Below are 72,089 nucleotides of genomic sequence, written 5' to 3'. Positions count from 1 at the left end.
TACTGTAATTTATTGTCTTAAGATAACTGTCAATCTCTCGCTTATGAAGCCTTTTATTACTTTCATTAATTTATGACTTACATGTTGAGTGACGGCAAAACGTCTCAATGGAGCGAGTTACTGACATTTACTCACAGCTAAAGAGAAAAACAAATATCGATTAGAGGGCAGATACGCATGTGCCTTTTTGGCGACAAAAATCCAAAAAACGGCTCTGATTTTACAGTACGTGGTTCCATCATTAATGTGTGGAAGACAGTTAGGGCTATATTGTTCTATTTTTGTCTGTTATGCAAGAGATTTCCACTCTACATCTACGTCTTACATCTAACTTTGCTTTATAATTAAAATGGTGCATCCTGGCAGTTGGTGTTATACTTTCACTCCTTTATTACATCCAATTACTGTTGAATATGTTTCTTTGTATGTGTTCATACTTCAGACTCATAGGGCTATTCAACATTGGACGACTTGGAAACATACAATCGTCTTAAAAGATCGCATAGGTAATTTATTCGGTATCAATTGTATGATATAGCAGTTGGTAGCTGTTGTACTTCTTCGTGTCTTCCAGTTTAGTATCTAAGAACATTAAACGACCTTGTTGCTAAGAGCTATTTGGAGGAAGTCCCCGTGTTTATTGCAGAGTCATGCCGTGTATTTGAAATCTTGTCATAGCCCTAGGCAATTGTCAGTTATGGTCAACAGTTTTGTGGGGAAAAGTGTGTTGCAATCTGTTGAAATACTGCAGACTTCACTCTTAGTAGTCTTTAAATATTTAATTTTTTTCAATTCGTGTCATTTTTTTACTTCGTGTCTGTTTACTAGCTTCTCAAAGTCATTTTTTCTTGCGTAAAAACAGGTGAAAAATACAAGCGGCACTGTTAAGTTAACGGCAACGGGCACTTAGGCTATATGAACTCTTCAAAGATATCTAATTTTTTCTTAGAAAAATGAATTGGAAAAAATATCTGTTACCGGTAGTAGTAGTAGTAAACTAACTTCCCCTAAAATAGGGGTTGCCCTGAAGGACAAAGTATACCAAATATACAAGTATTAGTGAATGCGTACAATTTTATGAAAATGTTTTCGTGAGAACTATAATTATTATTATCTTTATTTACTTTATTAAGTGATTTATCAGAAGATAGATTGAATATTTTAGAGCTATCAAAGAAACAGTCTTGGCCAAAGAAGATTCAAGATTGAACTCTTTACATAAATTAATAATTTTTTTTGTAATCGTGCCTCTAGCACCCACTAATAACCCAATAATTTCAATTCTTTGTGACTAATACAGGATGTATCACGAGGTTTTCCCCGGTTTATGGAGGTGATTCCTGGTATTATTTGGAACAAAAAATGTAAATACAGTAATGGGGTGACATTCATAATTAAGGAGTTACGGCAATTTGGAAAAAAAAAAAAAAACAGAAAAAAATTTATTTGATGATGTCACTGACAAAAATGGATGGACATCATGGTTAGAATACAAACAAGTGCTTAATTTTGTACCAGTCTTTTGCATGTAGAGTGGATTTAAAGCAAATGTTCAAAATTTCCTCCCTGCATCTGAAGGCAAAGATTCGCACTGGTGTGAACCGCGCGTGTATCATTTCGTAACTTCACATGTTCGTTCTTTATTGTCGCTGCGGCATCGAGAATGCGTTGAATCAACTCTTCTCGTGTTTGCACCCTAATCTGGTACACGATGTCTTTCATCCACTCCCAGCTGCAGTAATCTAGAGTGTTAAATCTGGGGATCTGGCAGGCAACCGGTTGGCATGATCATGTGGTTCTAAATGCTGCACTTTGTGCACATGAAAAGGATACAGTCCATCCTCATGAAGAATTCTCCATATTTTGGAATGTGAAACGTTAAATCTTCCCCCACATATCGTTAGTCCTGCGCAAACATGTCTGGCGATACATACACCATGGCGTGTTTAGAAAATCTGGTTTAACTCCTTAAATATGAATGTCACCACATTACTGTATTTACCTTTTTTGTTCCAAATAACACCAGAAATCACCTCCATAAACCGGAGGAAAACCTCGTGATACACTCTGTATATATGTAAATAATAAGGAAGAGTTGGACCACAAATTTGATTCTTCTCATTGTTGACATCTTCCGGTTGAGTTGTATTCAATTATTCGAAGCGGATAGTAGGATCTATTATGTAGCCTGTTGTGTTGTTAAAGGCTAATATATCAACCCGCCGACAGCTTCCTGTTTGACACTGAATCGCTCCATTCGCTGTTTGAATCGCTTAATAAATTTCTTGCCTCAGCAACTAAAACTTATCCTAGCAATGCCGCACTTCTATTATTGTGACGTTCTGTTAAGTGACCTAAGTTCTGAACTGTCAGACAAGTTACAGCGAATTCAGAATATGTGCTTCAGATACGTGTGCAACATCCGGCGATATGATTTCATATCACCGTCCTTCGCAAGTCTTTCGTGGTTCCGACTCGATGAAAGTAGAACTTTACAATCTTTGTCTTTACTCTTTCGAATTCTGCACACCTCAACTCCTTTCGTCTCGTTTCTCTTATCTATAATATAATCACGATGTAAATACAAGATCAATTACCTGTGGCACTCTAAGTATACCTCTTCATAGAACATGTTGTTACTCATCTTTTACAGTCTCCACCTCGCGACAATGAAATTCCTTGTCACAAAGCATTAGGGACTGCAAAACAAAAAACACTTTTAAAATAGCTTATAGGATAACCTTCTTAGCAATTCACTCTAATTACACTGACTTTAACGGCCATTGGCTTCATTGTGACTTCATTCTTAGACATGCCTCCTGATAGCGCTGTATTTTCACAATTGAAGGGTTCAGAGTCATAGTGGGCCAAGCGCCATTTATTAAAAACGGAGAAAGCAAGTGAATACCATAGTTTAATGAAGATTGACATATCATTTAGTTTTAATGTGTATACTTTATATTACTTGCTATATGTTTCCATTTAATTATGGTAATAAATTTATTTTAACCCTTGTTTTCTATGGTTTTAGTAAATGGCGCTTGGCCCAGTATGAACCCTTCAATTGTCTCATAATAATTTATTCCTATCCTCTAACATTATTTGAAATATATTAACATTCTATGAATATTAGTTTAATTTTGCTACAGTTTGTATCTCATTGTTTAATTAGTATTTCATAGTATTTTACTGTTTAATTCACAAGTATGTCTAACTCAATTTGTTGTGACCTTTGTAGCTTGTAAGTTCATTCATATGTACATATTTTGCTGGTTGAGTGAAAGAGAAAGCCTTACGGCCTTAATTCTGCAAACTAAAATAAATAATAATAATAATAATAATAATAATAATTATTATTATTATTATTATTATAATAATAATAATTATTATTATTATTATTATTAATATTGTTGTTATTTGGGGCATTGGACTAGGGGGAAAAAGGTCAGAACGGGGTTTTGTACTTTTTATCGCCAATACTTCGTCTACGTATTTTTCAGTCTCGATGCAGCTTACTAGTCAGTTCATGACTTCCACTGAAACCATCATATAAAATCTATACTAATAATAAATCTGTAGCCGAAATTTTTCTAGTAATTTTCGATTTTCCAAAAATAATTGGTCCTAACATATATAATTAACCACCCTGAAACCAAAAATCGCTTTTTTTTATTTTTGTTTGTATGTCTCTCTGTCTGTCTGTCTGTATGTATGTTTGTTACCTTTTCACGCGATAATGGCTGAACCGATTTCGATGAAAATTGGAATATAAATTAAGTTCGTTGTAACTTAGATTTTAGGCTATATGGCATTCAAAATACATGATTTAAAAGGGGGGTTATAAGGGGGTCTGAATTAAATAAATCGAAATATCTCGCTTATTATTGATATTTGTGAAAAATGTTACATTACAAAAATTTCTTTAAAAATCATTTCAGGTAAGTTTCATTCTTTAAAAAATTTTGATAGGACTGATATTTAATGAGATAAATGAGTTTAAAAATTAAAATAACTGCCATCTAAGGCGGTGTATTGAAATAAACAAATGAATTCGTCTATAAGGGGTCTTGGTAAACAACAATCGAAAGCTATGAATCATAGCCTACAGAGAATGTTTCTGTGTTTGTATGAAGTAATATCGGAAGCTAAATTAACCGATTTGTGTAATTAATTATTATTTCACCATTGGAAAGTGTAGTTTCTCTACATGGACATAATGCTTTAATGTTATAACAGTAACTTCGGAGTGAATTGAGGACAGGTAAGATTAAAATAGCTTCTTATGCACAAACAACTTGATAGGCTGTGTATTCGTTTCCTGTACTTCTTAAAATAATGTTTATCTCAGAGAATTAACGAACCGCAAGAGTGTATTGATTTAGTATGCAGTAATAATATGTTAGCTTAGCATTCCATTATTTTATAATCCAAATTTTAACTATGCTCAATTGAATCGTGTTAAAATACATATGCATTAAATGCAATGCAAAAAAATTGGGTAATGAGCCAAGCAGATTATGTTGCGCTGTTGTAAAATAAAATTTGTTCCTCATGAGATTCAAGAGCCCCCATAACAAATTAAAAACTTACTTATCGGTGTACATCCGTTATCAACACATTTTTTTATATAATATAATATAATATAATATAATATAATATAATATAATATAATATAATATAATATAATATAATATAATATAATATAATATAATATAAGTTATTTAAGTTATTTGAAGGGTTCAGAACCATAGTGGGCCTAGCGCCATTTACTGAATACGTAGAAAATAAGGGTTAAAATTAAGTTATTACCATAGTTCAATGGAAACCTATAACAAGTAAAATAAAATATACACATTAAATCTAAATGATGTCAATCTTCATTAAACTATGGTTGCATGTAATAAAAATTAAGAAACATGTTAAAGGAATTGTTATTGCATCAAATGAGTGTCTCTGGACCAAAATGATCGCATTTTAATTATTTGGATGCAATTTAAATTAAGTAACATATTAAACGATTTATCCTTCTATCAAACACGAATGTTCCCTGGATCAAATGTCCTATTTTAATTATGTAATTACTTTATATTTATTTCTAACGGGTGCAGCGGAGCGCACGGGTACGGCTAGTCAGTAATAAACGAATCTTCTGAGTAGTAGGCCTAGTACTTTTGAGATTGTTTTCGTCTCCTTAAAATTATCATTTTTCAATCGAGCCATGTTATACACAATTCCGGTTTCCTCCTTCATTATCATTAATCCATTATTTCTTTGTAATCGTATTCATTGACTCATAGTTTTCTGCCCAAGAGCAGGTCTTTCACTGCAAACCCAACATTCTCCAATCTTCTCTCTTTTCCGCCTTCCTCTTAGTCTCCGCATGTGATCCATGTATCTTAATATCCGTCATCTGATATCTTCTTCTGCCTCGAAATTTTCTACCATTCATCCTTTCTTTCACTGCATCCTTCAGTAGATAGTTTCTTGTTAGCTAGTGACACAACCAATTCCTTTTTCTCTTTCTGATCAGTTTCAACATTTTTAATCTTCTCCCACTCTTTCTAGGACAGCTTCATTTCTTATTCTGTCTGTCCATTTCTCTATATGAACATTTGAAATGCTTCTAATCGTTTCTCTCCACTTCGTCTTAATGTCTATGTTTCTGTCCTACACCTTTTTTATTTTTATTCCGATAACCATATTCTTCGTCTCGTTTACATTTATTTTCATCCCATACTGCTCCCAGCTGTCATTTATCTCCAGTATCATATCCCGTAGTATTATCTCCTTTTCTGCTAACAACGCCATATCATCAGCAGAATTTATGCAGTTCATCTTTTTTCCTACTATCACCTCTCTCAAGTTCTGAAAACAGTTCTTCACTAAATCCTCCAAGTAGATTCATGAATTCATTCATAATGTTCTGGCCAAGGGCAGGTCTTTCACTGCAAACCCAGCTTTCTCCAGTCTTTCCTATTTTCTGACTTCCTCTTTGTCTCCACATATGTCCATATATATTATCTCAATTTCGTCTGTCATCTGATATCTTATTCTGCCCCGAACTCCCGAGTAGATTGTTGTTTCCAAATAGCCAATGTATTTGCAAATTTCCAAATAAGCATGAAATAAAGAGGAGGTCTCCCAGAACGTTAACGATTTTATAGCTTTCAGAAGAACAGGCATGGGTGATATTTACGTAAAGGACTGTACTACTGGTAAAAGTCATATACTTTTATGCTTATGTCATACATGTGTGAAAATACATACATGTCTTTTCCTGCTTTCGATAGAGAACAGATTATCACACTGTTTAGATGCACTTAAGTGACGTCACTCTACAGATGTGAATATTTGCTTTCCTTATTAACACTTTCATTTAATGAATGGACTGTCTTTAACCTTGCTACTGGAATTCATGCATATAGAAGATGTAGAGATCAGGCTCAGACCTCTTTAAGGTGTGAAAACATGTAGTAAATAAAGTTATTCCTAGTAGCAGGATGTATTTAATCCTTATAATAATTAGACCGAGGATTTTAATGACGTAACAAACAGCCAAACGTGCATAATAGTGGAGAAATTATGATTTATAATAGGTCTACCCGTAAATTAGTCCAGAATTTATTTGAATCGGTTATTGTTGAAAGGAACTAAGTCCACTTTTTAAAGTTTTGAGATAATCGGAAAAAACTGATTTGTGAATAATCTATCGAAGATTAAACCAAAATATATTGTACACATGAAATATATGTGTACAATATATTTTGGTTTAATCTTCCATAGATTATCCACAAAACAGTTTTTTTCTATTATCTCAAAACTTTAAAAAGTGGACTTAGTTCCTTTCAACAATAACCGATTCATTTATATATTTAATCTGACAGCACTAAGACCATAGGGCCTTCTCTTCCATCCTACCAGATAACTAGACCTCGGATTTTAGGCTAAATGCTTATTTTTGTTTGTAGGGCTAAACTAAAATTAGTTAAATATCTTCACGTTTCACATAAAATATGAACGTTGGATAGAAGTTTTATTGTCCGTAAAATGCCTATTTTGTCCATTATGATCTATTTTAATATGTTATAGCCTAAAAGTACCTATTTCGGATATATATATATTGTATTTTAGGTGCCTGAATGTGTATTTTTAACGCCTAAAAGTGTATGGACTGCAAATGATTTTAACTTAATGTAACATGTGTATTATAGACCAAATTAGGTTAAGTTAGAGCAATTCACTTTAGCAAGATCCGAAAATCACAATAAGTTCCATACCATAAGGCAAGGTTTTCATCATAAATGTTCATTTAATACTCTACATCTGAAGATGATACAAATGTATCGAAAACGTTAATGTAAATTATTAACTTTTAAGATAAGCAAAGGTGGCACAGTAAATAAATAATTATAGCCTAAAAGTGTGTTTTAGTGCATAATTGGCAATTTTTAGAGCCTATTTTAGGTGTCTAAGAGTGAAACGGCCTAAAAATCCGAAGTGTACGAATAACACATATAAATACAACAAATAAAAACAGTGACAAAAATAATACAAATTACATTAAAGTCTATTAGAGGATCAACAGGGTCAAAGAACACTATAGAGCACTTATTAAGCTAATGCAACAAAAAAAAGAAGATAGTTGAAATATAACAGTAATAACAATAGTAATGATAGTGATAATAATAATATTAGTAGTAGTAGTAGTAGTAATAATAATAATAATAATAATAATAATAATAATAAAAGACAGCGACAACAGGCCTCGGCCCGCTAGTCGCACTATAAATACGCCCGCACAACCAGCCACAGGATCAGTTGCCTCAGGTACGCCGAGAAGAGTCTTGCGACCTCGGATACCACTCCACTGAAGATGTCTGCCGCAGTTGCAGACGAAACGTCTGGTATAAAACCAACCAATAGACCACGGCATCTCAGCCCGGAAAATGAATCTAGATCAATAATAATAGTTTTAATTACATTTTTTGCATCATAATACTACTCATTATACAAGGTGATTCACGAGGATTTACCGTCACTTACGGAGCTTATTTCCGAAGACATTCTAAGCAAAAAATATCATATAAACATATGCCCTAATCTCAATATTTTCAGAGTTACACTAATTTGAAGTTCATAGTAAAATATCTTTTTTCTTTTGTTTTAATGGTAAAAAAAAATATTACAAATAGGGAATGAACTATTCAGAAGTATCATTTTTTAAATTGGCTAGTATTCTGAGGCTAAAAATGTGTTGTTAATTAATAATTACTTTGTACAGATTTTGTTTTTCAATTTTTAACTAAAAATTACATCATTCTTACCACTTATCACAAAAATTGTTACAAATCATACGACTTGAGGAACTTGATTCTTTACAGTTTAATTATGCATTCTAATGTACAGTCTTTAAGAATTTACAAGAGTGGCGTGATTTAAAAAAATTGTCATAAATGCATAAGAAAATGTAATTTTTTAAATTAAAAATCGGAAAAAAAATCTGTACGAAGCAACTACGAAATTCACAACACATTTATAGCTTCAGAATACTAGCTAATTAAAAGAATGATACTTATGAATAGTTCATTCTTTATCTGTAATATTTTTTTAACCATAAAACTCAATAATAATGGTATTTTACAAACAACTTCAAATAGTGTAATTCTAAAACATTGAGATTAGGACAAATGTTTATATGACATTTTTTGCTCAGAATGTCTTCGGAAATAAGCTCCATAAGGGACGGTAAATCCTCGTGAATCACCCTATTATACTGACAATCACTGATTTAAATGTTAAAGTTCAAATAAAGTTACACTGTTATATCAAAAATAGTTTAATGCAATCAATAATGTAATGTTACTATTGTATTATGTGTTTTGAAATGATATATTCATACTTGCAAAAGTTGTATAAAGAGATGGATTATAAATGTAATCCGAGCCAGTACTAGTGTCACAAATTAAGGCGCGAGCACTGAAAGGTTAATAAAAGTATTACTTACTTACTTATTTACTTACTTACTTACTGGCTTTTAAGGAACCCGGAGGTTCATTGCTGCCCTCACATAAGCCCGCCATTGGTCCCTATCCTGAGATAGATTAATCCATTCTCTATCATCATATCCCACATCCCTCAAGTCCATTTTAATATTATCTTCCCATTTACGTCTCGGCCTCCCAACTAACACTCTATATGCATTTCTGGATTCGCCCATACGTGCTGCATGCCCTGCCCATCTCAAACATCTGGATTTAATGTTCCTAATTATGTCAGGTGAAGAATACAATGCGTGCAGTTCTGCGTTGTGTAGCTTTCTCCATTCTCCTGTAACTTCATCCCTCTTAGCCCCAAATATTTTCCTAAGCACCTTATTCTCAAACACCCTTAACCTATGTTCCTCTCTCAAAGCGAGAGTCCAAGTTTCACAACCATAAAGAACAACCGGTAATATAACTGTTTTATAAATTCTAATTTTCACATTTTTTGACAGCAGACTGGATGATAAAATTTGTTCAACCGAATAATAACAGGCATTTCCCATATTTATTCTGTGTTTAATTTCCTCCCGAGTATCATTTATATTTGTTACTGTTGCTCCAAGATATTTGAACTTCTCCACCTCTTCAAAAGATAAATTTCCAATTTTTATATTTCCATTTCGTACAATATTCTCGTCACGAGACATAATCATATACTTTGTATTTTCGGAATTTACTTCCAAACCTATCTCTTTACCTGCTTCCAGTAAAATTCCCGTGTTTTCCCTAATCGTTTGCGGATTTTCTCCTAACATATTCACGTCATCCGCATAGACAAGCAGCTGTGATCATAATATAGTATCTTTATCAAAATGGCTTAGAAATATTATGTATATTTTTTTATTTTACTAGGTTATTTTACGACGCTTTATCAACATCTTAGGTTATTTAGCGTCTGAATGAGATGGTGATATGCCGGTGTAATGAGTCGGGTGCAGCACCTAAAGTTACCCAGCATTTGCTCATATTGGGTTGAGGGAAAACCCCGGAAAAAATGCCAACCAGGTAACCTGTCCCGACCGGAAATCGAACCCGGGCCACCTGGTTTCGCGGCCAGACGCGCTAGCCGTTACTCCACAGGTGTGGACAAATGTGATATAGGCCTATATTGTGAATTGTTCGCTGGAAGAAAAATTCTTCTCATTACGCTTTTGAACGCAGGTCACGTGATCAACGAACTCCGAGAGACATATAGTAAATTTTTCCGAAGTACTTTAACACTAGGCTGGATTAGTGAAAGTATTAGCAAGTCTATAGGAAAGTTATTATATAGAATTTCATTTTTTAACTAAATTGGACGTAACAAATGGAATATGAAAGACATAATAACGCGTTAGAATAGTGTTTTTAAGTATTTTAACTGAGAAGCAGATGATGTAACAGTAAGTGAATCACTTTCCTGAGGCAGCTTTCTGACGTCACATTTTTCGTTATTGTCGATGCAAAGTGGCGAATCACGAGAGTCAAGTTCAAGGCAAATGGTGATTATTTCTCTTTACAAAAAGAGCAGCGCTTTTTCAGTGTATCACTATGATATTTCTCCTGATATACAAACCCATATCCTGTAGTATTTCCCCTAGCACCAGTGTGTTTATTTATTTTAATTTGTCCTTGCTTTATTTGAGCATAAAATTCATACTTCTATAATCTCCACCAGTGCGTAAACACAAAGTAAGATTTCATATAGTATCGTCATCAAAGCTATTACTATCATCATCATCATCATCATCATCATCATCATATTGTACAGTACTGGCAAAAAAAAAAAACCGGACCGACCCTTGTAGCTGATTTCAGAACCTTGTTCACTCCAGAGCACGATAGACTGGTAACTAAGACTTTCGTGGTTCGAATCCTGCCTGGGAAGGAAACTTTTTTTTGTTCCTTATTCAAATTTATTCCCAATACTTTTCGATTGCTGGTAAAATTCTTGTTCTAGGAATAATAAGTTAATTAAGTAGTAAAATATCGCTGCAATCGAAAAGTATTGGGAATAAATTTGAATAAGGAACAAAAAAAAGTTTCCTTCCCAGGCAGGATTCGAACCACGAAAGTCTTAGTTATCAGTCTATCGTGCTCTAAAGTGAACAAGGCTCTGAAATCAGCTACAAGGGTCGGTCCGATTTCTTTTCTTTTCTTTTTTTTTTTCTTTTCTTTTCTTTTCTTTTTTTTTTTTTTTGCCACTACTGTACAGTCGCAGAAACAAAGAATGGCTCGACTCTTGAAGCTCCTTAGGGCCCTTACACACGAGCGACTTTTAACTGCCAAGGTCGACTGCAAAAAGCAGTCGGTCTGCCGCCGACATAAGCGGTTCTTCGACGGCAGAAGCAGTCGACATGAGCGACTCTGCAGTCGATATGGGCGTTGTGTGTCGTCGGTTCCGGCGGCAGTCGAACTGAAAAAGGTGTGTCATTATTCACTCGCATTATAATGCACGTGGAGGAAGAACTTTTATTATTTCTCCTCCGTCCTAGAAAAAGACGTGTTAAACATAAAAAATATTGGATACATCGGATTCTCACTCAATGAGCGCATATGACCAATTTCACTGCCTTTTTTACGAGCTTCGAGCCCATGAAGATCATTTTCTTCACTATTTCAGAATGTCAGGGTTATCATTCGATCATCTGTTGGAAAAAGTGACAGACGGTGCAGACCTAGGAAACTTTTTTCTGAATCTTCTGAAAATTATGAGAGAAGGAAAGCTAGGAACATACTGCAGGCCACCGGAGTCAGTCGGTTGATGTGATCGCATGTCGATTCGGACTTGCACTCGGGCGTGGGTTCGATTCCCGCTTGAACTGATTGCTTGTTGGGTTTTTTCTTAGGTTTTCTTCAACCGTAAGCGAATTTCAGGTAATCTATGCCGAATACTCGATTTCATCTAGCAAAATAACATCTCGCTATCACCAATCTCATCGACGCTAAATTACCTAGTAGTTGATACAGGTCGTTAAATTACCAACTAAAAAATACACACTGCAGTCTCAAAACAAGGAGTAACTTCTCATCTTACACAGATAAGATTGAATGATCAGGGAAAGAAAGATGCTGCTAATTTTGTCAAGGAAATTACAATTACTACACCGAAACGTGTCGCAAAATAAAAAGAGCGTACATGTCAGCTGTCATAAAAACCTATTCCAGTAACTTCTGAGAAAACTATGCCTCGTGTTACAAAATAAATATATTACCTCTAACTACTGTACAAAGTTTGATCATAATCTGTTAGATAGAAGAATTCTTATTAAATTTGTCTAAATTCACTCCTATATAAGGGAGTAATTTTCTTTACACTAATATAATTAAAGGTTGTATACAAAACAAATATGTTACCCTCAACTACTGTACAATTTTAAAGAAAATCTGTTTTGTATGAGAAAAGCTACTAATTTTACCTACATTCACGCCTACAATGGGACAGTTTCTTTTACACAAATGTAATGAGAGTTAGTATACAAAACAAATATACTACCTATCACTACTGTGCAAAGTTTAATGAAAATCTGTTAGATAGGAGAAAAGTTATTATTTTCGTCTAAATGCACCCCTTATGAGAGGTAGTTTCCCTCAAACGTAACAAGAATTTCTATACAAAACGAATATACTACCTGTATCTACTGTACAAATATATCTGTTAAATAGAAGAAAAGTTATTAAGTTTTTCTAAACGCACCTCCTATAGCGGGTAATTTCGTTTATACAGGTACAAACGCAATCAGAGTTTGTATACAAAAAATGTACTACTTGTAACTACTGTACAAAGTTACATGATAATCTGTTAAATAGGAGAAAATATATTAATTATATCCAGCTAAATTTATGTTTTGAGTCACTGCGTGTCGCCGACCTTGGCGGCTAAAAATCGTCCGTGTGTAAGCAGAAAACGCTGCCGCCGGTCGCGGGGACCGACTGCAAGACAGCGGCTGCAGTCGGTCTGCCGTCGGGGTCAGCGCTCGTGTGTAAAGCAACCCCGATAGGTCTGTGCTAGCCTGTTTGCTCACAGACTACAAAGTTCAGGTTCGGATACAGATGAAGAAAGAGTTTTTTTTTAATTAATTACCCAGCCCTAATTGTAATAAATAAGGTATAATAAATACTTAAGGTATATAATTTGTTAATTTATTATTGAACTGTGATAAAGTATGTTATAACTTCGATAGAACGTGCATTACCGCCACTGACTGAATTATGTGTTTTCCCATAAGCAGCAGACGTACGTGATGACTGACCTTGCTGTAATTAGAACATAAATTTACTTGTAGCAGCACTGGAAATTCCTCTACTCGCATGTTATGCTCTCGTTATGGATGGAAACTCGCAACTAGACTTGCTAATCGTTCGTGTTGTCCACACCGATGAGCACACAATAGAGCAGTGGTCAAATAATTTAAGCATCTTATAACTCGAGACTTGTCTGGTTTTGAAATAAACAAACATTTGGCTATATGTATATATATATATATATATATATATATATATATATATATAAATTTTTAAATTGTGGTTTATTTAACGACGCTCGCTACTGCAGAGGTTATATCAGCGTCGCCGGTGTGCCGAAAATTTGTCCCGTAGGAGTTCTTTTACATGCCTGTCGCATTAAATCACACTTAAATGCCATCGACCTGGGCCGGGATCGAACCCGCAACCTCGAGCATAGAAGGCCAGCGCTATATATATAGGTTAGCATACATAAAATTTAAAGCAGATCTGAAATGTGTAGAAAAGTAATATACTGCTGTTTGAATTTTGTTTCAAAGGGAGAGGTACTGATGCAGCTTTCCATTTGTGTAATTTTAACCGTTCAATCTCATTATTAGAGACCGGAATCTTAGCCATTACTCTTTGAAGTTAAGTGAGTACGGAGTTTGTGCAATGATACAAATGACTTGACGAAGAGTAGTGGTGCGGACGATGTAAACAGACCACACGACGCCCGCTACAAGGAAAACACGCTCGTAAAAAAGAATGATTTCAAGAATAGGGCTGTGTTGTGTATTATAAAAGAATAAACATTGTCTTCACTGTAAATTTTTAACTTAAAATGTTACTGTTTTCATAGGCAGTACTCTTAATGAAATGTTTAAGCTTATATTACAACAATCTTTGATGTAAAACCTCTGATTGAGGTGCTCGTAGGCTACATCTACTACCAGCCACTACATCCCACATGACGGTATGTGTCGGAGGAAAAACAATTGAGAACCGTTTTTGCAAAACTTGCTAACTGCAAAATTTGCAAAATTGAGATTTTGATGGATTCGTTAACATAAGGTGGGCCTCTACATGATGTTAAAGGCGTCTTAGTAAAATTGGATTATTTCTCTTCATTGTAGTGTGTCAAAGTGTGATCGTTTTTTCAAAACTTGCTTTCTCCTAAGTGAGAGTTAGCAGCAAAATTTGCTTACTACAGTGTTTTGTCGCTCCTGTATTTTTTTTTTTTTTTTTCAGTTAGCAAGTTTTGTGAAACCGGTCCTCAATTTTTGTATGCATCTGAAATCTGATTAGTGTAATATGTATCTAGTCAGCGATGTATGCACTGGAGGGGGAAAGGAACTGGCCACCCTACTCCATTATCTCCCGACTTATTTACCTCATAAGTGATGCCTTGTTAGTGCCCCATGTTGAAAAGAATGTTGGCTTGCACCATCGTACAGTATTTGTATATCAGTATCACTTTAAAGTGGCGCCAAGACATGAAGCATGGCTGTTATAGCTGCATATACATATATTTCAGTGTCCTCCATTTATAGCAGGCTTCGTATTACACTAGTAGGATTATCAATAATGTAAAATACCATATGCCTTTTTCTAGGGCACTCCGAGAAATTGATTTAAATTATTGTACAACATTTTTTATTGTGACAGTGTAGCTTGATGTGGGATATTCGGACAAAAAATAAAAAAAAATGTTGTCTCTTTGCAGCTTCTTTAAATCTCTGCAGATGAACTCTAAATGTGAGTGTGTGTATATAAGTGAATGGTATAATATTTGCACATAATAAGCGGAGACCGTGAGGTGTGTTTAAGGAAAGATGTAAGTCCAAACTGACCAAAAATCACATTTTCTATAAACTACTCTAAAAAAAACATATGGTGTAGGGAATCTCTCCACAAAATTTTACAGCCCTAATGTTAGTTTAAATGAGTTTTAAAATTAAAAGAGCCTTGGCTTGTTAAGTTCCACGCCCTTTCTCTGTGTACCTACTAGTTGTTTAGCTTCTTTGATTTTTTTAACGATTCTTCTTCAGGATTTAGAATAATTGATTAATCAATTCTTTCGTGTACTATGAACAGTGCCTGTTGGTGTTGTTCTTGTGGGTCGCAAAAGGTAAAAAGAAAATAATCATGTGGCATGCATATTCAAACTTTACGACTTGTTATTCGCAGTACAATTTTCAATAAAGAAGGAACATTTTCTCAGAACCATTTGAGATAAAGTAATGATATTTTTCACACTCCTTTATTATTCTCTTCAGAAAATTTGTTTTTAGGTAAATATTTAAATAACTTTACTTTGGGAAAGCAATGATGTATTTTTTAAAAATATTACTACATTTTTTTGGATTTATTTAAAAAAAATTAAGTTCTAAAGTTCTGTCTACAGGAGTTTGTTACATATAATGTATAGCAAATGTATACAAAATTTCAGAACCAAATCTTTAATAAATAATGAGAAATGTTTCTTATATTTTGTGATATCAGGTTAGGTTAGGTTAGGTTGGTTCGTAATTAGGCTTTCTGACATGGTAAGGTATTGTACTTGTAATTAAGTATCATAGTAGAATCAGTCATTGTAAATACCTGTACCAAATTTCAGGTAGGTAGCTAAAAGAAATGTGGGATTAGTGATTAATTACTTACAACAGTTTATTTGAGACTACGTCTCCCCTTAAGATTTGTCAGTGAAAAGGAGCAGGTTAAACTATTAGGAATAATCTATACATTTTATTAACGTTAGAAAATTTCCTTGCAATTAAATTGTTCATAGTGAACAAGTACAGATATTCTGTTTATATTCTTATGACATTGTTTCATATTCGGCTTATGGATTAGTATTTTGTAGTCCCTAGTTATTTGAACAATACGTTAGGAGAACACTTCAACTCGTTTCTATTTCCATTTTGAGGAATGTGGTTGTTGATACATTTTGCTTTATGAAACCTGGTAATCGATTTCAAATCACAGGATTACATCACATGTTTGTAATATACAAATTGATTAAAATTGGTATAATATATTGAAATGTGTAGAAAATCTTGTTCACAGTCTCTTTTTTCACCACAAATCTCATAGCGTATGTCTGAGGCAACCCTGATGAATTCTGGAAAGTTCTATCAACTGGAAGTTTATGGAAGCATATCTCTCAGAAATAACCAACTATAGAATTTAGGCGTAGGTACCGAATTTCCATCATTATATTCACATTTAATATCTTTCAAAGAGAGTATAGATCTAAATTTACTGATATTCTGTTTGAATGGATCTTCAGTTAACACTCTTGGATGAAATGTTGTTGTGTCTTCTGCACGCTTAAGCCAAGAAAATAATTTTATTTTTGTACACTAAAATATACCTTAAGCACATCCTTCACCGTTTCCATTTGGTTGTCTGAAATGCTAATCTTTTAACTGCCAATAGATTACGTCAGAGCGCGAATCTTACATCACTAAAACTATTAAATTCAACATAAGTGAATCCTTCATAACTACCAAATGTTCAAAACTGTTGGAGGAGTTGATTCTCCAGAACTGTCAACGAATGATTAATGCAGAAAGAGATGAGCTTTCACCATTACATCATTACCACAACTAGAGAATTGAATTATTCTCCACTTCAAATTGCTGATGAGAGATATAGATTTGAATAATTTACCACTTCCAATTGCTGATTGCAGGTGGAAGATGAAATTCTGTATCAATACGAATTGATCATAAATGGAGAACTGAATTCTTGGCCATATCAAATATTATTGATGGTAGCTGGAAGATATAGTTTTTTTATCATTGCCCGTTTTTGATACCTAGAGGATTGCTTTCTTCGCCAATTATCATAATGACTTATTAACAGTGACAGATTGAATTCTTCACCACTATCAGTTTCTGACTGACGGAAGTTTAAATTCTTCATTACTACAAATTGTTTGCACCTGAAAGATTGAAGCCTTCACAACTATAAAAATTGTTTATGAGAGTTAAGAGGTGTAAATTATTTACCATGACCAAATGTTGATGGCATTTGAATCATTAAACTCTTCACCATTTTCAATTAATTGCTATAGATGGAAGACAGAATTTTTCACCACTGGAAGCTGTATGATTGAATAATTCAACACTGTCAATTGTTGATGACAGATGGACTGAATTTTTTTACTGATCTAAGTTTTTGATGGAAACTTGAAAATTAAGTACTTCACAACTTCCAATAAATTGATTACAGTTGGAGAATTGAATTATTCAATTCTATCTGTTGTTGACAGTTGAAGGTTTGAACTATTCACCACTACGAGTTTTTGTACTTATTCATTACTACTAATTATTTGCTCCTGAAGGTTTGAATTGTTCGCACTCACAATTTCTATGCGAGTTATAGGTGTGAATTATTTACCAACATCAATTGCTAATGACATCTGGAAGATTACACTCTTCATCACTCACAGTTGGAGGACTGCGTTATTTACCACTACGAATTATTGATGGAAGTTGGATGAATTATTATTGGTGATAGGGGACTGAATTTTTTGGTACTGTCAATTTTTAATGGAAGTAAGAGGTTTGAGTATTTCACTGCTGGTGAATTAAGTTCTTCAACGCTACCATTATTGATGGTTGGAGGATTTAATTTATAACTACCAGTTTTTGACAGCTGAAGGCTTGAATTGTTAATAATTACTACCAATTGTTTGCACCTGAAAGATTAAACTATTTGACACTACAGACTGGTGAAAATTGGAGCATTCAATTCTTCGTCATTACTTATTGTTAATAATAGCTAAAGAATCGAGTTCTTCACCATTTTGAAGTAGCATATCTGGAAAATTAAATTCTTTATCGCTACTAATTGATGAGAACTTGCGGAACGAATTCTTCATTACAACCAGTTTTCATGACTGTACGATAATTGAATTCTTCACTACTGTAAATTTATGACGGAGAAATAAATATTTGCTGCTATAGAAGATTGAATTCTGCACCATCACCACAAATTCTACTCCACTACCAAGAAATGAAAATTGTAAACTATCTACAGGGCGAATTCTTCTGCATTTTAATGAAGACTCTTGGCATCAAGTCACTTTTTATGATTATGATGAAATAATGTCATATTTCATTTCTTAACATAGATTAATATTACTTGCATTATGACAAGAGGAAATTGTTATTTCAGAGTAGTAGAATTTAATATCAGTCTTTGGGTACCAATTGATTTGATCAAAATATGTCCATATTTTTAGTTTCCAGGGAATTAATTTTCATGTACCAACAATAGCATAACATTTGTACCTAATTACAACAATAGATCTTGTTTAAAACAAAATTGTACGATATCACGACTTTGGATGCTAATTTTAATTTTGATTTGATAAACATTTGTGTATATTTTTAACTTGTGGAGTACTAATTTCCTTGAAGAAACATTTATACATCAGTTGTAATAAAAAACAATGGTCAATGGTTGTTTAAAACAATTACAATTATGTCTCTACCTTAGTCTGTGGTTAAACGCCGTTCAAATGCCATGATGTAACATAATTCATTGCTCTGTTTTATGAAAGGGTTTTAACTCCTCCTCCTTCATTGCTGAAACATCCAATTTATCTCGGAAAATTGCTATTTTCTTATTTTCAGTGTTCATAATATTATGAACTATTTTCTACCAGACTTAACAGTAATTTGGGTGTACAACCATTATTAATATTGGATTGTAGAAATTGACGTGGACTCTCAAAGATTAAACTGTATCTGAAAAGAATTTGTAAGAGATGAAAAATCGATCACGTGATTGGTATTGGAACGTGTGCTTTCATTTCTTCTAGAAGCCTTTCGTGTTCTGGCCGCTGAAATAGGCCTCGATCTCTTCCAGAGTCTTCCCTTCCATGCGCGGCATATATTTGTACACAAGCATGATGCAAACAATGTTGACAGCGGCAAAGAAGAAGAATACGCCGTGCATTTGCATGCTGGCCTCCATCTCCAGATACGTCTTGGAGGCCGTGAAAAGCATAACGTAGTACAAGGCTGCGCAGACACCTGTTGCTAGACCGCGAGTCCTGCAAGAGATGAAGATGCTGAGAGCAGATTGAAATAAAGAATGGAGATTATGAAGAAAGGTGCTGGGAACAGAAAAGAAGTAAGGGAGGGTAGAGATAAATACATGGAATGGTCAGAGAAAAAGAATAAAAAAAATGTTACAAAGGTAACATAATGCAAATTATTTTGTGCATTCGGAAACAATTTAGTTTCTAATAGTATCAGTTACAGTACTATTTATTTCACATAACTCTGTTATACTTTATATTCGATTTCATTTATCTCGATAGGCAGCGTTTTTGGCGTGTGTGCATGTTGCTAGTGTAGCTGAGAATGGTACCACTTCCTATACACGTCACATTAGCCATTTGCTAAACACAGTTGCCAAACTGACTGCGGACATGTAAAAAACTCATATTTAACGTTCCGATTACTTATTTCACACGCCAGAAACGGTGGCGCGGACTGTACACACACTGACACACATCACACATAAACGCACGTACAGACTCAAAATTTAATTTCCTCTGATAAAATAAATAAAGAAGGAAGAAAGGGATGCAGAAAGAGTGAATACAAGAAAGAGGGGAACATATTTAAAAAGTACAGAAAGATTTTAAGAATTTAGATTCATTTCTTTTCTTTTAATGAAACCATTTTTACCTTGTCAATAACTGCAGCCTGTAAATTCAGGAGGCTATTTTTTAATAAAAGTATATAACGGGTGTAACTGGATTCTTGTAGACCCCAAATATATTTCACAGTTAAACATTTCCCCAAGTGTCACACAAATGGTAGTATAAGTGATACTAAATACATAAACATTTGCAAGTGTTTTTAAATACCATTTCCAGTTTAAGCGAAAATTACCCTATCTTATTTATTTCAAATGGAACATTCTGTATATTAGTACATATTTTGCTCCTCTCTAAATTCTGAATTCAAAGATACGTAACATGTCCAGAGAGAGAGAAAGGAACAGAGGTTAAGTGTGTTTGAGAATAAGGTGCTTAGGAAAATATTTGAGGCTAAGAAGGATAAAGTTACAGGAGAATGAGGAGAGTTACACAACGCAGAACTGCACGCATTATATTCTTCACCTGACATAATTAAGAACATTACATTCACACGCTTGAGAGAAGGAGGGCATGTAGTACGTACGGGTTAATCCAGAAATGTATGTAGAATGTTAGTTGGGAGACCGGAGGGGAAAAAGACCATTGGGGAAACCGAGACGTAGATGGGAGGGCAGTATTAAAATAGATTTGAGAGAGGTGGGATATCATGGTAGAGACTGGATTAATCTTGCTCGGGATAGAGACCGATGGCGGGCTTATGTGAGGGACCTCCGGGTTCCTTGAAAGCCAAGTAAGTAATATTTTATTCGATTTGAACGACGCTGTATTACTATTAGGTTATTTAGCGTCGATAAAATTGGTGAAAATGACATGGTATTTCATGAAATGAGAAACAGGATTAGCCATGTGATTATCCCGCTTTCCCTTGTAGAGGATAAATAAAAACATTCTTTAAAATTGAGAGGAAGAAAAGGAGATAAATTAAAAATGGAAGCAAAAATGGTGAAAAATGTCAATAAAATAATAAATTGCGTTGAATTATAAAAATAAAAAATTAATAAAATGAGAAATGTTTAAATAAAATGGGATTAAACATGTAAAAAATAAATAAGTTTAAGAAAATAGAGCAGAAATAAAAGTAAGAAAATAAGAAAAGAAGAGAAATGAAATAAGCAAACGTATTAAATATTATACAGGGTGTTTCAAAAGTGGTGGTAAAAATTTAGAGAAGAAAAGTAAAAACTTAAAAGAGGAAAAAGGCTCCAATAAACATTGGTCCGTAAAATAAGCGTTCATGCGATATTCCCTTAGGCAAAGGAAGGTCCTGTACCGTGGCCTCCTAGGTCACCGGATTTAATTCCGGTTACATTTATGTGTTTTTGAGTCGTGTAAAAAATCTGGCTTACACTTCTGAGGTCAACGCTCTTCAGGAATTGCGGTTTCGGATTGAACGTGCATTTCAGGAAATAAGGAATGATAGGGGACCGTCCGAGAGGATTCGCAGCTGACTACAGAGAAGAACATAATGTGGCGTTCAGATGCATTGACAGCATTTTGAACACGTGCTCTAGGTAGAATATAATTCAGTAAGGGATATCTATACGTCTGCTCTTAGTCAGCAAGGTATCTCAACAAAAAATGTGCATTATCTCGACAAGTTTAACTTGCGAACCAATGTATATTGGAGCTTTTTTGCTTGGATTAGTTTGTATTTTTCATTTGTAATTTATTGACCATCACATTTGAAACACGCTGTATAAATTAATAGTAATAGCAATAATAATAATAATGCTTTATTTTTTTCTGGCAGAATTAAGGTCGTGAGGCCGTCTCTTCCACACAACGAGGGGATAAAAAGGAAATACATGATAATATGATGTTAATACTACAGAAAGTTAAAGGTATACCTAAGATAAATCGAAACAAAGTATGCATAAGTCAGACGTTTATCGAATTTAGATACCTACTTAAACTAGATGATAATAGTACTTCATGCAACGAGCCTATAATGATAGTAATTAAGAAGCGAGTATGGATGTTTATGAAACGAGCGCAAGCGAGTTTCATAATTTTCATAGGAGCTTCTTAATTACCATTATAGGCGAGTTTCATACGACTTTTTATGCTCGACCATATTTCTAACTTGAAATTACCGGTATTCAGATGTATACATTTTATTTGTATCCGACAAGATCGGAAGTGACCTTGTTCTAGGTCGTGAATTGTGAGGTGCGCAGACGCAGACCTGTACTTTAATGAGTAGGTGTACTTTAATGACATGCATTAAAGGACTGCTACCAGGTGTATAATTACTACATTTCGGCATGGTCGAGCATAAATTAAATTACATGATTATTGTATAAACTAGTTGCAATTGTTAATTTTAATATACTCGAATACCTTGGGACACTCTGTGTTCTAAAATAAGATGTATCACTTTGGACTTGAAAGCGTTTAAGGGGAAAGGATGGTATTTTTTTGATCAAAATTGACTAAATTAAAAAAAAAATCTTTAAAATACCCTGTGATATGTGTGGATCGCCATTTTTAAACTTTCTGCGTTATGGATTTTTAATTTACTCGCCCACTTTTATTGTTGTTTCCGGTAAATTAAATTTTCAGAATTTTTTTTTCTTTAAAATACCCTTTGATATGTGTGGAATGCCTTGCATAACATTTTGTGGGTATTTGTGCCCTTATCGGATGTTCAGACGTCATTTTTAAACTTCCTGCGCTATGGATTTTTAAATCACACACCCGCTTTTATCGGTTTCCAGTAACTTCATTTTTTTTTTTTTTGCTACATTGCCAGACAAAATGGATATAATTTCTGAACTATTAAAGATACATGCATGAAATTTAGAACACACATTCTTTAGACTATGAGGAAACTTTTATCTGTAACACAATTTTGTTAATTGATTTCATTTTAAAAATACGTCCGTTTGTTTGCAAGAAAGGAAATCAGAAAATTGTTACTAAATTTTAATTGTTTATTTTACAAACGTAGGGACTAATATCAAAATTGGTCCACACCTGTGGATTAACGGTCAGCGCGTCTGGCCGCGAAACCAGGTGGCCCGGGTTCGAATCCCGGTCGGGGCAAGTTACCAGGTTGAGGTCTTTTCCGGGGTTTTCCCTCAACCCAATATGAGCAAATGCTGAGTAACTTTCGGTGTTGGACCCCGGACTCATTTCACCGGCATTATCACCTTCATTTCATTCAGACGCTAAATAACCTAGATGTTGATAAAGCGTCGTAAAATAACCCAATAATAAAAAAAAATCAAAATTCTGTTACAGACAGTTTGTAGAACATACCTTTGCAAATACATTGCAAAAACTGTTTGAATCTATCTTTAAAAACTGTTTAGATATATCTGTTTTAGTACAATCCTGCATTGGGTATAATTTTTTCAAATCTGGGCTCCCAAATAATTTTTTTTTCAAAATATTTTTATTTGGTTGAGTTGCCACAGCCATGAGCTCTCTCCATACAAAAAAATTAATAATTTACACGAAATAGGAAAAAAGTTATAAAAAATTACCATCCTCTCTTCTTAAGGTCGGGCAGCCCCTAACATCTGTAGGTAATGAATTCCAAGAACGGATAGTGTCTATTGTAAAAGACGAATACGCGGAAGTTCTGTGGAGAGGGACTGTCAATAGTGTGTCGTGTCGTAACCGTGTGCAGGTTGTGCTGTATGGATATATCATGAAATCGTGATGCAAGGTATTCAGGGGTTGATGTATTAAAAATATGATAGAAAAGAGAAAGACAATGCAAACTACGTCTGTCAGCCAGCTGGAGCCAAGACAATTCATTGAAAGCCGGTGAGATGTGATCATAGAGACGGATATTACATATCAACCGAACACAGGCATTATGGACTCGCTGTAATTTTTGGGTCAAGTCAGAGCTGAGATCACTTAATAGAACGTCGTAGTAGTCGAACTGTGACATGATAAGTGGCTAGACTAATATTTGTTTTAATTTAAAAGGAAGACAATTTTTTATTCGTCGAAATGAATGCAGTATAGAATAGTAATATGCGTTACAAGAGCGGTATGTTGAAGTTTTCATGTTCGAGGAAAAGTTTGAAAAAGCGAAACGTAGTTGAGCTTTTTTAATTTCCGAGAATTGAAAGAAAACATACCGTTCGTGTATCGTACATTATTTTGTGCCAAGATCGTTTATTACATACCTGAAAGAGGAATTTCTAATTAGTTGCAATGGAATCTCCATCTTGGTTTCTGTTCAATGACGGCAAATTTGCAAAACAAAAATATCTATCTTCAACATTGTTGCTTTAAAATGTTTTCTGTGTTTACTCTACTCCAGCAGGCCGTGATATACGTCTGTCTTCCCCCCCCCCGGTCTATAAATGCGAACTTAAAACAAACGGTAAGGTTATGTAATGATTTATTTTTCATTTTAATATTTTAACAATATTATTTATATAACATATTGCAGTAATAACATCGGCAAGTTGATTTGTTGATTTTTTCACGGCTTCCTTAATGTTACTTGCATCACGAATGCAGTAACTTTAGTGGAGTTGTAGAGTTTACTTAATTTTTGAAAATATTTAAAAACAGTAATTAACAGTGCAATTTAAGTGAAATTGCAGTGGTAAGTTTCCAATTTATAATTATTACTATATTGAACGTCTCTAAAAATAATATATTAAAAGCCTAAAGCAGTAAAATCAATATGTCACTTAAGCGGTAAGAAGAGGGAAATTGTTATGTGTGTTAGGTTGGGAATACTGAATGTGGAATTTTAGATTTTCCGCGGATTGGTTTTGTGCGGAAACCAAGCAAATACGCACGATCTCGTACAAAATACTTTTTACATATATGTTTAGTCTGTGTAGCGAAAATGAACACTGAACTATTATGCGTATTAAAGGTACCTGAAAAGGGTGCTTGGAGTTTCAAAATTCGCACTATCAAGATACGTTACGCATATGCCTTAGCTCGGGAAACTTTATTGGTTGAAGACCTGAGACTGCGAATGCTCCTGCCATCTACACCAGCATGTGAAGAACTGCTACGAGAGCTCCGAATGAAGAGGGACTCCGTAAGTGAAATCTTCTACAATACTGATGCCATAGTAAATAAGGAATGGATGCAAGCAGAATATGAACTGAGGCACGTAGTGACGCGCTTTGCGATCCATGGTTTCCATCATCGCATCTGCACCAGGAAGTCTTTCCACCAGGCCTGTCACGAGTGTGTATGTGTACTGTGTAGTGAACAGTGTGATACTTACCATGCCTTGGAATGTAACAAGAGATCAGTTTCGCTGATTCAATTTTGTACAGATTAGCGTCATATAGACATTCTTCCCAGTGTATTGTGTAGTGAATAGTGTGACACTTAATGTATTTCTGACTCAACTTTGTCCACTAGAGTCATATAGACTTTTGCCCATTGGGCGCTTTACATATTATTATTATTATTATTATTATTATTATTATTATTATTATTATTATTATTATTAATTGATTAAATGGCGAACTTACTCGTGTTAATTATGTAAGCATGTGCGGCTTACAGCTGTTTCGGTACTACTTGATACCATTCTCAGAGCCTTCTGTGTCTCGGCGTCATCTCGACATCCTGCCTGTTGTGTGGGTGCGTTCGTGTCATGAATAGTTGATTCAAATAGTGGGTGTATTGTGAAATTGTGTTAAGAATTTGGTTAGGGTGTGTTTTATTGTGTCTGTATATTTCATATTGTTCTAGTGTGTTGAGTTTTTGGGTTATGGGTTTTATGTGTAGGATTTCCATGTCTGTATTTATGTTATTGTATTGTGGTTAGCATTAGCTATGTGTTCGGCATATTTAGATGTATTGTGTCCTCTGGTTATTGCTTTAATGTGTTCTTTGTATCGAATTTTGAATGATCTGCCTGTCTGTCCAATGTATAAACTAGATACAAAGAACACATTAAAGCAATAACCAGAGGACACAATACATCTACATATGCCGAACACATAACTAATGCTAACCATACATACAATAACATAAATACAGACATGGACATCCTACACATACAACCCAAAAACCAAAAACTCAGCACACTAGAACAATATGAAATATATACAGACACACTAAAACACACACTAACCAAATTCTCAACACAATTTCAGAATACACACACTATTTGAATCAACTCTTCATCACACGAACGCACACACACAACAGGCAGGATGTCGAGATGACGCCGAAACACAGAAGGCTCTGAGGATGGTATCAAGTAGCACCGAAACAGCTGTAATCCGCACATACTTACATAATTAACACGAGTAAGTTCGCCATTTAATCAATTATTTATATTCAAGTGTTAAAAGTAGTACGAAAGTTTCAAAATGGATTATTATTATTATTATTATTATTATTATTATTATTATTATTATTATTATTATTATTATTTAATCTGTGTAGAATGCATTCAAAATTGCGTAATGAAAACAAACTTGAACGATTTCTGAAGAGCAGAGAAGAGAGTAAATTAACGTAAAGAAAAAGTTAGACATGTTCAAAATGAAATGCGAAAGAAGAGAAATAATTGTCAATATTTTCAAGAAAAAAAAGTATTTCAAGTCGCAGAAAATACTTAACATGAATAATTAAAAAAAGTTAGAAAGTTTAATAATACTTTCTCAAAAACAAGGAAATTCATTTACGTGGATAGAACATAAAAGAGAAATGATCACAGACGTAATGTTGAAAATGTAATTTAAATAAAAAAATCAAATCAGGTATTTAATTTAAATGATAAGAACGTACTATAAATAGTTGTGAAAATCGATGAAGATATGTATTAATTTGTATTATTCAACAGAAAAAAATGAGTCAATTGACTTACCTGAAGGGAAAGACCTCGCATAACATCATCCAGGGAATTTGAAACATAGTGCTGCTGAAGTAGAAGAACAGGATGAAGAGTGTGAGAGGCATCCATTTCACATCTGGGTCGACGTAGCTGTAGGTACCGAGCAGGATACAACAGATTCCATTCCCCGCCATACAAAACATTGATACCAGCCTTTTGCCTAGCCAATGCACTGACGTTACCAGTGTTAAAGCGCCCATCACGCCTAGAACACCTGTTCCGATCTGCAAAACCACATACCCTCCGCTTATTTTTATTGTAAACAATTTTTCGAAAATGAATATTTTCCGTGTGGAAATGGGTGATAATTTATATTAAGCTTAACATTCCAGGTACCTAAAGACTGAAATTCAAGCCACATTGGAGATACAGAATTGAAATTAAATTTATGACAGGGGGCACTATGGCCCAGCGCTGTGGTTTGTTGTGAACTATTGCGCTAATACTGGTGACAGGCTACCGTCACTAATCGCGATTATCTACCTAAACGCGATCGGGTTTGTAGTGTGTCACCGTCCCGATCGCGATCAGGAGCTAAATCCTGTTTCCAGAACAAGATAATAGCGCTGAGGCATGGCCCAGTGGACGAAAGTAACATCTTAGTGATCTTTGGTTTCGAATCACCTTGATTTATATTATTTAGGAAGTCGTGATAGCTTCTGCTGTGGAATTTTGTTACCCCTTCCATTGTACTATATGAAATAGAAACGAAAATGAATGGCTAGAAAATGACATTTGGCTACTATTAGACATAGTGGAGAAATTTAATGCAGATGTGAGAAAAGTAAAAAGAAATATATTAACAAATGACAGACGAACTATTCATAGAGAGAGAGCAATAGAAGGCTGTTGAAAGATGTTTCATTTCAATAAATAATGGATTACAAACTGGAACTGGTTTCTTTTTCAGATTTTCAATTTCAGTCTCCATTACGAAGCTATCGTTGAGGTTAGGGTTGATTTTAAAAATGCCGGGTAGCTCAGTTGGTAGAGCAGCTGGCTACGGACTATGTTCGATCCCAGGTGGTGACAGGATTTTTTCTCGTTGCCAAACTTCCAGAACGGCCCCAAGGTTCACTCAGCCTTCTATAAAATTGAGTACCGGGTCTTTCCCGGGGGTAAAAGGCGGTCAGAGCGTGGTGCCGACCACACCACCTCATTCTAGTGCCGAGGTCATGGAGAGCATGGGGCTCTACCTCCATGCCCCCCAAGTGCCTTCATGGCATGTTACGGGGATACCTTTACCTTTATTACAAAACTAGCCGTACCCGTGCGCTCCGCTGCACCCGTTAGAAATAAATATAAAGTAATTACATAATTAAAATAGGACATTTGATCCAGGGAACATTCGTGTTTGATATAAGGATAAATCGTTTTATTATGTTACTTAATTTAAATTGTATTTGCATAATTAAAATGCGATCATTTTGATCCAGAGACCACTCATTTGGTCATAAAAATTATTTTAGGAAATACAGCAAACGAATGTACAGAATAGCCTATCAAGTTTTCTGTGCATAAGAAGCTATTTTAATCTTACCTGTCCTCGATTCACTCAGAAGTTACTGTAATAACATTATAGCATTATGTCCATCTAGAGAAACAACACTTTCCAATGGTGAATTAATAATTAATTATACAAATCGGTTAATTTAGCTTCTGATATTACTTCATACAAACACAGAAACATTATCTGTAGGCTATCTTTCATAGCTTTCGATTGTTGCTGTCCAAGGCCCCTTATAGACGAAGTCATTTGTTTTTTAATTCATTACACGGCCTTAGATGGCAGTTATTTTAATTTTAAAACTCATTTATCTCATTAAATATCAGTCCTATCAAAATTTTTCAAGGAATAAAACTTATCGGAAATTATTTTTAAAGAAACTTTTATTATGTAACATTTTTCACAAAAATCAATAATAAGCGAGATATTTCGATTTATTTATTTATTTCAGGCCCCCTTATAACCCCCCTTTTAAGTAATGTATTTTGAATGCCATATAGCCTAAAATCTAAGTTACAACGAACTTAATTTATATTCCAATTTTCATCGAAATCCGTTCAGCCATTATCGCGTGAAAAGGTAACAAACATACAGACAGACAGACATGCAAACAAACATTTCAAAAAAGCTATTTTCGGTTTCAGGGTGGTTAATTGTATATGTTAGGACCAATTATTTTTGGAAAATCGAAAATTACGAGAAAAATTTCGGCTACAGATTTATTATTAGTACAGATAATATAAATTTTTGGCATGATATAAATTTTATAAAAATGTCTTTTCAAAATAATGTAAATAGTAATGATATAAACTGTACCAATTTACATTGTAAAGCATATAATTATTTTGACAAATAAATTCCCATATCAAGCTGCAAGAAACAACAAAAAAAAAAGGAAAAAAAAAACATGAACAAACATCAAAAGAAAGTATGAACTTTAGGTGTTGTCCAGGAGGGAAACAAACATATACGTATGAACGTAGAGAAAATTGTTCCCTCTATGGTCATTCAGGTGTTGACCAGACGGGACCTATATTTGTTTTTTTGAAAGATGGGACATGGCAGGAGCGTTGCAATCGGAAAAACAACTGAATATCTCATAGCGTGGTAGGCCTGTTGCTATGGTAACAACGGTTGAGTTGCCAAACTTGCACTTCCCCGTGGCGAGTGCTTAATAGCTCTCTTGGCGACATCTATTGTGCACACAATGTTAGCATTGGTCGTTTCGTCTTTGATTCTCTGTCGATTTTTGTATTGTTTTCTTACCTCCGCGTGAATTGTCAATGAATGTTTTAACGTCAGCCATCTTCACGACAATTGCTGGCTTCCATCAGCTGGCAGCGTGGTAGTCCATATTGGAAACATGGCACTGTAGTTCCAAGTTCGGCCGCTTAACTGTCATGTCCCATCTTTCAAAAAAACAAGTATAGTGTGTCACCATATTTTCGGTAATCGCGATCTGAGCTAATCGCGATTAGCGACTGTAGTCTGTCACCAGTATAACCCTTCAGCTAGGCGCATTCCCAAACCCACGCCGGCTGACTACACTAAGATTTTCTGCGTACTCAGGATTCGAGCAGCAACCCCTTCTCGTCCATAGGTCAGCTCCCTCCTTGCGTCGCTAGTCGGCGATTGGGGAATGCCATGAAATGATAACCAAATGGAGAAATGGTGACGGAATGATATAGATGCCTAATATGGGAAAAAACTGGAGAACCTCGAGAAAAGCCCCAACTGCGACCTTGTCCAGAATATTCACTTGAACTGTAAGATTAATGGCCAGTTTGTCCAAGTAATGTTTAATTTTGCTTAACGAATGTTAAATTAACAGTCTGTTTATTTTTAACGCTTTGTTAATGTATTTTCCATTTGTTCAACATAATTTTGTTTAAGATAAGCAACACTTAACTATAACGTCTGTTAGCACTATTTTAACCACTCAACAGCAGTTGGTAATGATTCTACACATGTAAGACAATTTTTGATTGGCTAAAATTAATCTTTAAATTCTACATTATAGAGTGAGTCATGAAACTTGCATAAAATGACAACCTGTTATAGTAGGCCACGCTCCATAAACAAACAGTTGACAAATGAAAGTTGTAGGTGACGTGCTGAATAATAACTACAAAGTAAGGTTATATTTCCTCATTGCTATTATGGATACGAAATAAATAAAATAACACTGATGTATTTAAACAGTCCAAAGTATTTTTTAAACGTTACATTACCAGTCATATGCTAAACATTTCCTACAGAGAGACACAAAATATTAATTTTACAACGTCTGTTCGAACAGCTGTGGAGACATCGGCCATATTTAACTAACTGTTAAATGAGTTAACTGCCCGAAATCCTACATTTAAAATTAATAAACTGTTAACAATCTGTTAAACCAAACTGGTGTTGAAAACATTCAATTTTATTAATTAACAAACTGTTTAGAGTTTAATAGTCGTTAAATTTTCTAACATTACTTGGAAAAACCGGTTATAATTATTGTCATTAACCCAAAATACTGAAATTAAATGGCAGAAATAATATAGTACAGAATTAAAAATTCCTTGATCCCTGAGCTCTGGAATTAACAGTGCAGACTCTCAAAATATTTTTTCAACAATAGCTCCCTAAAAAAACACATTAACAGCTGTCTATGAGTAAGAACTGCAAATTTTAGGGAAACAAACAGTATCTATTACCCAGCCAAGACCACTTAGATTCAACTGCTATTAAATTTGTAAAATATTTTTCTTTTGAAAATGAAACATTAGAATATTTAATTTTAGAGTCTTATCTATGTCTTACGCCAGCGGTGACCAAAGCGGTTGTCGCGATTACATCGTATAAACAGACATTCAAACGGGTACGAGGAGTTTCCTGTACATTGCTGTGTGTTTCATTCACGTACTGAAGGCAAGCAGTGGCGGTATCATGTCGCTCTACAAACTCTGTCTCTACAAGCAGTAAGAGGTGGTTTCGTAAAGAATGAGAAGGAGAACTTTTTTGTTGTTCTGTCGGGCAAAATGTAATATTATGTTTACTTTGCTCAATGATTCAATTAGGAGTATGTAGAAACATTAATTGCCACGCTGAATAATGTATTATTATTATTATTATTATTATTATTATTATTATTATTATTATTATTATTATTATTATTACTGACCACTAAGTATGTGTTTCTGTAATAATTCTTCTGTTCGTGCATGAATATTGATATTTTTAGATCTTCTCCCTAGAAGGATAAAATTATTAGGTTTTATCTCAATTTTAATCTTCTTAATCTTTAGATGAGGGTAACTATTTATTAGTTATTCATTTAATAATAATATTGTAGAGAAACTGATTCAATATTATGTGCCAACGAACTGTTAAACGCAAGGAATTGACATGTCATAAATCATAGCCAGGAAGAGAAAGATGAGATAAATAAATGTAAAGAAGTCAGCTACCTAATGGAATTTGAAATATCTCGTGCTCTAAAGTCTTCTAATAGAACAGAATTTCTCAAAAGAGTAATGATTAAAATAGCTTAAATAACTTGTCTATAATAAGTTTTTAATTTTGAAAAAATACGAGTTTCTCACCAAGTATCGAGAGAAGAATTTAGAAAATTCCTGATTATATTTAAGAGGAAGTTTAAAAAAAGAAGCAAGGAAAATCGTATATTATTCACTGGCTCTTAATGACAGCAGTCACATTACTGATACAGCAAAGCTTGAGATTTTTATCCGCGGGATTGATCAAGATGTTAGTACAGGAACCACCAATAGTTATAGTTTTCATGCCAAGTACCTTTCCTCCGTCTCCTTACTTCATAGGCTAATTGTCGCGTGTAATCACTGCAGCTTGAGTTTTGGTCACCGCTGTCTTACACTAAAAATAAACAAATATTTCTTAAAAATACTTTTTCATTGGAATTCTCAGTTTGCCCGGAATAATTGGAAAGCAGTTTAAATATTGGTGGATTTGTAGCGACTTTTCCTTGCGTTCACATACAAGTCCCCCATAATCAGTATCATTTACTTTACCGTAATCCATTCTGCTTCGTCGTGCATGCCATATTCTCTGAACACGTGCACCATATATGGTCTGATGGCCGCCAGTCCGCCGAAATTAATCACAACAAAGTATATGTTGACCAACAAAAAAGGATGCATGGTGGTCCGTCGCAGCATCTCCCTCCACGTCTCCAGGCTGCAGTGCGATTCCTCGGATTCCTCCACGTTCCTGCCGCCACAAGAGCCCAAAATAAGTTCTGGAGACTTACATTTGACTATTGTATACTTTATAATTATGTTATGCTTATTGAAAAAAAATCTTGGTTAACGTGGTTATACGAGAACGTTAAAAAATTCTTACTCTCCCTATTATCTAGAAGTGTTAGGGATCTGAAATTCTACATTTTTATAAGTGGATATCTTAGTACGAGGCGCATCCAGAAAGTAAGTTTCCCGATTTTTTCCCCTTGAAAGTAAACGTAATTAGCCGTGTCAATTGCGCATGTGTAACAGATCTATGACGTATCAATCATATGCCAGCCGGACAGGTCCCACCTGGTGAGTAGCGTGGCAGCAGTGGTCCGAAATGGAAGCTCTTATTCCTTCTCCCGCCGCCTGCGAGGTTCGGTCGGTGATAAAGTTCTTTAATGCACAAAGCATTGCGCCAATTGAAATTCATCGGCAGCTCTGTCAGGTCTATGGGCCGAACATCATGAGTAAGCAGGTGGTGCGTCGCTGGTGTAGGCAGTTTTCCGAAGGTCGTCAAAGTGTCCATGATGAAGAGCGCAGTGGGCGACCGTCCCTTATCAATGATGATCGTGTTGATCTGGTGCGGCAGTGCATCATGGAGAACCGTCGCTTCACGATTACGGAGCTGAGCAGCCATTTTCCGCAGATATCACGATCCTTGTCGCATGAGATTGTCACTAAGCACCTACTGTTCAAAAAAGTGGGTGCCGAAAAACCTGACACCCGAACACAAAATGCAACGTTTAGGAGCAGCACTGATATTTCTGCAACGGTATCACGATGACGGCGACGAGTTCCTCGACAGGATCGTCACGGGCGATGAGACTTGGATTTCGCACTTCACCCCGGAAACCAAGCAGCAGTCAATGCATTGGCGGCATAGTGGATCTCCGGTCAGGACGAAATTCAGACAGACGCTGTCGGTACGGAAAGTGATGAGCACGGTGTTCTGGGACAGGAAGGGCATTCTGCTCATTGACTTCCTTCCAAGAGGTGAAACAGTGAACGCTGACCGTTACTGTGAAACACTGCAAAAATTGCGACGTGCCATTCAAAACAATAGGCGTGGAATGCTTACTGCAGGTGTTGTACTCCTTCATGACAATGCTCGTCCACATACGGCTCGGCGCACAGCAGCTGTTTTGACGGAATTTGGTTGGGAGTTGTTTGATCATCCACCCTACAGTCCTGATCTTGCTCCCAGCGATTTTCACGTTTTCTTGCACCTCAAGAAATTCCTGCCCTCCGGTGATCGTTTTTGGCAACGACGAAGAGCTGAAGATGTCTGTCACACGCGCTGGTTCCATTCACAGGCGGCAGAGTTCTAAGACAGAGGGATACAAAAGTTGATCCCACGGTACGACAAGTGTCTCAATTCTGATGGTGGCTATGTTCAAAAATAGCTGAAACATTGCTGTACCTTTTGCCAATAAATGTTTTTCTGAAAGTGTGTGTTCTTTTTTTTTTAAATAGGGAAACTTACTTTCTGGATGCGCCTCTTAATAAGCATGCCAATTTATATTGATGTAGGTCGAAGTGAACTACAGGGTGATCCGTTTGGGTATGGATAAAGTAAAAACACCGTAAAACAGACGGTGCTGTGAATGGGTCTGAGGTGTATTGGCGTGAAAGGTGGTAAGATATTCAAAATTACCTGAAACATACAATATGGTGGCAATGGGAAGGACAATAATAATAATAATAATAATAATAATAATAATGTTTTATTTTCGCTGGCAGAGTTAAGGCCATAAGGCCTTCTCTTCCACTCAACCAGCCTTAATCAATACAATACATATTTAAATTACGAATATATAAGTTTTAACGACTAATAGACTACATATTTATTTAAATTTAGATAAACCTATAAGGTAAAGTAGTAACTTAATTTATGAGCTAACTTAATTCAATCAATTATAATTAATTTGAGATTTGAGATAGCTAGTAAAATGATGAAAATTAATTTAATATAAGCTTACTAGAACTATGTTACAGGGAGAAAAAAAATATATAATATAAATCTAAAATATATTTCTATAATGAGAATATTAATGTAATTGCCGTGAGAGGTTTTTTAATCTATTTAGAGAAATTAATGATAATAATAATAAGAATGGACAGAAGTTAGTTTCATTATATGTAATAAATATTAATCAGCAATTAATTTGTTAAGTAAGAATTTATGTAATTTTGACCTAAATGAAGTTACTGTATTGTCCAACAACCCCTTACATCACTCGGTAGCGAGTTCCAATTTCTAGCAACTGAAACTGTACAAGATGAAGAACATAAAGATGTATTGTGGTAGGGTATAATGAGTAAATTATTATGATGAGATCTTGTACTTAGCTGATGATATGCGGATAAATTTTGAAAACGAGAAGCCAAATAGATTGGGGTAGCGGTGCGCAGAATTTGAAATAAGAGAACAAGAGAATGCAGGGCTCGTCGATCGCTTAGCTTTAGCCAAGACAGAGTTTGGAAAGACGGGGAAACATGATCATACTTACGAATATTACAAATATAACGGACGCACGCATTATGCACACGACAATGGTTTGCACAAAAGGGAAACAAATTACGAAGAATAAAGAATACCGTTGGAGTTTGGGATTCGTCCGCAAGAGCGTCACGACACGAAGAACTTTTACTTACCAGGTTGAGGATTGGCCACTGTCATCTGACACATGGCCATCTAGTGGCAAGCCTCAGCCGGAGTGTGATATGTGCCGTGTTCCACTTACAGTGGAACATTTTTTATTGCATTGCAGAAAATATGACCGTGTCCGTCGGCAATATGGAATTCAGCCGACTCTACGTGAAGCTCTTGGAAATGATTTTAATTGTACTAATGCAGTTCTGAGATTTTTATCGAATACAGGACTTGACAGGATGATTTAGTTTTTTACTAACCCGTTTTACTTACCCCCCTGACCCTTTACATCCGTAGGTTACTTTTGTTTAGTATATGTTTTTAACAAATTTGACATTGGGACCTTTTATATCCGAACATTTTAGGAATGCGCCAGATAATTTATTTCTGGTGGCATTTGTTTTTATTATTTTATTGTTTCTTTTTAAATACTAGCTAGGGTCTGAGAACTGCTCAATTTTATGTTTTTTATGCATCACCTTATTGAAACTGCATTTGTGTACCTCGTTTTAACCGTGACAACGCTTTTTAGTTATTTTAAGTATTCTGGTAATTGTATTGTGTTTTTGTTTAGTGAAGGATTTTAGATAAGTGCTCAAATAGCCATAGTAGCTGACGAGCCCTTTTTAAACCCCACTAACTAACTGTAAAACATTTGCTACTGAACTTTATTTGTTTAAACTTTGTGCATACAACACTGAAAGATGGGAGATTCCTCAGAGCTCAACATTACCCCCCCCCCAATTGCGCACCCTGCACAACTCATAACGGTGATGAAATTCAGCCCATGTCCGTTGAAACATAAGAGAGGTGATTTGTTGAAAAGTTTGAGTAATTTTTACTCTCAGATTCAATGTTCCTGGGTTTTTGTGAATAGACAATGTCTTTAACAAAACCCTACACGAAGAAGTCAGGAGGGGTTAGATCTGGGGAGTTTGGAGACCAAGTCAAGAGATAGCTGCTTCTTGTACTAGGTTTCGACTGCGACCTTCTGTATGTTTTTTTTTTTTTAACACAGAACCTGTTTCTACAAATGTTCGATACCACAACCTAAGTGCAAGTCAAGCGTGGAATGAGACCTCTGCCATTGGTTGAACAGCAATTATACTTCTCCTCTGCCGGCAATGTTTACTTCTCCTGTCAGACATTATGGAACGAAGTATAGTTTTTAGTAAAAATTATAATTTGTGATTCAATTGTGTCGTAGGTATGGAATATGAACAAAATGTATCTAAGAATTCAGAAGAATTTTCTGTACCTAAGTACACGGACGGACAGACAGATAGATATACACACACAGAGGCATACAGAAAGTGTGATAAATTACATAATTTTGTTTTATCACAACTTACGGGTGTGCGGAATTCTCATTGTTCCGCTCTGCTTCTGGCTTGCACTGATCCGTGGTTTCCATATTTTCTTCATAGCCGTCCTCCTTGATTGCAATGATGCCGAGCCATGGAAGAGAAGTTAATGATGCAATTTTTCATGTGTTATAAAATACAAAGAAAGCGTCTGCAGTCTATTAAGTTTGCACTGTATTTTAGTCCTCTCACTTGCTAACTCAGTCCTCCAGAGTTTCTGAAGAGAAAACCAGACATTGAAATCAGAGGAGTCATTTCAGTTTTTGCTCGAGGAGAGGGATAAGAATTTTGGATAAAACCTTATAAAGTGTACTTCTCCCTATTTCCACTAAAAGATTTGTTTCCGATACCGTTAACTGAGGTAAACCTAATCATTAAAAAGGATTTAAATCATAATATCATATGTACTGAACGTATATTATTTTTAAATATCATAATTTTTCCAATTTCTTAAGTATTTTTTATTACTGTAAGTCGAAAATAGGGCTGATATCTTGGTTTTATCTATGGTCATGTTTATCCCACTTCACAACACATTTTCACTTTCCACACATAGACCTAGTTTTTATCTTCTTATCCTATTTATACGATACGTAATTTATATGTACTTGTTATTATGACAGAGGTGTTAACAAATGAAGACATAATTTTATTGATAAAAATTTTAGTTTCTAAAAACTAAAAACTGATATTGTACTTTATATTTAATAATATAATAATAATATAATCCGTTACGCTACAGCCCGTGAAGGGCCTAGACCGACCAGACGGCTGCTGACCTCACATCCACATGCCGAAGCAGAGGTGGACGATCATCCAACCAGAATGGAGGTATCGTGTGGTTAGCACGATGATCCTCCCAGCCGTTATAGCTGGCTTTCGTAACCGGATTTCGCTACCTATCGTAGCTCCCCAAGTGCGATGCTGGGTGGGCACCGGTCCCATACACTGGCCGAAATTTCATGAGAAAATTTCTTCCCCCATGAGGACTCGAACCAGCGAGCATTCTATAACGCGAGTCCTAAGCAGAATGCCTTAGACCACGACGCCACGGCGCGGAACGTACTTTTACTTAGAATAAGTAACAACCACTAATGTAGCAAAGGATAACGCCTTGGTTCCATTTGAGCAAAGTCATTAAGTTGTTTGTCTTCTATTTCTTAAGCCTTTATAAAAGTGGAATATTGTAATATTAAAATCATAGTTCTCACACGTTTTTCTTTAGTTTTTGTTTAGTTAACTGCTCAAAGACAGGTCTGAACCTCACAAGTGAAACCACCAAGGCATCACTTATGAAGCAACTAAGCCAGGGGATAATGGGGTAGAAGGGCCAGTTCTTTTCCTCCTTCAATGTATACATTGCCGATTAGCTACATATTACATTAATCAGACTTCAAATAATACAAACAATTGTTCTTTCTCTCACACATATGTATAGTCAAGTGAGATGTTCTCCCTGATAACTGATGTACTTACATATCAGCCAGAACCTCAATCACAGGTATTTTCTCTAGTAGTACTACTCAATTACTTTTTTTTTTTTTAACTCAGGGGAGTCAATTGCTTCCTCAGCTTCCCAAATGACGCCTCTGATAGAAACGAAAACAAATTTAATCTGCAAATGATTTACATCAAATTTACTGTGGTCCTCTGCTAGTCCATCCAAAGACTCTTCGCATCAAATATATCCTCCGGTGCATAATACTAAACGTTTCTCAATATTTGCTGCAGTGAACTCTACAGGGTATAAACGATATAAACTGCCAAAAAATAGAGTATAAATTACTGAACGGAAAAATCTAATACAATTTTTCTGTAACTTTTGTGGTTTCCCTACAAAAATATTCTCTATGAATCTAGCGTTTTTGAAACGTTAGATACTTCGGTCCATACAACTGTAGAGATATCCTTCTTTAAAAATCAGGGTATTCTGTTGTGGTGGTGTTAGCGTGTGTTGGACGGAAGGTCATCGGCAATGACGTTCACATTTATTCGAACAGTAAATATTAGACTACTGTCAGTCCTAAAAACATGGCATTTTAGGAATTAAAAACAAAAATTGAAGAAAAAACCTAAATATCACTACAAATCATGTTTAGTAGATCCAGATATGAGGCGTTTAGTTGCAAATCAGATACATCACTAAAATATAATTTTTCATTATGGAGGAAAAACGTTTGCAAGGAACCAAGGATTTGAAACCAATACTATTCTTTCATCACACAAATCCATGTGATGTATCTGGCTTTGGAGCATAACAGTACTATAGCAGTTGTATAATCATATGAAGATAAGATAGGCTATATAACATTAACTCATTTTCGAAAAAAAAAAAGTGATATATCTGATTTTGCAACTACACGCCTCATATACAGTCTCGTATATTTTTTTCAGTTTATATCATATACACCCTGTAGAAATCGATCTTTTTCGATGGAACTTATTTTTAGAGAAAATGCAGAAATATTGGCGTTGCTAAGCCATCGACAAATTGACTGAAACAAAAGTCATAAACGTGTTTTCTAACAATATTCAGTAAAATATTTGGTGGATATTTCGTAGTTTTTGCGATAGAAGTATATTTCTTGGTTATTGGCATATTTCGAACAATTATTCAAATTTCGCGTTATTTCGCGAGCATGTTTTGCTTAAGTATGATATTTGAGGTAAAGTAATTGCGGAAAATTTGGCTCGTTCCAAAAAGTACTGTTCCTATACATTTATGTTATCCATTTCTAACTTATGGCTGTGATCTTCAAATGTTAGTAAACGAAACACAGTCCTTGTGTTCAATGTTTACTATGACGTGTGAAACTCTGTGCGTATTTCCGTATTATGCAGTAATGCACTGTCATTTTTAAGTGACGTAACAGCCTGTTGACAGACCGCAACGGATTCAGCTCTTCATATTAATACAGAATGCAAACGAAATTAAGTACCAAAATTATATTGGCAATACATATCGGTCTACTGAACAAACTTTGTACTGTAGTGAAATTTTATTTTTAATTTGTAAAATACCATGTTTTTAAGATTGATAGTATAATTATTTGTTTACATTTCGAATGGATGTAAATGTTATTGTCAATGACCTTGCATCCAGCACTCAACATATAGGCCTGTCTATACACAACAGAGTAACAGACGACTGATTTAGCACACGTAAAGAGCAAAATAACATAAATAATGAATGTATTATTATTAAATACATGTTACGAGGTATATGCCAAAATTTTAAATGGAAGATTAAAACAAGAAAGTGAATTGTTCCTTTCAGAAAGTCAGAATGGGTTCAGAAAGGGCAGATCTTGCATGGATGCTGCCTTCTCGATAAAATTGTTAATTGAAAAAAGACGAGAGTTTAATTTAGAAACGCATTTAGCCTTTATTCATTATATCAAAGCTTTTGATATGATCAAAAGACCTAAATTAATGGAAATTTTGCAAAAAAGAAATATAACAAATATCCTGCTTCAAAACATTTGCAATATTTACACTAACAGTAAAATAAATATAAAATTTAATCATTTTACTTCTAACTATAGATCCATAAATCAAGGAGTACGACAAGTTTGTCCATTGTCTCCAAGTCTCTTCAATATATACATGGATGAAATAATACGCCTTTGGTGTGAGGAGTACAAATTAGGAATTCAAATTTCAAGTTCCATAAGACTATACACAGTTCTTTTCGCGGACGACCAAGTATTAGTTGCAAACTCCGAAGACAATTTACAAATGGATATATTTAAACAAAATAAAATCATGGAAGAACGTGGCATAAAGATTTCACCAGAAACAAACAAAATAATGGCATTTGAAGGTACAAACCCAATTCGAAGCAAAATTGTTGTTGAAAATGTGATTCTAGAACAGATAAATTCCTTTTCATACTTAGGATGTAATATATCATACGAAGGAGAGAATGATGTAAGCAGAAAAATTAACAAATTTTTGCAAATATTAGGACTCCTAAACCATACTCTAAAACCAAGTTTAGTACAGAAACATTCCAGAATAAAGCTGTATAAAACCCTTGCACTACCAACTCTCCCCTATGGAAGCGAAATTTGGGTTCTGAAACAAAGAGATATCAGCAGCTGAAATGAAATACCTGCAACGAACTGCAGGATACACACTTCTGGACTACAAGAGAAACGATTATATACTGCAGGAACTCAACATGCAACCATTAGAAGAAAAAATTACAGAATACAGAAACAGATGGCTTGAACACATTTCTCGTATTGCAGCTGGCCGGACACCCCAAGAAATGCTAAAATACCATCCTCAAGGACAACGACGACCTGGACGTCCACTGAAACGTCTATTGGATCCTGTATAGTTGGAACCGAAACAGGCCAACAATGGCCTAATTTCGTGCCTAGAATATGATGATGATGATGATGATGATGATGATGAATGTATATTCTCTTCCAAAAAGTTAGACTTGAAAAACACATTTTTTTTCTGAGAAAACCATGTCAGTAACAGAAAATAACAGTATTTAACTTGTTTCTTCAGTCACTTATGCTCTATCACCACCTTTTTTTTTCAGTTTATATCGTTTACACCCTGTATATCGTTATAAATCTGAAATCACTTAAGCCTATATTCTTATATATAATTAAAGTCAATTTGAAATCATACTCACTACATTGGCATTCACAACAGTCATTTGAATCATGGGAACAGTGACCGCACCTCCCTTCTTCGTGGCATTATGGTACCTGATGAGTTGTTCGAATTCTTCCTTCACGTCTTCCGGTGACGCCCAGCCGCGTAACCAACACAGGGAACGCTCGGCGTCCTTCACTCGACCACGTGAAAGCAGCCATATTGGTGTCTCGGGCATCTGCATATTTATTCATATTTGTTGATACTAAATTTAGTTACAAATGTGTTAGGCCTACCTACCGAATGCATTATTATCCATAATTAAAGTCTGTGTGATGTATCTTGTCTCACTGTGAAGAGAGAGAAAGGAACTATGTCTTACTTCGTCTCTATTGTTATGGCAGTGGGGGAATGGAGCGGTGCCGTCCATCCATCCAGTGGCGGAAGGGACCAGTTGATACATTCTGCAGCGCAAAATAAAATAACAAAATATCTCTCTTCGTACTGTGTAGTTCCGTCACTGAGCTTATCTTTCAAGAAATTGAGTTCCGGTAGCCTGTACAATAACAAGGTTTTGAAAGGAATACTGAAAATTTACAACCCTCCTATAATCTCCACCCTCATTTGAAGGGACTTGGTTTTATTGCTACTGAGACAAGATAAACCTTACCAGGTATAGACAGTGGATGAGGGATGACTTATCGTTGAATGTAAGTGCACATTTACTATATGTTAAATTTTTTTTCTTTCAGACCATTGGCTGAACAGGTTTCAAACGTAAACAGACGACGTCAACATGCTACTGTATCTCCGTACAGTCAGAAGGAAAAGAAAAATAACGTACTGTAATACATATCTTGCAAGGTTCAGTCCTCGTCATCATTGATGCAATTACCAGCGTTGCAGTAAACGACAATATATTCTCGTAAGTTGTCGAAGCTGAATCGTCTTCGCCTATCGTTTAAACAGTTTTTGTATCCAGAGAATTTCTGAAGAAAACCTCTAAAATGGGGATCTCTCAATTTTTTACAGGAATAGTTGTACTGAGCATCATGTTGCACGTGTCGTTAGATCCGCACAACTAAATGATTGTGATGATGATGATGATGTAGATGGTTTCTCAGACTTCATTTCAACGCATTTCCTGTGCGATGTACTGTTGCAGTGTTTCTCTATAGCCTGAGTTGTTCTGGTTTTTATTTCAATTTTACATACATTACACACGATACTGTCTTAGTCAATACATAAAATGCCAATCTCATACTTCTTAATTGCATTTCGTATCTCTGAGCGAATTTAACGTTTTGCCATTATGAATGGATCATCACAACTTATTCAACGCGTACTAGATACTCGAGCAGGATAACACAACTTCACACATTGCGTTGCAATGTTACTATGAGCGGATCGGGGTTCCTTCGTTCTGTACGCTGCTGTACTCGCCAGGTACACAAAAGACGGACGGCGTGGCACGTGCCATATACTCTGATACGAAACAACTTCACTTTTCCTTAAGTCATCCCGCATTCACTGTCTACCCATAATCTGTGTAATTTTTAACATAATTATGAAATCAAATATTTACAGGCCTACACTAAAATTAGGCGTTCAAAATATGAGACAGTAAGAGTCATGACTAGGTAACGACATCAAAACATTGCCTAGAGACGACTACAGGTTTAAGGAACGCTGGCTGTAGGATGATGTTTACTTTACTGATGTATCTTCAGGTTCGTATGCAAAATAAAAAAACGTCGCGTGAAGGAGCTCTGTTCATTCGAAGTTTAATGGGTACGGGTTTTGTATTGTTTACTGCATTGTAATAGGTTGTTTCGACACAGCATGCATATTTTCTGTTTAAAAAGTAAAACTTTCGTAAGGAGTTCAGTTGTGATCTAACGAAGGTACAGTGAAGATGTATTAAAATGCTGCCAATAAATTCTGCAACTTTGCTTGTGCTTCTAAAATACTTCGGAGATGGCTGTTTTTCGGTCAAGGACGAACATATATTATGGTGTAAAGTGTGTAAATTAGACATAAAAGTTAATAAGCGTCGTGATTTACAAAAATATTGACTCTAAAAGACACATTGAACCTCTGGAATTGTTCAGTGATTTGAAGCCTGCTGATAAGTGAAAAGGGTCCGAAGCCTCAGGCCCTTCCTGATCAACCAACGCTGACACGAGGTCATTCTGCCTCCGTCCCTAACACAGTCGGTCCCAGCAGCACGGATCTCCAAGCTTGTTACATCTTACCTGAAATACATAGATTGAAGCGATGATTGGAAAGGACACACATATCGCCGCTGTCGTTCTCCAGCTTGTCAGCATACCCAAAGCGTAAGCAATGAAGAAACTCGACTGTACCACTATACCTGCCAACAAGAAGCATAATTAAGCAGTTAAGGGTACTGGGTAGTCTGAGCGTATGACTGTTTCTATGTGAAGAAATTTTGCTGTTATTCTTCAATTTTTTAATCTATCAATTTACAATTTTTACAGCATACACACAATATTTTCAGATATATTTTGGTTTTTAGATTATCTTTCTACCTCATATAATTAATTTTATTAAAAAATTTAAACCTGACAAATATTAATTAAATTTAAGTTAAAAACATAGCTATTTTAGGAACATTTTTCTCAGAAGCCGTTAGTACTAGAGGTTACTAATATTTCAAGCATATTTCCAATGTAGTTGACTATATTTTCTGCCATTTTCATCCCATTATGAATATTCGTTCATTAGAAAAAATTATTTTCCATCCTGAAAAAAAAAAAATAAAAGTTTTCATACTTTTCTGGCTATAAAATCCATAATAATTTTGATAACTATGTGGAAATACTATTCTTCTTCATATGAAATAGGAGTATGCAAAATTTGCCTCCTAGCTTCAGTAGTTTCTGAGAAAAATGTTCCGTAATTACCCATTACAATTTACAGTACATACCGGGTGATTCACGAGGATTTACCGCTACTTACGGAGCTTATTTCTGAAGACAATTTAAGCAAAAATTGTCATATAAACATGGGTCCTATTCCCAATATTTACAGAGTTACGTTTCGTTATTGGAACGCATTGCTGTGAACGCGTGAACTTGGTCAGCGTGCAGTCAGCAGCCAGCGCGAGCGCTACGGAAATCAAAGCTAGCCGTATGCATTTATGTAGCGCGACGAGTGCCGTTCACAAGCGTGCGGCCAAGTGTACTGAAGCGGACGGCGACATTTTTTAAAATGTGTTGTAAACTCTCCAAGACTGCAAATTAGGATGCAAAATTGAACTGCAAATAATGAAGTCGGTGGAAGTGGTGTGGTTTGTAATAATTGTTGTAAGTGCGTAAGAATAATGTGATTTTGTAGTTAAAATAGAAAAAGATGTCTGTACGAAGCAACTAAGGAGCTGACAGCACATTTTTAGCTTCACAATGCTTACGATGAAAGAGTAATGTAACGGAGAAAAATTCTCTCCGGCGCCGGGATTTGAACCCGGGTTTTCAGCTCTACGTGCTGATGCTTTATCCACTAAGTCACACCGGATACAACCCCGACGCCGGTTAGAATCGTCTCAGATTAAGCTCCAACTCTTGGGTTCCCTCTAGTGGCCGCCCTCTGCACTACGTCATAGATGTCTATGAACGCAGGACCGAAGTCCACACATGTGCTGAGGTACACTCGATATGAGTGACTAGTTGGCCGGGATCCGACGGAATAAGCGCCGTCTTAAATCACGAAGTGATTTACGCCTATCATATATATTATTTTAATGTACCGAAGTACATATGATATTTCCATGCAGATATTCTGCGTCATCATACGATGAAAGAGTAATGGAACGGAGAAAAATTCGGGTTCATATCCCGGCGCCGGAGAGAATTTTTCTCCGTTCCATTACTCTTTCATCGTATGATGACGCAGAATATCTGCATGGAAATATCATATGTACTTCGGTACATTAAAATAATATATATTCTCAATGCTTGCCAACTAAATAAATTATACTTCTGAATGGTTCATTCTCTATTTGTAGTATTCTTTTACTTTCAAACTAAAAAAAAAATGTATTTTATAAACAACTTTAAATTAGTGTAACTCTGAAAATATTGAAAATAGGAACTGTGTTTATATGACTTTTTTGCTCAAAATGTCTTCAGAAGTAAGTTCAGTAATTGGCGGTACATCCTTGTGAAACAGCCTGTATAGATTTTATTATCCTAGTCCTTACCGTTACAGAGTTATTAAACAATTACGCTCATCGTATTGCTCCCGTGTGACGGTCGCAAAGTTTTTAAGTATAGACTCGTACAAAGACTTCATTCACGTCAAAATTCGCACAGTACCACCCGAAGGAAAGTTTTTCAGCAGCAGGGCAAGGTCGCCTAAGATAACAATCACAAAATAGATTGTAGTGAGCATTACAGTTCTCACTAGCCAAGGGAAGCAAGTCTTAGACTGAGACAGTAAAGCCGAAATTAACTCTTCCAGAAGTTCCTGGAGTCACGCGAAAGTCAAGAGTCTGATTCGTGAACGCTTAAATTTAGAAAAATGCCGAAATATGTAATGGTGGACCTAAGCAGGTCTACCGTGTAAAATTTATTTTATAGCTCATCAGTTGAGGTGGAATAAAAATACACTTAATATGCAAGATTACGAGTAATCTTGATCCTAAATAGCCATACACAGGGTGGCTGGTTAGTTTAGCAGAAAAATAACGAGGTAGAGCTGAAAGTACTTACTTGGAATTGAAGTCAGTATCACTCTTATATCAGGCTGGGAGGTCTCTGCGATATACGTCATTATGGGCGCCTCCATGAAGCCAATCCCTATCCCGATGATGACGTTGCTGACGTACAGCATGGTCAACGAGTAGGACACACTGTAGAGTATCCATCCCACGAGAAAAGGCAGGTTCACCAGTATCATAGACCACTTCCGGCCGAAAAATTCAGTGATAGTACCGGACAAAACGCTGCCGATTGGTTCGACGATGTATGCGATACTTCCTGAAACACGAATACAATTCTGATTTTATAAGATGTCTGCATTAAATAAATGATGAAGAATGAATTAATAAGCCCGCTGTGTCCCATAAAGGGCTAGGGCCTCCTAAGAAAGGGGAAACTCGTTTATAATTCACTTGTTGAGCTACTCCACGTAAGTTGGATGATTATACAGGGACATCATTTTATTTTTACTAACATTTCTAATATTAACCTGGCTATACCTTTGGCTTAAAGGTTGTGAACCGGAAACACCGTTTGCTACCCTCTTCCACGACTGGAGCTCGATGATACTGGCGTAAGATACGAACAAATCACTTTACTAGATATAGGAGGGATGAAAAGTTGTTCATCCATATACGTAAAGTAGGAAATATCACGATTTTGAGTTTGATAATTTTCATTAGGTTTTTCTTTAATCAAAATACAGTAAAGTATTAACAATAAGTGTTTTAACTCTCGAACTGATCTGTCCATTCGGACGTATTCATTATGCAGCGTATATTATACTGTCTACAGCACATTAGCGTACAATATAGGGAGTGAAGTTAAATTGAAAAATAATCATAATATGGATATTTAAACACATATTTGAAAATGATAGCCGTTCATTTCAATACATATTTCAGTTTTTTTTGCATATTATCGCACATAGACTATTATACCTAATTCCAATTACCAGTTTCGTTTTTCGTACTAGTAACTCATGTTGAAATAATTCTGTACCTAATCTATAAAAGAGTACCTTACGTAGTGTAAATTCAATCTTCATTTCTGCCCGATCCGAAAAGATAAAATTATTCAGACATGCTATTTACTGTCCGTCCAAGTGGTTTTGTCGCAGGGTCGTAGAAAGGGGGGAAATCGCGTGACAGTTAATTACTTAACGAGGTCCTTTTATTTAAGTTATTTTAAACAGTTGTATAATATTACTTAGACGTCCAGTTTCTAACAGAAATTAATGTTTTCAGAAAAGAGTTAAGACAGCCCAGCCACAAAGGGAGGGCAGAAGTGGGTGGGAGAAAACCGGGATGCGACATGTGCAAACGGATGACAGTACCTGTGCGAGAATATGATTCAATATTGAAAGGGAACATATTTCTGGAACATGCTATACTCACTAACTCAGTACTTGTGTTTACTATGACCGTAAGGCGACTTCGACTGTATCCGCTTGGTTCTGTGTGAAGAACGGTTGGAAATTTACTAGTAGAAGGTGTGAGAGTGAAGTACATTCAAAAACTCAGATACAATAAAAATTGAAGTAAAAATAAAATGATGTCCCTGTACATGCTACTTGAGCCTAACTACAGTGTTCGCTTAGCCAGTTTCACAGTTTGTTCTCTTTGAGATTGTGTCCTAGTTCCTTCCAAGCACATCTGCACCGAGTGACACTAGACCAGTGAGCTCCTACAAATTGTTTGAAGAAGTCTGCCCATCTTCTTCACGGCTTGCCTTGGGTCCTCCTGCCTGTGTAGGGGTCCCACATGGTGGTTATCTGTCCCGTAGAGTTTTTGCCTCGCCACATGTCCTTCCCACTTCCACTTTATGGCTGCAGCACTTTGCCCGATGTACTATGATGCCGTGATTCTCTGGAGCTTCCTGTTGGAGATTCTGTCTCTCAGCAAAATGCCTAGTATCTTCCGTTCCATTCTTCTTTGGCATGCTTCCCTATTTTTTCACTGTCTTTCTGTAAGTTTGTCATCGTATAGCAGTACTGGCAGGACACAAGTGTTGTTCTGTTCATCTACTTCTATTGGTCTTGGTGACTTATTTGGCATTATCTTCGTTTTGTTCTGATTCATTGAGAGGCCAACTTCTTTGCTGATCTTGCTTAATTCTCGGAGCATTTGTTGCAGTTCGTAAGATGATCTGGCGAATAACACTACATCGTCGGCGAATCTCAAGTTGGTTAATCTCTTTCCATTTATGGTTATGCTGTACTTGCCATGATGTTTTCTGAAATGTAGTGTTCGATAAGTAGTAGTGGTGGTGGTGGTGGTGGTGGTGGTGGTGGTGGTGGTGGTGGTGGTGGTGGTAGTAGTAGCTACATGTTACACTAATCACATTTCAGATGTATACAAACAATATTGTTCTTTCTCTGACACATATTGTCAAGTGAGATGTACTGTCTGATAATATAGATGTACTGTACTTAACAGCCAGAACCTCAGTCAGAGGTAATGTAAGTCGTATTTGTATATAATTACTTATATCCGATGCAGTTGTATGTTCAACTATGTAAGCAAGTTTTAATCCTGTTTGAGTATAAGAGAAGGCCCTACGTCCTTAACTCTGTCAGGTTTAATAAAGCCATTATTATTATTATTATTATTATTATTATTATTATTATTATTATTATTAATTAAATTTGATATGCTGTTTTAAATTGAATTGGATAGATTACATGGAATTAAATTTTATTGCGGATTATATTGAATTATGAACCGCAACCAGGAAGTCAATAGGATGATAGCAATGGCAAAGGAAGCTTTTAATAGAAAACGAAACATCTTCTGGAAAAAGAACTAAGGAAGAGACTCGTGAAGTGCTTTGTGTGGAGTATGATATTGTATGGCTGTGTGAGTGAGTGAGTGAGTCAGTGGCAGATTGATCGAGTGGGTATGTCATTGAGTAGGTACATGAGTAAGGGGCGAGTGAGTGAGTCATTGGGTGGGTAAGTGGGTCAATGAGTGGATACATAAGTGAGCGAGTGAATGAATGAATGGGAGATTGAGTGAGTGGAAGGTTTAGTCAGTGAGTGATTGACTGATTAACAACGTAACTTTAAAAGCAATAAAATATTGTTTTAAAAGTGAATGCGTCAAATTATAATTTTGTTTTTAGTTAACGGTTAATCTAGATAAGTAATCAGACTTTGATCTTAGTACCCCAAATAATTGTTGCAAAATTCTAACTGTCGATATCAGAACATCTTAAAGTTAAAAACTTATAAGATATAAATATTTCTTCGCAATTTTCTTATCAAGATTGGGGCTTGACAAACTTTATTGACGTCGAAACAGAGTTTTCACACCCTCGACGCCCGCTGAACATCTAACGCTATGTTGACGTAAAAAGTGACGCATTTGGTGACGTATCTTCATGTTCGTAAAACTTCGGATAATTGAAAGGGATTGGTGAACGTATTCCTTTAACATATGGCTCTTGTTTGTTGTTTCTATTATACGATGTTTCCCGCTCCGTTAACATTTATCATGTCGTAGTTCCTATGATAGTCAATCAATTGCGCTGTAATTTTTTTTAATTTATAGCTCAGTGTCAAAGAAAAACATGGAAAAAATTCGAAATGAAAATATTTCTTGAAAAGTGAGAAAAAATACTAACTTCGATGTGATCTGTTCAGAATATAAATTTACACCTTCAAAAGTTGGTAAGCGGCAAACTTTATTATTTTTCACGTTCGATGAGGTGTCAAAGCAGGAGAAATGTGGAGAAACAATGGAAATTATTTTAAAAAGTGGTCGCTACTCAAATTATTTATTGGTTTCCGTGTTACGGCGAGTTAAATAAAGGAGCGTTTTCGCTTGACGGAGTGTTCACCACTTGATCTTCGTCTGTTGAAATCTTAACTAAAAATTCTTTCCTGAGCCTTCTTGTACTTCGGTCTGAATAATTTATCCGTCTTGAGCTGTTCTATGAATCTCGCCCACAGTGGTAACTCTTAAGTGAGATGCTTTGTTTTAACATCGAATTAGACCTACGGTAAACTTCGTTCGCCCACGTTATCCGGCTAGAGACAGCGGGTCCGCTATTGAAATAACGTGCGGTGAATTTCTCTGATTGGCTTTCATCAATGACACCAACATAGCGTTTAACATACGGCGAGGGTGCGAAACCTTTCTAATCGCATTTTTTTTCGACACAAGTCAGATGTAGTTTCATTAACATTTCTGATATGATTTCAATTTATAAACTATAAAATAAAATAAACAATAAATAATTATTACACTTCATTACTATGCTCATTTGTCTGGTTATCGAAGATATTAACTTGGTGAAATAGAAATAAAAATATAATTTGAAACTTAAAAATTTCGAACTAAAAAGAAATTAAATTAAAGCAGTGTGACAAACCACAGAAAAATAAACGATATTACTTGGGTGCCCTTACCAAGCCAAGATGCCTCGCTCTGGGTGATGGTGATCCCTTCTTCACCATCCATCAGCGCTGCTATGACAACCGTGGGAAAGGAGTAAGAAGTGCAGAGGTCGAGTATCAGAAGATAAGAAGCTATATTGGCCACCACCTGCAATGAAGCATGAAAACTTTAATAATAATAATAATAATAATAATAATAATAATAATAATAATAATAATAATAAAAGAGGAGTAATTATAATCCCTGCCTCTTCTGTTCCGAATCCTAATAGTCCCTGTAGCGCATCATAATAGACCTTCTCATTCATACACTCATTACTGCTAGACTGCTCAACTTTCATAGCTTTTCTTTAGAAAAAGTGAAGCTGACGCTATTCTGAGTAAAAGGAAATAAATAATAAATGGATCACATCTATGTTTTTTCAAGCAACAAAACTGCCTTTTCTTTTAATACTTGTATGAGACTGATTGCTGGTTTCTCCAAGTATTGTTAGAACATTTAACGAATGTTAAACTCTAAACAGTTTGTTAAATATAGTTTTTTCATGTCTTCAACACTAGTTTGGCTTAACAGATTGTTAAGTGTTTGTTAATTTAAATGTAGGATTTAGGAAGCTAACTCATTTGGCAGAGAGTTAAACATGGCATATGACAGCTCAGCTGTTCAAAGGGAAGTTGTGAAAATATTATTTTATGTCTCTCTTTAAGGAATGTTTCGTGAATTACATAATATAACATTTAAAATACACTTTGGAAAGCTAATATTGGGAAGATAATCTTAAAAAATGAACTGATTATCATATCGGCTGCTATTTTGATACTGAGCTATTATATATTGAATATTTAGAAAATGTGGGATCTCAAAGTGGCAAGAAAACAAGGAATGATGATATACATACTATGCATGATACTCAATTGGGGACAATATAGATTTTCAAAACAAGTAGTCCTCAAAATTTTACAAGAAATTTAAACCAGATTTGAATATCCTACGAACAGAAATATACCACTTATTCCAATTCAACATCTAGTATTTACTCTTGATTCTATGATACTGGCTCTTTTCAACTAACTATAGATAATGTCAGTAGTGTTTCAAAATACACAGCGAGCATAATAATAAAAAGGTTTCAGCAGAAATTGCTTCTTTGAGAAGTGTTAGCATTAGTACTACAACATTACTTTGTAATAATATTATTATTCAATAGCAGTCATCTACAACTTTCATTTGTCTTCTTCTTTATCGATCATGGCCTACTGTACCAGTTTCATTTTTGTTTTGTTACCGATAAACTGCTATAATTTAATGTGTAACACACTGGAATTCCAGCTCAGCCACGCAGCCGACAAGTACACAACATGCAAAACAGCTGAATTAGAAGCAATGGCTTTGCTTGAATACGGAGCTCGACATCAAACCAAATTGTAACTCAACCTGTTAGACCAGGCGTCTCAAGGCCAACGCATAAAAGTTGTTACACAGAGCAGATATAGATAGCGTAGTCAGCTGAAGAGATAAGCTCAATACCCGAAGATAGCCGATCGTTGATTCATATTACAAGCATGAGCGAGCTAAGTTGTAACTGTCGCAGGAGAAATTGCACAAAGCTGCACTTTTGAGTTGTACTGTCACAATAGACGGTTGTTTTCGGAAGGAATAAAATTTCGTAAGTCGTTTGCAGTAATAATAATAATAATAATAATAATAATAATAATAATAATAATAATAACTGTATTTTCTAATTATATATTATGAGTAAAAAAGAAGGCATCTGAAGCATGAAGAACCATACGTTACGTAATTATTTAAGTACAAGGAACTGGCTACCCTATCCCATTATCTCCTGGCCTAGTTGCCTCATAAGTGGTGCCTTGTTGATATCACATGTAAGGTTCAGACCTGTCTTCGGACAGTTGACTAAACAACAAAATACTTCATTTCTAGTAAATGGTTTTTGGTATCTCTCTTTTTTTTAAGTTCATACTATGTTGAATAAAATAAAATTCAATTAAATAATAATAATAATAATAATAAAATTAGAATTAAACTTGTTGATTGTTAAAGTACGTATTCTTATGATATATCCTCTCAAATTCTTTTCTCAAGTCCTTCAGTACTTCATTATATTTGTTACACTGGTCTTGATTGAAATTAGGTAATAATTTTAGATTAATTAAGTGGTAACAGTTATCCACTGAAACTTGCAACTCCCACAATTTCGCTTTCCCTGTGAAAGCTTTTATTTGTTCATACATTTGCGGTAATAAGGACATTCTTTCTTCGGAGATGGAGACAAAATCGTAGCGGTTACAGATGTCTATTCAAACGTCGCGGTCAATGACGTCATCCGGAGACACACGAACTGCTCCCGCATCTTGTTCCACTCTTACATAAAAAAAAAGAGAGAGAGAAGGAAGTGCTCCGAGGAGGCACTATTGAGACGTCTGTGTTAGACGATCGAATTTGCATAGGAAATAGTGGACAACAGTGAACTTCAAAATGGTAATGTCAACATGTGGTTACTTGACAAGTGAAAAGCAGATAAAGTTTTTATACAACAACAACACACAGTGAAACTAATAATTAGTAAGTTACCCCAGTCTACTTCGTAACAAATTAAGTGATTTAAACAAGTGCTCTACAAAGTGCTCCTTACACAACGATTCAGCGTTTTTAGTATTACGAAGTTCTTAACGTCATCATTTAAGTTTTATATAAAAACAAAGAAAGAACAGTTATAATCGCCCTATTCAACGACAAGACACTATAGAACTCAGATGACAGAACAACAAAAGCGACCAAATAAGTGTTCTTTTATAATGTTTATATTTTTATATTGTTGTTATATTATAAGTTTTATATTGCATTTTAGAAATTGATTGATATGAAGTTAGCTTAGTATTACTATTAGCACTAATTACTAGTAGACACACAAGTATAAGCGACATCCATAAATGTTTCACACACTCAATCACGAAAAGGAAGTTCACAGAACACACACACCAATGGCTAGGTTTTCAATCATTTACAAACTTAATAGCTAATTTATAATTATAATGTATCGAAAATGTTCATGTAAAACTCTTACTCATGTAAATGACTATTGTAGTAGATAAGCATTGGCGGCTTAATAAAAGTGTTACACATTAAACTACTGTACCAGGTTATGATGTTATATATGTTTCATGACTTACTCTACAATACAAAATGTAAAGAATAATATCAGCCAATAATAAATTGCCTTATATGTGCAAAATCATTACCAACTGCTACTGAGTAGTTAAAATAGTGTTAACGACTGTTATAGTTAAGTGTTGGTTGTTTTAAACAAAATGATGTTGAAGAAATGGAAAATACATTAACAAAAACTTAAAAATAAACAGGCTGTTAATTTAACACTAGTTAAGCCGAATTAAACATTTCTTGGAGAAACTGGCCATGAGAGTGACTTTTTTTTAATTTGTGCAATATTGCTCCTTAAACAGCACAAAATGTACTTTCATAATCGCAGTTTTAAAGATTTTAAACTCAATCTTTGATACATTTTAAGGTTTTTATATAATTAGCCCGGCTTGGCCGTATGCATAAATTTTTTCTTCAAACTTTTCTATGGATGCTGTGTCCAAAATTTCATGTACACCACGCAGTCTTCTCAATAGAGATTAGAGATGAACAACGATCGAGAAAGCAAGACTAACAACGCCAGCAAAGCCGAAAACCCGCACGACACTGTTGTGACTGCTTGTGAGTTTTCCGAGACGTCGAGATTGATCACTCCCGAAGTCCCGAACGTCAAACAGCCTTGAATCTCTACAGTTATTTATAACTGACTGAACTTTTATCTACTTTGGCAACTGTTATATATGTATGAATAATCAAGTAGCCTATTTGAAACATCATCTCTATCTTTCAGTGTATAATAATCCGTTCCCCAGTATTTATTTAATTACTAGGCCCTTATTAAAAGGCTAGGAATTTTCTTTTCATATGTTTAAGATCAAGTGTGCAATCTCAAGTAAAAAGATATTAACATTATGTTTTATGTTTCTTAGAAATGCAAATTTATTTGAGAATTGTTTTTTTTTCTATTTATATAATCATAGATAATATCATATAATAGAACCAGAACATATTGATAACTAAAATACTGTTTTGTCTTTTTGTGTAATTTAAACATTTACAATGTTATTTATTTCAAAGTTACGAAATCTTTCCATGCCGACCAAATGCTATTTAGAGAATGATGAGCGAGACTCGAAGCGCACGAGAATGACGAGACGAGACTCAAAAGACAAATGCAACGAACACAGCGAGCGAGAGCGGCAGTTAGTTTTGTTCATCTCTAGTGGAGACCCATTGACAGATGACCTAGCTGGATATGCATATAGAAGACTAGCTCTGATTAGAGTTATATAAAAAGTTTTTAATCAACCTCAGTGATGGCAACTTGAATAATGAATTCAAACGCTGAAACATAGCACATCCTTTGGCAGCAATTTTATTTATGTGAGGCTTAAAAGAAAGTCTCTGGTATAAAAGTATTTTCAAATAACTTGCTTCTTTTTTATTTGGAAATACTATGTCAAAAGTTTCAGTTTACATGGTTCTTGCGGTTTTCTTTTGGTGAAAACTGCAACGGAACTGTTGAAGGTATTGATTTTTATTTTCCACATACAAGAAGCCATGGAGCCGAACCGAGCACCTGCCATCTAGTAGTAAGCACCAGATGTGATAGGGACACTGCATGGCAAGAGCTGTGAGGCGCAGAGGTGTTATTAATCGGCTTTTCTTTAACAGAAGTTCGCCACCTGTTTTGGCAACACTATTATCCGATCACTAGGCTGGGTCTACCACTTTCAGACCGCATCCCTTGAAAAATTTCTAGGTTATATCCTGGAATCGAACCTGAAACCTTTCGATTCATAGTCAGACAAGCTAATAACTACAGCAAGGAGGAAATCTTTCAATAAACTTAGAGACTCATTATCCTGACAATTTTATAGTCCTCCGTAACTAACCTGTGACAATCTAATTCTGAAGAGAGAAGGTTTGGAGGCGATGCGTCCATTTGGGCAATCATTCAGACACTCTCCCTCACAACGACGCTGTCCTAGGTCGTATGAATGGGACCTGTAATAATTTAAACAATAACAGAGTTCATTTCTTAAGATCACAACACATTGATACAGTCCCAGAAACAAAAAAATTGCCCCACTCTTGACGCTTCTTATACAGCAAGATTCACATTACAACGATTTAACGATGGTTTTCAACCCAGTATTATTTGAATAGTATTATAGGAATGTTTCACAACTAATTCAAAAAGCACGAAATTAATCTGAAAATAAGATCAAAGTAATAGGTCTGCCTAACAGTCATTATGTAAACGTATTCGCAGACTACAAATTCAGAATTGGGATACATTTGAGAAAAGAGTTTGTTTTAATTAATTATGCAGGTTAATTTCGTTTACCATCATTCTATTTTACTGTACGATTTATAAATGTTCATCTACTATTAAGAACAGATCAATTTGCATCGCATCTTTTCAAGTGTCTTTCGTGTTATGACAACAAACGAGTTAAAATGAATGTCAGCAACTTCCAAAGCGATACCACTGCTTTGGGCGAAATACGAGAAATTATCAAGAATCGATCGGAGAACGACCAGTTGGTGATATTCTCCGACATACAGAAATTATATTTGAAAAATCTCGATTCCTTGTCAATTATCACTTTCTCCAAACTTACCAATGAATTCTGCTGTCGGTCTTGAAGTAGGGTCTTATATTTGATAAGAAGATTCTCTTATCACTCTTCAAGATAGTTTATGGTCAAAGAAAGTGAAGTTGTCTATCTTCTACATGATACTGCCACATTTCAAATTTATCCATAAATGCTCTTAGCTAGTCGATCACATGTCGTGCAATTCTATAACTCGCACGCAGTCTCACCTTGTTTATACCCCATTTTTATCTTTAGCTGTTCTAAAGCAGATCTAGACAGTATTTATTTACTAAAACCTTCATTGTGTTTATTTGTAACAAAATGTCATGCGTAAGAAAGTGTAATAGAACATAATACAAGCTTTACCTTCCTTCTTAATAAAAAAAATCTTTCTCTTTCGACTCATCACTAAAGGAAAATGATCTGGGGATTATTTTGTTTTTCACTTAAAACGAGCCGCCACTTACTGCAGACTCGAGCAAACTTAGGTCTTGCAAAAACCGCATACAGACACTACATCTGTGTGTGATCTGTGCTACAGTTAATATACTCCATTTTATTTCAAGGAGTGCAGTTCGGTGGCTCCTTTGAACACCCACTTACAGATTTATGACTTCCTACACAAACACCTCCGACAATTCCATCCTGTCCCCTCGTCCCAACATTGCACAGTTGCCACAATCCTGGTGACCCTCGAAATGAGACAGTGAGACTGACGGGATTCTTGGAATTCGGAAAAGATGCGGCAACTCTGCCTCCACGTGGATTTGACGGGAGCCTGTCAATTCTTCTGAACGAGGGTCGTGATTGGTTACTGACAGAAGAAGACAAGATTTCCGTCACAGTAAGGAAGACATTTATTTATGACAACCGATTAGTAGGGGGTAGTAGAAGGTCTGTCGGCAAAGTCCTTTCTATGAAACTGCACTCCGTGAAATAAAATACAGTATACAGAGTTCTTTTCACCTGACAGTTGTGTTGACACTTTGAGAGCACGAGTTGCCCACCCATGGACATGTTAATCTGTGACAAAATGTAAATAAACAACCTTTGTTCTATGAAATTAAATTATATTTTATTTAACGATTCTCGCAACTGCCGAGGTTATATCAGCGTCGCCGGTTTGCCGGAGTTTTGTCCCGCAGAAGTTCTTTTACACTCCAGTAAATCTACTGACATGAGCCTGTCGCATTTAAGCACACTTAAATGCCATCGCCATGTGCCGGGATCTAACCCGCAACCTCGGACATAGAAGGCCAGTGCTATACCGACAACGCCTCCAGGCCAACTTGTTCTGTGAACACAAAATAACAACTTTTGTACAGAAATGGATTGTACTGTTCCTAGTTTCCTCGCGTGATGTCATTTGTATAGTCTTTATTAATATGATTTTTAGTCCATACCTGTGGAGTAACGGCTAGCGCATCTGGCCGCGAAACCAGGTGGTCTGGGTTCGATTCCCGGTCGGAGCAAGTTAAGGCTGGTTCACAATAAACCGGAAACGAGAATCGGAACGAAAACGAAATCGGTAAAATTGTTTAAAAGTGTACATTTAAATGTGAGCATTCACAATTAACGAAAAGCTTGCCGGAGCCCGGGATCGGGAACTGAGAGTTGACCAAGTTTCAAATTTGGCGTTCACATTTCCGATCACAGCCCACTAGATTCATTCTATTGCCATCTAAAAGCTATTTTGTCGTCATATATTTTGTAGCAAGAAGACCGTGACATAACGTATGCATTATTTTGTTCTGTGCTGTGCATCATGGAGCAAGTTTTATTTGATGAGATTCTAATATTGAGTGTTAAGGAAAATCCTCACGTTTACGATAAGCGGCGCGCCTCGTATAAAGATGAGAAAATGAAGGAGAATAAGTGGCTTTTAATAGCTGCATCTTTGAACACCGATCGTAAGTGAATCATATTTTATTACTGTATTGGTTGTATTACACACTACGTATTCATCCTTCAATTCAATAACTACTGTCGTGTTCATTTTTGTTCTATTATAAATGTTTCTTCTCTAATTATTTTACGTTATGGTAGATTTAAAATAGGTTGTGATAATAAAGATGCATGAGCATATTTATAGTACCGTACCTAATGAAATGTTTCAGTTGAAATTTCGAAGAACGCAATTGGTCAATTATACACAAATTGGTCAATTATATACAAATGACATCAGAATGCGTAATATTGACTTTACATATCGTTATTGACATGCATATCGATATGCATAGTCGTCTACGTTCTCGGTTTATTGTGAATAAAAAATTTTCATATTCACGTCCTCTGCTTCTCGTTCCCGGTTTATTGTGAACCAGCCTTTACCTGGTTGAGGTTTTTTTTCAGGGTTTTCCCTCAACCCAATATGAGCAAATGCTGGGTAACTTTCGGTGCTGGACCCGGACTCATTTCACCGGCATTATCACCTTCATCTCATTCAAACGCTAAATAACATAAGATGTTGATAAATCGTCGTAAAATAACCTACTAAAATAAAAAAAATATAATTTTTATGTTTTGAGTAAAAAAATAGCTCTGTAGACTCACTAATCAGTATGCTTGAAGCAGTATGCAGATCATAGTACCTACCTGGGAGGCTGGAAGTGGTACTCAGTGCACTGTGTTGGCATGGTCAGGCTGATCTCACAAGTGACGAGACTGGGCTGACAGCGTCATGGATGGAAGGGATAGACAGACATGAGTGCTTTCGATTTAGCAAGATCACAACGCGATAGTGGCAAAATTCTTGGTACTAGGATGTACGGTTCGGCAAAGGTTGATAATATCTAAATATTCTTTTCAAGAGTACCGTAGATAAGCAAGGAGCTAGTAGCGAAAGTCGCAGGAATAAATCGGTGCAACATTATATACAGAGTGATTCACGAGGATTTACCGCGGCTTATTTCCGAAGACATTTTAAGAGAAATATGTCATATAAACATCTCAATATGTTCAGAATTACACTAATTTAAAGTTGTTAGCAAAATACCTTTTTTTGTTTAGTTTTAAGGTTAAAAGAATATTACAAATAAAGAATGAGCTATTCAGAAGTATAATTTCTTTAATTGGCTAGTCTGAAGCTAAAAATATCTCGTTAATTGCTTTGCACAGATTTTAGTTTTCAATTTTTAACTAAAATTATATTTTTCTTACGCACTTGTCACAACAATTGTTACAAATCATACGACTTTAGGAACTTGATTATTTACAGTTGAATTTTGCATCCTAATGTACAGTCTTAAAGAGTTTACAAGAGTGGTGTGATTTGTAAGTTATTGTTGTGATAAGTGCGTAAGAAAAATGTAATTTTGTAGTTAAAAAATCTGTAAGAAGCAACAACGGAATGCACAACACATTTTTAGCTCCAGAATATAGGTAGTTAAAGAAATTATACTCCTGAATAGTTCATTGTTTATCTGTAATATTCCTTTACCGTTAAAACTAGAGAATAATGATATTTTACAAGCAACGTCATATTAGTTTAACTCTGAAAATATTGAGAATAAGACCCATATTTGTCTTTTTTTTTCATCAAAATGTCTTCGGAAATATGTTCCTTAAGTGGGGGGGGGGTAACTCCTCGTGAATCACCCTGTATGCATTTACTTACAAAATGAATGAATACATTCATAGAGAGTTAAGTTCATTCCTTATATAGGCTTCTACAGTGTGTGTCAAAAGGCCGTTTGCAACGGCTCAAGTATGATGGAGGAGATGAACAGGAACTTTTTATTTTGTGCCAAATATCTTGTAGAACCACCATTTTCCCGCAAGGATTCTGATACGGTGGATGTTTATGGGTCTAGGATCGCTCAAACTCCCTGATATTGCCTTCCATTTGTGTTTAGATCGTTGAATTTAGTAATCGTGTTTTGTGATCATACTGTTTCACTTCGGAGATGAACAAGGTCTTGTCTTTGTCGTCAGAGGGCGTTCTCTACTACAGAGAAAGATAAGACTGCATTTTGTACAGTAGTAGCCTATATAATATATACGGTTTTAATTGTGCCGTAACTCTGATGGTCAGTCACGTTTTCAATGCCAAGGGATGCACCCTTTCAAGTTGCAAGAGTCTCTCTACGATAAACTTCAGCTGCTCCTGGCTTCTTAATACAGTAGTTGTTTTGTTTATTGATGAGGTCCTGTTCAAGAGAGAGGAGATTCACAACAGACATATGTGGGATTATGCAAGTCCGCAGTTACAGTACGATTATTTAGTCCTGGCAGTCGCCGGCAATGTGCGCCTTGGTCAGGCGAGTCCATTAAGTTACGCCAAGGGATGTTCAGATTAATCTTTTGCCTGCAGTCAGAGCGATCGAATGTCACGCATGCGGTATAGCGTTGTGTTTCCAGTACAGTTAAGCTGTACTGCATTCCTTTACCGACCGCTCGCCCTTATCTCTTCTCCGGAGCTCTCCCCACTACCGATATTACTTCCCCTCTTTCGCGTCGCTGAGCTGTCGGACTAAATAATCGGTCTGTAACACTCTGATCAAAACTATACGACTTCAACATTTACCGATCAAAACACAAATGGAAGGTAATATCAGGGAGATTGAGCGACAGTGTTGTCAAATCTGTCAGATAGATTCCGGCTAAATAGCTCTTAAAATCTACTAAACTGGTGGAAAATCTTCCAGAAAACATGTTTTTATTTAATATATATACATCTGTTCACTGTGAAGAATTATTTTTTGAATCAATAAGATATTATATACTGTAAAAAGCCGAGAGGTGTCACTTTTGACAAAATTTACACATCACATAGCAGATTAATGAAATATATTATCTTTTTAAACCCTAGTTCCTTGTTAAGACACTCTTTGTAACACATATGACACAGTTACATCTTTTATACATTAATTGAGGGGTTACGTGGACTAACAGCTTAAGTGCAAGATCATACTTTTGAGTAAACTGAAGTTGAAAATTACGATATTACTTTTTGTGTGTTCCTATGATATTCCATCAAACTTTTAAAATATATATTATCAATGTAGCATTCCTTAAACACAAAAATGTAACGAAGTAATAGCTATTATTGAACTACAATATTTTACTCTTTCATCGTATTTTTAAAAATGTTAATAGCAACTTTTGTTAGTCCACAGAACACCAATAAATTGTTTCTATCGGAGAATATTATGTAATACAAGAATAGAAACACTTCTGTTAACTAAGTTTTGGGTTTTTAAACCTGAAATTTAATGTACAAAACAAAGATGGTTTTCATTAATCTTCATCGGTGACTTCAGATCCATCATTGCTTATAGAACTGCGCCGTTACATTAAGCCTCGGAATAGCCAAATTCTGACTAAAATCAAATTCTAGTACAAGAGTATCAATATCTTCATTCGCAAAATTCTTCACTTTTTCAAGATATTCCTCTTTAAGGCTGTTGTACTTCTGAACATTTCTAAGATGAATCCCATTGTCGATCATAGGGATTCACGTTTAACATAAGTTCAGTTTCCCTACAGCAGTCACAAATATCGGATCTTGGTTTTCTGAAACTGTAACAGCTGTTTTCTCTGAAGAATTGATGATAAGTTTGATATTTCATTGACAATTTTTTTCCTTTTTGTTCAAAGTAATATTGCCGGAAGGACTTAAACAAAGTGACAACATTTAAAGTGCGATCATCAAAGTACCGTCTAGCAGAACTGCGTCTTGCATAATGTGACGTCTTAGAAGGCAATAAACTCCAGTGTACGTTTACCATATCCCATATTTCTTGATGAGTCTTCCTTGGTCGATATGTGTGTTTTCCACGATTTTCAGTTGTAGCAACAGTCCCCACTTTCAAAGCTTGCTGACATGTTTACATAAGGGCTTCTGTATTTGCAACACTTTTAGTAAAATTCCTTTACATGTAGTGACATTAGTGCCCTCTAATTTCACTTTGTATACAAATGAATAGTGACTATTTCTTCCAGATGTAGGTTTCTTTGTGTTACGGAAAGGTTTTTTTTTCAATGTAAACAACATTGTGTCCTGCAGTTTTTTTTCTCCAATACTCCAAAATCCCCTGAAAAGTCTCTGCTGATCAAGATGATTGAATTCACCTACATAATTCAATTTACAACATGCGATCACAACAGCAAATCGTTTAGTGGGTATTGTTTTACTTCTCCTTGAAAGGTAACTTCTACCGGAATTAGCCTACGTTTCTTCTTTGCACTTTCTTTTTTCCAACTATGTTATTTTTCCTTATTTTCCTTTTCACACCTCTCGTGGATATAGTACTTCCATACGCAGCACCACTTTCATTGTCAAAATCAGTCTCCATTTATGTTTACACTGAACAGACACAACGCAGTCGGACCGCTAGACACCCAGTAAGAAAAAGCTTCTGCTTCTGCTGCCCTCTAGGAATAAGGTAGAGAAACAATATTTTGTTACAATATAAAGCACACAAGAGGGTGTCGGAAAATGTGATCTGTGAAATAACGACTTAAAGTCACTTACGTTGTTAGTCCACATAGCCCCTCAACTGTTGTTTGTTGTTGTTCAGTCAACTGTCCGAAGACAATTAATTTGAATCTCATAACTGACACCAATAAGGCATCACTCATGAGACAACTAAGTCATGAGGTAATGGGGTAGGATAGATAGTTTCTTTCCCCCTCCATTACGTACATCAAGTTGTTTTGTTTACTGATGTGAGACTCTTCAAAAGAGAAGAGATTTTCAATAGTCACAGTAGCCATAGTGGGATTATGCAGGTTCGCAGTCAATAGTCTGATCAAAAATACACGACTTCGACATTTACCGATCAAAACACAAATTGAATGTAATATCAGGAAAGTTGAGCAACAGTGTTGCCAACAGCTCTTATATCTGCTAAATGATGGAAAAATCTGCAGGAAGAAATATTTGTATTTAATGTCTATAGCCTACATCTATTCACTATGAAACATTATTTTTTGAATCAATAATATTATCATTAATTCATTCAGTGTTCTGCCCAAGGGCAGGTCCTTCACTGCAAACCCAGCCTTTTCCAATCTTTCCTATTTTCATTATATATTATAAAAATTGGGAGATGTCAATTCTGACACAATTCACATATCATACAGTAGGTTTCTTCATAGTGTCCTGTCCAAGGGCAGGTCTTTTACTGCAAACCCACCTTTCTCCAATCTTTCCTAGTTTCTGCCTTCCTCTTTGTCTCCGCATATGATTCACATATCATAACGTCGTCTATCATCTCATATCTTCTGCCACGAACTTTTCTCCCGTTCACCATTCCTTCCAGTGCATCCTTCAGTACGCAGTTACTTCTCAACCAGTGACCCAGCCAATTTTTTTTCCTCTTCTTGATCAGTTTCAGCATCATTCTTTCTTCAGCTACTCTTTCCAACACAGCTTCGTTTCTTACTCTGTCCATTTCACATGCTCTATCCTTCTCCATATTCACATTTCAAATGCTTCTATTCGCTTCGTCGTAATGTCTATGTTTCTGCACCATACAATGCACACTCCATACAAAGCACTTCACTAGTCTCTTCCTTAGTTCTTTCTCCAGAGGTCCGCAGAAGATACTTATTTTTCTATTAAAAGCTTCCTTAACCATTGGTATTCTCCTTTTAACTTCTTGGCAGCAGCTCATGTTACTGTTTATAGTACACCCCAAATGTTTGAAGCTGTCCACTTGCTCTACTGCCTCATTTAGAATTCGCAAGTTTATCTTCTTTATTTTTCTTCCTATGACCATGCTCTTCGTCATGTTGGCATTTATCTTCATTCCATACTGCTCTCAGCTGTCAATGAAACATCTGAACCCCAGTTCCTTGTTCAGCCACTCTTTGTAACATTGCATATTTAATGCATTAATTGTTTGTTGTTGTTGTTTAGTGAACTGTCCGAAGACAAGTTTGAATCGCATAACTGATACTAATAAGAGATTACTCATGAGGCAACTAAGTCAGGAGATAATGGGATAGAGTAGATAATTTCTTTCCCCCTCTATTGCATACATCGCTGACAAGTACCATGTTACACTAATTATACAAACAAATTGTTCTTTCTCTGACACATTGTCAAGTGAGATGTGCATCCTGATACTAGATGTACAGTCCTATTAGGCAGAACCTCAATCAGAGATACATGCATTAACATTTGGAATTCCAGTGCCTAGTGCTTCAGGATCATCTGCGTCTTCTTCTAGAAATACGAAGTTTGGTAAATCAGATGAAGGATGGGTGGAACGGAGAAAAATTCTCTCCGGCACCGGGACTTGAACCCGGGTTTTCAGCTCTATCTGCTGACGCTTTATCCACTAAGCCACACCGGATTCCAGTTCCAATGCCGGATTGAATCCTCTCAGTTTAAGTTCCACCTCTTAGTTTCCCTTTTGTGGCCAACCCTCGTGCACTGTGTCACAATGCCCAACAGACTATGTGCAGAGGTGCACTCATTACGAGTGACTAAGTGGCCCGGATCGGACGGAATGAGCGCCGCTCCGTCTTAAATCTATATGATATGCGTAAAAAAATGACTTAGTGATTTAAGACTGCGCTCATTCTGTCGGATCCGGGCCACTTAGTCACTCGTAATGAGTGCACCTCTGCACATAGTGTGTTGCACATTGTGCAACTGTCGCACATCTGTGACACAGTGCGTGAGGAATGTTCACTAAAGGGAAACTAAGAGGTGGAACTTTCTCCGCCCCACCCATTCTTCATTTTATGGTAATGTAGATTTCCTGCACGGAAATGTCACACGTACTTCGGCACATCACAACCATTGAGCTCTAATGTTCGCAAAGTCCTCACTACATTTACATTCAGATCTCATGCTTAACTGGGGGAGGTGTGACTACATAAATTCTTGTAACAAAGACAGCAGAGCAGGTTTAGCGTGGCTAAGATTAGGGGCATGGAAGGGTAATAAAATTGTCAACGAAGAAGGGGAGCGTCTTTGTCTGCTTTGCAGAGAAAAGGACTCCTATAAACATGTTTCATTATACAATGTGTCGAATTGGAACATGTACGGAGAAAATAATATCTACCACCCTCGATGCTAAGTCAGAATAGGAGTTCGCTTGCATGTCTTGACTTCATGGGGACTATAGAATGGGAACAAAAGACTGGATTGTTCCTCTTCAAGGCGAGAAAGATTAGAATTTCAGCTGTTGAAGTTTGTGACGCGAACTGAGGAAGGGATAATAGTATCTACCCAACTGTACACTTTTATGTCTTTTAGGTTAGCATATATTATATAATGTGTTTTATTGTGCCATTTTCATTTTAATATGTGTGTTCTTTTAGAGAGTAGTTGGATATAATCATAGGTGGGAGGGGGGGGGACCTACAAAGGAGGACTTGTTTTGGGTACAAAGCACGTACGGTCAGAAGACCCGTGCATTGAATTTTAGAGAAAATTATGATAATATAAAATCTGTATGTATAATATTACTCAATAAATCCATCCATCTATCTAAAAAACAATTTGGTAAATCAGGCTATCACATACTATATATTATTTTAATGTACCGAAGTACATATGATATTTCCATGCAGATATGTAATATAATATATATATATATAATATGCGTAAATCACTTCGTGATTTAAGACGGCGCTTATTCCGTCGGATCCCGGCCAACTAGTCACTCATAACGAGTGTACCTCAGCACATGTGTGGACTTCAGTCCTACGTTGATAGACATCTATGACGTAGTGTAGAGGGCGGTCACTAGAGGGAACCCAAGAGTTGGAACTTAATCTGAGACGATTCTGTCCGACGCCGGGGTGGGTATCCGGTGTGGCTTAGTGGATAAAGCATCAGCACGTAGAGCTGAAAACCCGGGTTCAAATCCCGGCGCCGGAGAGAATTTTTCTCCGTTCCATTACTCTTTCATCGTATCACATACTGCTGCTACTGTCGTAGACTTCTACGGTACCTACCTTTAAAAGAAACTCTGATTAAAAAAATTATATTATTTATGCAGAGATCATATGACGACATATTTATAACTGTAGCCTGTTTTTACTTCACACAGAACAGTTTCATGTCAATTTCATTATGTTTAACAATGAATAAACGAGCCATTTTATGATTTCTACAAATATATGATTAAGTTGAACCGTCTGTCATCATGTTTTCTTTCAAGACAACTTGGACTTAATGCGTTTTGGGATCACACTCTTCAATTATACCCATAATCCTTATTTACGACAACTAATGGCTTTGATTATTCTAGCCATTGACAAGAGACATTATTAGACGTAATAAAATAATTTTAAGACATTTGTTACAAGGAGCTTACCCCACTGGAAGGAAAATATGTTATAGTTCAGTGGTTATATCTTTTAGGAATAAGAAGAAAAATATAGAATAATGTACGGACCTTATCAAAGTTTCACTTTGAGTTTATTCAAGTTATGCACGTCCATTTATAATCACTAGTTAATGACATCTCTCTTCATTTATGGGGTTAGGTACAGCTTACAGCAGTAACAGTTTGGAAATATTCAACATTTTTTTCCTCCATTACTGTATCTTGTAGAATAATGAAAATTAGTAAGTGTAAAACACTGTCATTCTGCTATAAGAAAAAAAAAAATGTTTACGATTAAAAAAATGTTTTTTTTTTTTTTTTTTTTTTTTTTCAGAATTCAAAATGGTGGCAGTTTACTTGTGCACCGATGAAGCCTTTCCCTTATAACTCGAAAAACTATCCAAGAGTCTCTGATGAAATTTTTTGTGTGTTTATGCATGTCATATCTGCAATATGATGCAAAATAACTTCTCTACCTTTGATAGATTATCTGAATAAAAAATAAATTCATTGAAAGAAAATGGTCAAATATCAGTATTTTCTTGTACCACAAAATAAAAAAAAAAATATTATTTATTAAGGAATGTAGTTGAACGAGCATTATATTGTAAACATGAATTTCAGCAACAAAATAAAATAGAGAGAACTTGAAAACTTAACAAGTTTATGAGTTATGAATGAAATGCTTCATCACTGCACATTGAACTGCCACCATTCTGAATTTTGAAAAAATATATATTTAATTTTTTTTAAATCGTAAAAATATTTTTTTTTCATATAGCAGAAGGACAGTGTTTTACACATACCAATTTTCATTATTGTACAAGATACAGTAATGGAGGGGAAAAAATGTTGAATATTTCCAAAACTTTTACTGCTGTAAGCTGTACCTAATCCTTATATAAATTTCTTTACTTTATTTTAACTTTTATTGAAATGAATTTTGACATCATGAAAATTCTGGGTGTAGTTAATGTATCCATATACATACGATACTAATATATTTATTTATAAATAATTTCTTTCAGTTATATTCTAAACATATTATCAATAACTTAAACTAATTTTTTATTAGTTATGTAAACTTTTTAATTTCATTTTAACGTACATAAGTCTACATATGTTTAATTTATGTCTTTGTCTTCTTTAAAAGCTATGAAAATTCTACGCCTTTTTATTCTTTGTTACATATTTCTACAAAGAATATAACGATAAATATATTACTGTTCTGTCCGCCATGTTCATGATCTCTTTTGTTAAAAAATTACATGTGACTGTATTTGGGCAAACACAGAGAATAAGAAGGAAGCTGTAAAAGAACCAATGTTGAAACTTCCTTTCGATTTGCGCATACTTTTAGATGTCCACAGCACATAAAAATATATTTAAAAAAAACAGCTCTGCGTATTAACTGTGTGTGTTTCATTAAGAAATAGGTAACGGCACACGGTGTGTGCTTCAAGACAGTAGTTGAGTTGTTATCCTCCTCTAATCCATACCCTGTCATGTGACATACGAAAAAGGTTGTGCACATAAATCACTGCGCAAACTGTGAAGAGCACTATCTGATCAAGGCCGAGGACTACTTAATTTTTTAAATATTTTATTCAAACTTCAATTTTATAACTTTATGGTTAGTAAGGGCGGCTAATTTGTTTTGCAGTCTTCTATCTGCTGCGGAGATAAATGTGCACAGTTTCTGCATGAGCTCGTTGTCAGCAGTGTTCCCAACTTACCACTCAGTGCTGCTATACTCCATGTCTAGAATCTGTAGAGTTAGTCGACGCATTTGGGTGGAGATGGAGAGAAGGGAATGGGCGGAGCCTTACAGTACAGGAGTGTGTTGCAGTAAGCATCGGCTTGCTGCCGTTAGCTAAAGAAATTTACAAATTGAAATGCTACGTAGTTAAACATTATTGCGTTGTCAACGACAGTTTACAAAAAACGCTAAGTCGCCGTATTTTTGCCATTATTGTTATATGTTTATACAGAGCGATCCAAAAGTCGCGCACATTAAAATTATAGTGTCTATAGTGAGTAATGCAGTTTGAAACTGCTATCAGCTACAGTTAGATAGCTCATGGATATTAACAGCAACAAACCTAGACGTCATTGTGATGTGTATGTATACACTGACGCTTGCAGTAGTCCTTTGTTTATTGCTCGGCAAACATGTCGTTTTCCCAAGAGCAACGAGTTGAACATTATTTTTCCAGTCGTTCTTATGCACGTGTTGTAGACGAATTTCTTAGGAATTACCCGGATGTGGCAGTGCCTAACAATTCGACCATAACGAGATTAATCGCCCGTTTTAGAGAATATGGATCAGCGCTTCTTGACAATGATGAACGTGATTGTTGGTTCCAGCAGGACAGTACCACATGTCACACATCTAATGAAACCATGCAGATTTTGCGCGAGTTTTTTGGTGAGCGTATCATTTCTCAAGGATTATGGTCCCCACGTTACCCCGATTTGAAATCGTCAGAGTTGTTCTTAAAGGAAGGATATATAAAAACAGACCGTACACACCGGAGGAACTAAAGAGGAACATAATGGAAATTAACATCAGTGCACGCGTGCTCAAAAAAAGTGGCCGCAAATATGGTAAAAAGAATTCGTTCATGCATTACTGAACGAGGCTGCCATTTTCACCATATTTTGTGAAAAATGATGTAACTCATGTGAAAACTGATGTAAGTAAACGTAATAAACTCATCTTTACAAATAACTTACATGTGAGCGTATTATTAAATTAAGATGTGCCCCACTTTTGGCTCGCTCTGTATTTTATCCTAAAATTGATGATAAGAAGCTTGCTGAACCATATTTAAACAATATAAAATATAAAATATTGTTAAGAATTATTTAAAAGTACCTAGATTTTGCTATAGGCCTATTGGCGACAGTGGAGTTTTCTGTAATGTGACTGATCGAGTATACCAATGCGTTGATTGGCCTGCGACTTAAAATGACCGTAAGAAGCTCCAAATTCAGTCAGATGGTACCTTTCCGGATTACTAATGAGAAGAAAATTGCAGTTTTAACGAAGATAATGGAAGAAAAATATGTTTTTCCGTGGTTTTTCAGATAATCAACAGCTTAGGTTATATAGCGTCAGAATGAGATGAAGGTGATAATGCCGGTGAAATGAGTCAGGGGTCCAACACCGAAAGTTACCCAGCATTTGCTCATATTGAGTTGAGGGAAAAGCCCGGAAAAAACCTCAACCAGGTACTTGTCCCTACCGGGAATCGAACCCGGGCCACCTGGTTTCGCGGCTAGACGCGCTAACTGTTACTCCATAGGTGTGGACTTTTCAGATAAACTTACCAAATCGGTGAAAATAGAAAAGTGGAAAGAAGTCCAAAATCTTGTCCAATCCATTGAATTGGTAGAAAATGAAAAGGATTGGACGTACACCAGTGATGTCTTGTTGCCTAAATAATATAAAAGAAGCACGATGGTAAGTTTATTAATATTATATCTTAATGCAACTAAAATAAATTCGTAGGCCAATGTAATTTTGTTCCGAAATATTTTAAGTCATGGCTGGGTATTGTTTATACCCCGGAGTATGTATTGTTTATACCTTGGTGTATTAGTGCAACTTGAGAGGTGCACAGGAGTATCACTTTAGAATGTTCAGTTTTCCTTTATGGCAGTGATGTCAAAGCAAGCGCATTTTTCTGACCTTGACGTCGTGCGCGGGCAGCAAGCGCAAAGTATGGAAAGAGGAAGGGTTGTGTATATGAATAAGCAATCTGTTGGATTAAGAAAACAGTGGTGCACAAACTTCAAAAGGAACGTGAAATTTTATGTCGTTATTTTTATATGGCTTCTTTCTGTTTAATATTATCTATATTGTCTGTAAAACAAAAGTACTAACACTGATTTCTTAATATTGCACTTGTGTTTTAAATCTTAATAACATATTAGAGAGTTAAGAAGGAATATTCACTTAAATTCCATAGTATAATATTATACTGTATTAAGTGGATGAAACACATCATTCATAAAGAAAGTGATATTCAAAAGAAAGAGATTGAGTATGATATGATATTGGTGGTATCTTTACCCCTACAAAAGTAATCAATGAACTAATCAAAACAATATTACAGTACAAAGCAAAGTTACCTAGGTACTGTATCTGTTTTAAGTGTAACTAATATTACATAACAAAACTCTTATCGCATTATGCTTTTAAGGTGATATTTGTGGGCAACTTCCTATCATCAGAAGATTAAATTATTTTATCGAAATCTCCTGAAGCTATAGAGCTGACATTTTTACAACACATGGGCACGTATCTTTTGCTTATGATGTAACAGTAGTTGCTTTGTTAATTCATTTCCTTACAAACAATTTCCATGCGAATATTTTCAAAATTTTCAATACACTATCTTCAGTAATACGTATATACGGTATATTAGATTTACGTAAACATTCTGTAAGGCTACTAAATAAATAGGCCTATACCTGAAAATTTCACTTTTCTATACGAAAAGTTGAGAAAATATTTCTTTTGAATAAAAAAATCAGACTTGTGAAAAATGAGCATTAGAATTAAAACTTACATTCTTATAATGCACTTATACTTCTCAGGCAAATCTAAAAATTAATATGGATACAGTTTTAATAAGTTCTCTTCCCTTTATCTATTGAATCAGTGCTGGCCATCCCTGAATATAGCTCGACCAAGTGGCATATACCACCTCTTTCGTCTGTCTCTTTCCTTTCCGCTGTAAAGCGCTCAGGCTCTCCTGAACTCTAAAGCGCGCGCTTGCTCCTGTGGGCATCAATTGACATGCCTGCTTTATGGCATTTACTTCTTAGGACGATGTACTTAATATTTATATGACTTCAGACCCTGAGTAATAAGCACTGTAATGTTCAAGAAACATAGTCTGAAAATTTCGTGTAGAAACTTATAAGTCTATGACTCATAATGTATACTTTATTTGCAATAATTATTTTAACAGAATTCTACAAATTTTAATTGTGTACCTACATTTTGCTTCCAAAATGAATATTAAAGACACACATTTTCGATCTACCATTTATATAAACATTTATACGTTGCAATGTGAAATGTGTCATTTTTGTATCTAAGAGGTGGTAACCAAAATATCAGGACTGATGCTGTCATTTGGTCAAAAACTTGTTTTGCGCCTAATGACCATCATTATTCTCGAAGTAGTCCCCTTCCGCACGTGCACGCCAGTCCCAGAGACACTGAGCGTATTCCGAATCTCACCGGTGAGCAATCCAATAGCATCACGGTGTTCCGAATTCCACCGATGACGTCATTGATGCTCCACCGGTGTCGCACCGGTGCCATCAACTTGCAGAGGTGGTGGCAGTCTCCATCAGCCGCCATCAGTGAATCTGATTGGTTCTTGTATAGGGCGGGAATTAGCAGACGAATAACATCGTGCACTGTTGTGTCATGGCGGTGTGTTCTGCTTTAGTTCTGCTGTATTTTTTGTAATGAGCACAACGTAAAAACAATATGTTAATGGCTTATGAGCGAACATGTCAACGGACCAGTTATTACTACTGGTTCAAGAAATAAATTGTTTATGCTATCTTTTCTTTGAGCGAGATGGGAGTACGAAAATTTCGCAAAATTTTGCTAGCGTAGCACAGAAAACAACTTGTACAGTCGCCATGACAGCATCGATCCTTCCAGCAGTTTTGCTCCTTATTTCGCTGCAACGTGACGTCATTGATGCCACCGGACCGGTGAGATTCGGAATACGCTGACTGACATTTTCCAAATG

General features: G+C 35.6%; 1 protein-coding gene across 1 annotated transcript; it reads right to left on the bottom strand.

Moving 5' to 3' along the window:
• Positions 1–15,979: 15,979 nt before the first annotated feature.
• Positions 15,980–58,683, bottom strand: LOC138693941 (facilitated trehalose transporter Tret1-like). The gene is made up of 10 exons (XM_069817680.1): positions 58,610–58,683; positions 55,307–55,418; positions 50,300–50,435; positions 45,901–46,167; positions 43,423–43,541; positions 41,205–41,405; positions 36,539–36,621; positions 32,315–32,513; positions 26,750–27,000; positions 15,980–19,314 (listed from the first exon to the last, which is right to left on the bottom strand). Exons 1-10 carry the CDS (start codon positions 58,648–58,650, stop codon positions 19,077–19,079), a joined length of 1,647 nt encoding a protein of 548 aa, XP_069673781.1. The 5' UTR covers positions 58,651–58,683; the 3' UTR covers positions 15,980–19,076.
• Between the last annotated feature and the right edge of the window lie 13,406 nt (positions 58,684–72,089).

The sequence above is a fragment of the Periplaneta americana genome, chromosome 2, assembly GCF_040183065.1.
Source record: "Periplaneta americana isolate PAMFEO1 chromosome 2, P.americana_PAMFEO1_priV1, whole genome shotgun sequence".
In the NCBI taxonomy this organism is placed as follows: domain Eukaryota; kingdom Metazoa; phylum Arthropoda; class Insecta; order Blattodea; family Blattidae; genus Periplaneta; species Periplaneta americana.
This window is presented reverse-complemented; position numbering and strand designations above follow the sequence as displayed.

Coding starts and splice junctions, on each gene's coding strand:
- LOC138693941 (XM_069817680.1), bottom strand. CDS start 58,650: ATGCCAACACAGTGCACTGAGTACCACTTCCAGCCTCCCAG. Junction 41,406..43,422: donor CTTCAATCTATGTATTTCAG/GTAAGATGTAAC, acceptor ATAAATATGCAG/ATGCCCGAGACACCAATATG. Junction 27,001..32,314: donor ACGAAGCAGAATGGATTACG/GTAAAGTAAATG, acceptor GTGGTTTTGCAG/ATCGGAACAGGTGTTCTAGG.